A 72,089-nucleotide genomic window follows, 5' to 3' on the forward strand; every position below is an offset into this window, starting at 1 on the left:
CCGTCAGTATTGTTTCCGGCTCTCTGCCTCAATTCATAGGCTACTTCAACAGCCTTGGCTTCCCACTTTCCTTAATTAATCTAAACTCCGACAGTTTTGGATAAAAGATCTCCTCCTCCTCCTGCATTCTGGCCCCAAGGAAGCCTGAAATGCTCTCTGGGTTCCTTCCCCCTACTCACTGCCCATCTCTCCAATGTCAGCAGATACTTGGATAAGAACATGCTCTCCCACGGCCATCTCAGACCTTGAATCCTGCCTAATACTATGGGCTGAACTGATCCCCTCTAAAGTTGATATGTTGAAGCCTTAACCTCCATGGTGACTGGATGTGGAGATAGAAAATCTAAGGGGATGATTAAGGTGAAGTGAGATCATAAGGGTGGAACCCTGATACAGTAAAAGAGTAGGTCCTTATAAAAAGAGACAGTCTTCTTCCTCCCTCACTCTCTCTTCCTCTCTCCTGCCCACCCTGTCTCTTCCTTCTACCCCACCACCCACCCCCCAGGACATACAGTGGGGGACATACAGTGACATACAGGACATAAAGTGAGAAGACCGCTATCTGCAAGACAGGAAAAGAGTTCCTCCCAGAAATCAAATGGTAAACACCCTGATCTTGGATTCCAGCCTCTAGAACTATGAGCAAAGTTCTACCATGAAGCCTCCCAGTCTGTGCTATTTTGTTACGGCAGCCTGAGCAGACAAATACACCTCCTATCTCTCTGTACTGCTTGCATGTCCAAACCATCAGATTAAAATTTCTTTTTTTTCCCCAGGCAAGAGTTTTTAATCAGCAATGAGTCACCATGATTATTAGAAACATTTGCTTAAAACTGAGTTAAGCACATGCCATAAACCCAGAGAGTTAACAGAATATTTTAGTTATAAAAAGGGAAACATTCTTGAAGATTGACACTTGCCTGAATTAATCCTGGGTTTATAATTTAATTTGACTTCAGACTACTGGCACCTAGAATCCACATCGTGACATTCACATCAACTCAACAATATACACACTGAATTTGTTATCTGTTCCTGTGTCACAAATTATCCAATGTTCTGCAGTTGAAAGCAACAATAAATATTTAGTAGTCATAGTGGTTTAGTCGCTAAGTCATGTCTGACTGTTTGTGACCCCACAGACTGTAGGCCGCCAGGCTCCTCTGTCCATGGGATTCTCCAGGCAAGAATACTGGAGTGGGTTGCCATTTCCTTCTCCAGGGGATCTTCCCAAGCCAGGAATCAAACCTGGGTCTCCTGCATTCCAGGCAGACTCTTTACTGTCTGAGCTATGAGGGAAGGTAATAAATATTCAATCCATCTCAGTCTCTGTGGGTGGGGAGTTCGGGATCACCTTGGCTGGGTGTTTCTAGCTCAGGATCCTCGTGAGGCTGCAGTAGAAATGTTAGCAGGAGCTGTCATCATCTGGAGGCTAGGAGATTCACTTCCAAGGTGAGTATTCAATGGTGTTGGCTCACTCAGGTCCCTGCCACGTGGGCCTGTTCTCGCGACACAGACTAGCTTCCCTCAGACCAAGTGAGCAAAAAGAGAAAGTGAGAGGGCCTGAGGGGGAATTCACGGGATTACTCTGACCTCATCTCCAGAATAAAGCAGCATCACTTCTGCTTTATTTGCTAGGAGTGAGTCACTAAGTCTAGCCCACACTCCAGGGGAGGGAAATCAGGCTCCCCCTCTTGAGAGGAGGAGTGTCAAAGAATCTGTGAATGTATTCTATTCATTCTTTAAATTAATTTTATTGGCGAATAGTTGCTTTACAATGTTGTGGTAGTTTCTGCTGTAAGCAAAGTGAATCAGCTGTGTGTGTGTGTGTGTGTGTCCGCGTGCACACGCTCAGCCATGTCACACTCTTTGCGACCCCATGGACTCAGTCCACCAGGCTCCTCCTTCCATGGGATTCTCCAGGCAAGAATCCTGGAGTGGGTCGCCATTTCCTTCTCCAGGGGGTCTTTCCAACCCAGGGATCAAGCCCAGGTCTCCGCCTTGCAGACAGACTCCTTACCATCTGAGCCACCAGGCCATCCCTGCATACACACAGATCCACTCCCGTGTGGATTTCCTCCCCATTTAGGTCGCCACAGAACGCTGAGCAGAGTTCCCCGTGCGGTACAGTAGGTACTCAAGAGTCATCTATTTTAGACACAGGAGTGTGTGTGTCTCTCGGAGAAGGCAGTGGCACCCACTCCAGCGCTCTCGCCTGGACAATCCCATGGACGGAGGAGCCCGGGGGGCTGCAGTCCATGGGGTCGCTAAGAGTCGGACACGACTGAGCCACTTCATTTTCCCTTTTCACTTTCCTGCACTGGAGCAGGAAATGGCAACCCCCTCCAGTGTTCCTGCCTGGAGAATCCCATGAACGGGGAGCCCGGAGGCTGCCCTCTGTGGGGTCGCACAGAGTCGGATACGACTGAAGCGACTTAGCAGCAGTGCAGGCTGTCAGGTCCAGTCCCCCAGAATCCACCCCACCCCATCCCCTCCCCACATCCATGTGTCTGTGCCCTATGTCTGTGTCTCTGTTGCTGATTTGCAGACAAGTCCATCTGCATCATTTCCTAGATTCCTCATATAAGCGATATTATACAATATTTGCTTTTCTCTGACTTCACTCTGTATGACAGTCTCTAGACCTATTTACATCCCTGCAAATTGCACAGTTTCATCCCTTTTTATGGTTGAATAACATTCCATGTACGTGTAATTGCATGTATGTATGTACAGATCTATGTACCAAATCCTCTTTATCCGTTCTTCTGTTGGGGGACATTTAGGTTGCCTCTATGTCCCGGCTATTGTAAATAGCGCTGCAGTGAATCTTGGCGTGCATGTATCTTTTCGAATGATGGTTTTCTCTGGATACTTGCCCAGGGGTGGGATTGCTGGGTCATATGGTAGTTCTATTTTCAGTTTCTTAAGGAAACTCCATACTATTCTCCATAGCGGCTGTTATCAGTCTCCACTGCAAACAACGGCGTAGGAAGGTTCCCTTTCCTCCACACCCTCTCCAGCATTTATTGTTTGTAGATTTTTAATGATGGCCCGTCTGACCTGTATGAGGTGATCTCTCATTGTAGTTTTGACCTGCATTTCTCTAATAATGAGTGATGTTGAGCACCTTTTCATGTGTTTGCTGGCCATCTGTATGTTGTGAACATATTTAAAATCGCATTTGCCCATGATGCACTTCAGCAAACCACTCATATGATATAGTCTTAAATGTTGCAGTAACTAATATTTTGAAGGCTTATTTATAAAAAGGGGTATTAAAACAATAGAAGGGGTTTACCCAATTACATCACATCTGCAAAGATATTTTAACGTCCTCTAAAAAAAGCACCAAGGGTGCACTGGGAAGACCCAGAGGAATCGGGTGGAGAGGGAGGTGGGAGGGGGGATCGGGATGGGGAATACGTGTAAATCTATGGCTGATTCATATCAATGTATGACAAAACCCACTGAAATGTTGTGAAGTAATTAGCCTCCAACTAATAAAAAAATAAAAAATAAAAAAATACTGCATTAAAACTGATCATACATACAAAAAAAAAAAAGCACCAAGGGAAATAAAGGTTCTAGCATTATTTTCTACAAAATGGCAGGTATTCCTGTCACTCTTGGATTTTCACTATAATCTCTGCTCCGTTCATTCTTTGGATTCTGGTATGACTCACAAGTTTGGGTAACAGAACCTGCCTTCACCAGTCCTGATGCCGCAGAACCCATAACAATTACCCTGGCCTCCCATTCTCCCTGCTGTCTGTCCCTAGCCCCTTTGCCCCAGTTGGCTCAATTTTTTGCCAATCATCTCTCCTCCTTCTCTGGACTATCCTTTGGATTGAAACTCTGTGAATATTAGTGCATGTCTTGGTTAAACCTGAATTCATGAAACAGTTTTTGGATCCTAAATGTTGAAAGATTGTCTGGTTATCCCTAGCATAAGCAAACTGGACAGAACAGATAATTCCACAAGGACTTACATTTATTATCCTGACTTAAAAAATTAAGCTAATCATTTTGCACATTCCACAGTACTTGAGGAAACTACTTGGAATTCATCTTCCTAAATTTGATTACTTCAATAAATGAGCATAGCAAATGCATTAAAATTTATTTCTGTAACTTACAGACATCAAGAAATACATGTTAGATATTCCAAAGAGGTATTTGACTTCCCTGGTGGTGTGGGGTTAGTTTTGACTTCATACTGGATCTGCTATGATTTTTCCAGTAGTCATGTGCAACTGTGAGACTTGGAACATGAAGAAGGCTGAGCGCTGAAGAACTGATGCTTAATTGATGCTTGAAGGTTGGTGCTGGAGAAGACGCTTAAGAGTCCCTTGGACAGTAAGGAGATCAAACCAGTCAATCCTAAATTAGGAAGTCAACCCTGAATGTTCATTGGAAGGACTGATGCTGAAGCTGAAACTCCAATACTTTGGCCAGCTGACTCATTGGGAAAGGCCCTGATGCTGTGAAAGATTAAGGGCAGGAGGAGAAGGAGGCAACAGAGGATAAGATGGTTGGATGGCATCATTGCCTCCATGGACCTGAGTTTGAGCAAACTCTGGGAGATGGTGAAGGACAGGGAAACATGGTGTGCTGCAGTCCGTGGTGTTGTGAAGAGTCGGACGTGACTGAACAAGAACAACTGGATCTGCTTCTGTGACTTTAACCTTTATCTTTTGCCACTTCTGTTATTATAGGCAAACATAATTGCCTGCCTCAGGGAGATGACCTGGCCCCGCCTCCCTGTGAAGGACTGTGGCATTCTTTGTCTATGAATAGGGAAGGAAATATTCCATTTCACACCACCTGTGAGATGGCTGTAAGGAAGTAAAACTACACATCTCCCATTCTAGGAGATATTCGCAAGAATTAAATGGTCTTTTTAGTTTGTTTCCTCACCTCCCGCCTATCTCTGATCCATTAAAAAACCTGGTAACCAGTACCAGATAAGGCAATTTTTTTTTTTTTTGAGACATTAGTCAGCCATCTTTTCAGTCACCAGGCTCTCCAAATAAAGTCATATTCCCTGCCTCAACATCTCCTCTCTCAAATTTATCAGCCTCTCAAGCAGCAAGCAGAGCAAACCTGAACTCAGCAACAGTGGCTCCGCAGTAAAGAATCCGCCTGCCAATGCAGGAGATATGGGTTCCATCCCCGGATCCGGGAGATCCCCTGGAGAAGGAAATGCCAGCCCACTCCAGTATTCTTGCCTGGGAAATCCCATGGACAGAGGAGCCTGGCGGGCTACAGTTTATGGGGTCTCAAGAGTCGGACAGAACTTAGCAACAAAACAATAGCAACAACAATAATGAAATATTTAGGATATTAAAGACTCCAGTCCTTAGTTTGATAACGTGTCTCCATTTTAACTGTTACTATACTTATGTTCTGACTTCAGCTTTAAGTTAAAATCATTTACAAGTCGGAAATGAGAGGCTGTGTTAGCTTCAACTTTTTTAAAAGGGCAGAACCAAATGAACTAATGACCCAATGATACAGAATGGAATTTAAGAACTGAAGAAGAGATGATAAAGCTGCAAGGGAAAAAATTCTGCCACCCCCAAATGTGTCTCTTTGGCATAAGGATTTAGACAGAAAGAAACAGAAGACTTGGGAAGTTTTTCTTGCTATACTTCCCCTTAACTGCCTAAAAGAATTTGGATGAAGGGCCTATTCCCAGAATAGAGCTATCACCAGAGAGATCTGCAAATAGGGACTAAGTGTGATGGGGGAAACCTGGCAGAGTCTGGAGAGCAGAGTCTGGACAGTGAACCACTCTGTGTTCTGCTGTCTCCACGTAAACCAGCACGCATTTATTTACCAAACATTTGCCTTCCCACCTCTATGTGAGTTACCTTCCTCCCCTTTGAAGTCTCAAACCACTGCCCCCAACATCCTCTTTTGTCTTTAGCTGAAGATTATATTTAAGCTTTAATATTTAATGATTTCAGCTATTTTTGGTGAATTACTCAGTCTTCCTGGGCCACTCCCATGCATACATACTACTAAATTTTTGTCTTATTTTGTCCTATTAACCTATCTTGATGGGGACAGAGTAAAGGGACAAAGTAGGTAATTAAATAGTTAATCCACTAGGGGATTGGATGTAGAAAAATATATGGGAGACCCCTGTAAGTTAACGGTGACTCCTGAAAACAGGTTGGTTTAACCACAAAACCAAGCAGGCTTGCTTAGCAACAAAACCAGGCAGCAGAAGTACCAGCGATGCCCCAGAAAATAAAACAATGGTGGCATGAGCCCCACACCCTGCCCACTGAGCTCAGTAAGTGAACGGTCCCTAGGACACGCTCTCTGCACACATAAAGGACAATGCTTTGTGAGTTTAGCTTGGCCATGTAGGGACAAGAAGACCCCCTTGCCCAGCCTGGAGGAGGAGCTGATAATGGAAGCATGACGTCTACTCAAGAAAGGCAAAGGAGGTCTTCTCCCCCTCCCCACTTTTCCTTTGATTATAAACTGTAGCCCACTGAGTTCTCAGGCATGGCATCCCCTTGCTGACCTGCTTGTAAGCCTCACAAGCATCCTGTTCTGATAAATCACTTCTTATCTATTGCTTCTAGCTGAATTCATTCTATACTGACATAAAGGACTATGGTGCTGGAGCTCTTTGGACCCCCTCCCCGCCACCCCCGAAACAACACTCAGTGGTTTCAGATGGCAACCACAGCAGGACCATGGTAAGATAAGAAGGTCTGGGGTGGGGTCCTAGAAGAGTCCTGGCATGCCACGAGCCAGGAATATCCGGGAAGATGCTCCACCAATAGCTGTCCCTTTTAGACAGGCTGCCCTGGAGAAGGGCATGGCAACCCACTCCAGTGTTCTTGCCTGGAGAATCCTATGGACAGAGGAGCCTGGTGGGCTACAGTCTGTGGGGTCACAAAAGAGACCCAACTTAGAGACTAACACTTCCACTTCACTTTCACTTAGACGAGCTGCTCAATCCCGGATGCTCTGGGGCTCTGATCGGGTGCCTAAGAACAGGCCAGGTGGATGATGATACGGACGCCTAAAGAGAGAGAACTAGAGGAGCGACAGCAGTCAGTACGAATGGCCCTGGAAAGAGGATGTGGATCTTTAGAGACGTGGACGGGGTCTTACTGCTGAGGAGGTGACAAGGGAAATGGTGTGTAAAAAGGGGGAATCTGCTGTTTGGGTTGCTTCTGACAGGATGTGTCCATCTACACTTCTCTTCTCAGTTCTGAGACTTTTCTTCTACACTCTACAGCCATCCCAGGGTAAAACTCAAGTCTGTGTTTCTCCCAAGGTCTCTCGCCTTTCGAGATGGCCCTCACTCTGTCTCTGGACTGTGTTTTCTCTCTAGAAAGATCCACTTCTTGCTGATAACTTTGTCTCTCACTGAACCCTTTCTGTGATGAGACATCAAGAAACCTGAGCTTCCTAAAGTTCCAAGCTGGTTTTTGCCTGGTTTCAAGTTGCAGTCTGGGTTTTTGGCTGTGTTCTAGTCCCCGCTGCATGGGAGACTGAGGAAGAAAAGCTACAGTGAAACAGTCAGGGCCATGAAAAACCTAAGATGGCTGCCTGGCTCCTCCCGACTCCCTGACAAACTCCATTTTGTTACATGGGTTAAAGCCTTCCTTGGCTACAAAGCTGATACGTTCACAATAAAAATGAATGGTTAAAAATGTTTGTTTGCTTTTTTCACTTGGAATATACTTTTTACAGTTTTTAATAATCAAGGTAACTACTTTATTGGACATATTATACAAGCCTATGTGATCAATTAACCAGATTTATTTTATAAATTAATCTTAATTTGGCTATATTTGGTAAAGATGAGGATAATCTTAGAGAAAAAATTATATTTTAAAAGATATTAAATTTTAGTGTTGCCATTGGAGGTCCATATCTACTGATTAAAACTCACTTTTCAAATAGCTCTGTTATTATGTTATACTGTTGTAAAATTTAATTGAGTTATTAAGAAGGTATTCTAAACTTGTTTCTAAAGCACATGACTATAATCTATCTTTAGATAAAGACTAAATGCTTACAATCTATAATCAGGGGATCTATCGGTATGTTTAAAAAAAAATCATTTGAATGATCTCTCACCTAGATTGAAAAAAGCAAAAAAACCTCTTATCAGGTATTCTTAAATAACCCAAGAAAACTGAGGGGAATCAACTTCCAACACTCAGCGTTGTTGTTGTTATTTAGTCCCTAACTTGTGTCTCTTTCGTAACCCCATGGAATGTAGCCCACCAGGCTCTCTGTCCATGGAATTTCTCAGGCAAGAATACTGGAGTGGGCTGCCATTTCCTTCTCCAGGGGATCTTCCTGACCCAGGGATCAAACCAACGTGTACTACTTGGCAGGAGTATTCTTTACCACTGAGTCACCTGGGAAGCCCTAAGGCTTAAGGTGCTTTTCCTCTAATTACTAAAAGTGCCCAACAGAGGACTTCCTGAGCTCTGATGTCAGTCTTCCCCTCCTTCCAACCCTTACAAGTGCTGACCCTTGATCTCCAATTTGCAGCCAGACCATCACTTGCTCATTGTCACCACCACTGAATCGCCTTCAGTACAATTTCTTTGTGGCAGTTTCTCAGGCATTAACATCTGGTTGGGAGACTAGTTTGGAAGGGATAATATCTAAAGTTATAAGTTCAAATCTTGATTAAATTGTATGGTGAATTTTGCCATGAAAGGAAACTTTGGGACAGCTAACTATTGCTCCGGTGAAAGCTACTATATCCGTAAAGGTGGCCGCTCCAAGGGCTATCTCCCGAGTGGGAGCTGAGACCCCAGTCGAGGGTATTACACCAGAACCCATGCTGACCAAACGGCAGCCTGAGCCCAAGAGGGCCATACAGTCCATCAGGGAGAGCAATGCTGTCCCTGGGGCAGAGCCACAGTGGAATTGCCACATACATTTTGTTGGTAGTGACAGATGGGACCATGTGATTAATTATTTAACAGAAGGTAGAGGAAAGCTTAGAGCTTCCTAGGTGGCTCAGTGGTATGCCTGCCAAGCAGGAGATGCAGTTTTCATTTTTGTTCTGGCTATACCAAGTCTTAGTTGCCACATGAGAACTCCTAGTTGCAGAATGTGGGATCCAGTTCCCAGGCCAGGGATCGAACCTGGGCCCCCTGAATTAGGAGCACAGGGTCTTACCCACTGGACCACCAAGGAAGTCCCAGAAGATGCAGTTTTGATCCCTGAGTCAGAAAGATTCCCTCGAAGAAGGAAATGGAAACCCACTCCAGTATTCTTGCCTGGGAAATCCCAGGGATAGAGGAGCCTAACAGGATAAACAGTTCGTGCAGTTGAAAAGAGTTAGATGCAACTTAGTGACTAAACAACAAAACAACAACAATAAAAAAAAAAAAAAACTTACAGTAAAGCCCGTCAGTTATGAAAAAGTGAAAAAAGTCCACAGGGACCAGATGAACATCCTGCAGTTTTTGAAATGAGACTAATGGAAGCTTTTTAAAAATGAGTAAATGTGGATCCCTCCTCTCCAGAGGGCAGGCCCTTCCAGCTGTACATTTCATACCCAGTCTTCCCCGGGGAATCAGGCACAAAATTCAAAAAGTGATGGCCAGTCCTCAGACTCCTGTGATGGATTTGCTGATACTGGCTTATTTGGTTTTCAGTAATAGGGATATGGTCAAAAAGGCTAAATGCACCCAGAGAGATAAGCAAAAAAGCCCAAATGATGACAACAGCTTTGTCCACTCGAAGACCACCTAAGAGGAAGCTGACTTCTCCAGGCTGGTTTGGCTGTGATAAGCCACAAGGCCCGTGGGTACACAGGTGCGTCCTTTGCAAACAGCCAAGACACTGGGAGAGGGAATGCCCCCAGGTGCCAGACAGCAGTGGGGCACCCTCAGCCTTTGATGGTTTTGCAATTGGAGACTGACAGGGCCCAAGGCGAGGAGTGTCTCTGCCATCTACATCACTAGTGCCCAGACGGGTGGTCACTGGAGTGGTGGCCCATTTGATACAATTTGATAAAATTTCTTATAGACACTCGTGCATCCTTCTCAGTCTTAACCCAAAGGATTGGAAATCTTAACCAAAAAAATACATAATGGGAGTGTCAGAAAAGGGACACGTACACACTTTTCTAGGACCCCTTTTCTACAACATCAACGGTCAGATGCTTCTACATTCCTTTCTGTTTATGCCTGATTGCTCTATATCTTCAGTGAAAAGGACTTATTAACCAAATTAGGGGCCACTCTATGTCTCGAGGGACAAAGAAGCCACCTGTAATCACCATAGGATATTGACAAAATATTTAAAAGAACAAATTAAATCAATAACTGAGATAAAAGAATCAATTGACCCTAAAATATGAAACATTGAGATTCTGGGCCTAACCAAAAACAGACTGACGCCTTAAGTGACCCTCTTCCAGATTCAAAAACTGGGGGAAAATGGTTTGGATCTTCAAAATCATGGTAATAATCTCTTTTAATGACTTTTCTAATGCTTAGTACTGTATTTCAAATTATCTTTCTGGAGACTCATCTTCCAATGCTTAACATCTAAGAGGACTGGTACTAAGCAGGGTGACGCTGACCTGCAGTTCTCCCACTAGCGAAAGGGCGGCTGGTCAAGCGTTCCACTCCTCTCCCAGGCAGGCCTACGTCCCATCTCAGCAAGAAGCAGCTAATGATAACCTGTCGCCCCAGCCCCCTTTTAAGTGAAAAGGGTCAACACCTGGAGGGGAAAATAATAGGGACAGAGTGAAAGGTCAAAGTAGGTAATTAAACAGTTAATCCACTAGGGGATTGGATGTAGAAAAATATATGGGAGACCCCTGTAAGTTAACGGTGACTCCTGAAAACAGGTTGGTTTAACCGCAAAACAAAGCAGGCTTGCTTAGCAACAAAACGAGGCAGCAGAAGTACCAGCGCTGCCCCAGAAAATAAAACAATGGTGGCATGAGCCCCACACCCTGCCCACTGAGCTCAGTAAGTGAACGGTCCCTAGGACACGCTCTCTGCACACATAAAGGACAATGCTTTGTGAGTTTAGCTTGGCCAAGTAGGGACAAGAAGACCCCCTTGCCTGGAGGAGGAGCTGATAATGGAAGCATGACGTCTACTCATGAAAGACAAAGAAGGTCTTCTCCCCCTCCCCACTTTCCTTTTGATTATAAAACTGTAGCCCACTGAGTTCTCGGGAATCTGCTTATAAGCCTCAGTTCAGTTCAGTTCAGTCGCTCAGTCGTGCCCGACTCTTTGTGACCCCATGGACCACAGCACGCCAGGCTTCCCTGTCCGTCACCAACTCCCAGAGTTTACTCAAACTCATGTCCATTGAGTCAGTGATGCCATCCAACCATCTCATCCTCTGTCATCCCCTTCTCCTCCTACCTTCAACCTTTCCCAGTTCTTCACATAAGAAGGACTTATGCGAATAAGTCAGTGGCCAAAGTATTGGAGTTTCAGCTTCAGCATCAGTCCTTCCAATGAATATTCAGGACTGGTTTCCTTTAGGATTGACTGATGGGATCACTCAGCTTTCTTTATAGTCCAACTCTCACTTCCATACATAACTACAGGAAAAAGGGTCCTATTCTAATAAATCACTTCTTATCTATCCCTTTGCTTCTTGCTGAATTCTTTCCGCACTGAGACGTAAAGGACTATGGTGTTGGAGCTCTTCAGAGCCCCTGGAAATGGCACCCAACGTTTCAGCCTCATATCACTTTCACTCTTGGAACAGCCAGAAGAACCTAGAAGGATAGGGAAAACTTTCTTCCTCTCTGACAGGGTGAAAGTACCCAAACTAAGGAAGAATTTGAACAGAAAGTGTCTTCATACTCTTCCCTTTATAGAGGTTCTGTTCTCTCTGTCTCTCTTCTCCTCCCCCCAGTCTCTTACCCAGGCAGCCATCCTGTACACCAATTGCTCTCAAAACTTTGGGGCATCAAAACCACTTGAAGGGCTTTTTGTAACACACAGCTCTGAGCTCCAGCCCCAGAGCTTCTGACTCCCTGGGCCTGGGGTGGGACTGAGAACTGTAATTCTCAGACATTCAGATATGACATTAACACTGCTAATCCAATACTTGGAGAAGTATTGGTGCAAATGGATCCCGGGGAGCTTTGTCATAATGTAGACGCCAAGTAAGGTTTTATCTGAAAACTTAATATTCCCCTCCAACCCAAGTAATATATTTGCATCTTTAGAAAGGAAGCCTGATGATAAAACTTTCATTTGTGCATACTAAGTCGCTTCAGTTGTGTCCAACTCTTTGTGACCCTATGGACTGTAGCCCTCCAGGCTCCTCTGTCCATGGGATTCTCCAGGCAAGAATACTGGAGTGGGTTGCCATGCCCTCCTCCAGGGGATCTTCCCGACCCAGGGATTGAACCTGTATTTCTTAAGTCTCCTGCTTCAGCAGGCGGATTTTTTTTTACCACTAGCACCACCTGAAAGCCTAAACTTTGAAAGCCTAAAACTTTCAAAACCCCTCAAATGAAAGTTATCTTATAGTTACCTTTTAGCCCCCCTGACAAGTAATGAGAAAAATATTTCTGCTAGTCAAAGGCTTAACAAATATTTGTTGAATTATGCATTTTAGATCAAACGTGTGGTCTTAAAATGTGCATTCCAATCTCAGACCATAATCAGAGATGCAAGAAATAAAATATTCTTTATCTTTCTGTAACTCAACTAAAATTCCATTTTAACACTTCATTCTGTGAAACTGGTGGACGCTTGCTCACAGTCATTTCAGGATCTTACCTCTTCTTCCTCTGGATTCCACTTGTATTTATTATACTCTGCTAGGGCTGCCATAACAAAGTGGCGTTTATTTTCTCACGGTTCTAGAGGCCGGAAGTCCAGGATCAAGGTGTTCGTAGGGCTGGTTTCTCCTGAGGTCTCTCCCCTCAGCGTGCAGATGGCCACCTTCTCGCCCTGTCCTCACCCGCTCTTTCCTTTATGCATGTGCATCCCTGGAGTCTCTTTGTGAGTCCAAATCTCTCTTCTTATAAGGACACCACCAATCAGATTGGATTAACAGTTTTATCTCAGCTTAATCACCTCTTTAAAGAGCCTATCCCAAATACAGTCATATTATGAAATACTAGGGAGTAGGACCTCAACATATGGATTTTGGCAGAGAGACAGGGGGTTGAACACCATGTAGGTAACACCATGTAGGCAGAGAGACAGGGGGTTGAACACCATGTAGGTAACACCATGTAGGAACCGGGGAGTTTGTATGCTGCTAAAGCTGGAGGGATTTAGCTCAACCCTTGCGCCTCGCAGCTGCCCTCTGCCCATGCTGGCCTCCCCTGGGATGTCCGCACTCTGTCCTAGTCGGCAGCAGTTAGCCCATGCAGGACTCAGCAGGGTCGTCCGCTGTCAGGGGCAGCCAGGCTCCTTCTGTGGCCCACTGGAAGCATCAAGGGGAGGCCGATGCTGTCCATCACTCGAGTGGTCCTCACGTGCCTGGCCTGTGCTGTGGGCAGCAGGGGGCTTGGTGCTGCTGGCTGAGGCTGCCACGCATGTCACCCGGAGACAGCCTCCCGTCTGGACTTCCCCCTGCACGTGAGAGGCAGGCACCGTCCTCCCCAGCTCAGCAGAGTCAGCATGGCCCCACCCCGCCCTGCCTCAGGGCTGGCAGGGGAGGGGGTACCGGCAGTCAGGACGCAGGGTTAGGGTTAGGGTCAGTCTGCCACCACATCTGAACTCGCACGACTTCCTTTCTCACATCCCTAAGCCCCAGCCCCACCGGCCAGGAGAGGCCTCTTATCTGTTCCTGGGGGCAGGAGGCTTTGCTTCATCTGAACAGGTTCGCTTCCAAGCAGACTGTCTGCCTCTCGGTCCTTTCGCCCAGTCGTGTCTGACTCTTTGCCACTGTAGCCCGCCAGGTTCCTCTGTCCATGGGATTCTCTGAGCAAGGATACAGAAATGGGCTTCCATTCCCTTTTCCAGGGGATCTTCCCAACCCAGGGATTGAACCCGGGTCTCCTGCATTGCAGGCAGATTCTTTATCCACCGAGCCATTCTCCTAGATTGTCTAAATCTTTTGAAATTCAAAACTTAGAATTGTCTTCTCCTCCCCATCCCATATTTTTCTGCTAAGAACTCCTTCTCTTGAGGCAATAAACACTCAAAGTGGCTAATTGAGTGTGTGTGTGGGGGGGGGGGGGTGGTAGGGATAGGGTAAAAGGAAGTAGAGCTGGGGAAATAGTCAGTGTTTCAGAATGTTCCCTGCCATGTTGAGTTGCGGCTTTGACTAGTGAAATTGCACCAAATGGAAAATGCGGCTACAAAGGACACTTCATCAGCAGATTCGGCTCTTGCTCTGTCTGCCCCGTGGAGAAGTTGGAGGCAGGGAGAACCACACTCTCTTCCCGTTTCCCCCACGGGCAGCCCAAGAGTTCTGCCATAGGCCAGTGCCGGGACTCCGTCCTGTGGCTTCAGAAAACCTGGACTTAGTAAAAAGCAGAGTTATTTAAAAGTTCTCAAGACTCTTATAATGTGGAATTGACAAATTTCAGCATAAGGCAGCCACAGTTTTTCTCCTAATTAATCAGAAGTGAAAGTTTGTGTTTCTTGTGTTTTCAAACAGCATCCGTTGTTTTTTTTTTTTTCTCTTTTGAAGATCAAAATACATAAAAACCTGATGTGGATGTGAAAATAGCATTTCCCTAAAAGCAGAAGTGTAGTTTATTTTGGTAAAATAAGAAATTGTGAGTGTCATGAGATACCCATGTATAGAAGCCACAGATAAGTGGATGTGTGAAACCAAACAAAAATTTTGGATTAGAGTCATGAGTAAATAGAAATCATTGCTTTCATTTTTGTAAAGGCTTAAGGTCAAGCACCGAAGAATTGATGCTTTTGAACTGTGGTGTTGGAGAAGACTCTTGAGAGTCCCTTGGACTGCAAGGAGATCCAACCAGTCCATCCTAAAGGAGATCAGTCCTGAATATTCATTGGAAGGACTGAGGCTGAAGCTGCAACTCCAATACTTTGGCCACCTCATGTGAAGAACTGACTCACTGGGAAAGACCCTGATGCTGGGAGGGATTGAGGGCAGGAGGAGAAGGGGACGACAGAGGACGAGATGGTTGGATGGCATCACCGACTCAATGGACATGAGTTTGAGTAAACTCTGAGAGTTGGTGATGGACAGGAAGCCTGGTGTGCTGCAGTCCATGGAGTTGCAAAGAGTCGGACATGACTGAGTGACTGAACTGAACTGAAGGGTCTTACTATTAATTTTCTGTGTTGTACTTACATTTTTCATTATTTCAGTAAAAGTCGAAGATAGTCTGAATTTTTAAGTTACTGTACGCTATATTGCTTTTAAGTTAGTATATGCTAAATTACTTTGCAAATGTACCTGATAAATCTAAATGAGTACTTTTATTATTTTCAATGAAAGACCTACAAAAGAAGTATAGGAAACCCACTGCACACCTATTACAACCTGAATTAACTTCAAGGAAAAACATTTTTGGTTAAATCACAAGGTTATCTTTTCCAATTCTGGGCAGAAATTTAAAAACTCTACCAACGGGAACATCTAACCTCCTTTTACAAGAACAGACTCAAATCATCATGATTGTAGTTTTTAAAATAAGTTAAATTTTTCCACTTCAAATTAATTTTGTCCTTATAAAGTAAAAATTTCCCCTTCATTTGTAATAAAAGTTTATTCAGTAGGGTTCAAATGTAATGTTTCTGACTTTTTATTATCTCAAAAGTTCTAGGAGCTAGTTTTACTTCATATCAAATCACTTACAAATTTGGCAGCAACTGTCAACCTTAATATACTACATGAGTTTTCATTGTAATAACCCACATCTTTCTTAAATAAATTTTCAAGTTTCATAAAATTATTGATTTGCCTAAGCCAGTTAAGGGGCTTCCCTGTTAGCTCAGCTGGTAAAGAATTCACCTGCAATGCGGGAGACCCCAGTTTGATTCCTGAGTCGGGAAGATCTCCTGGAGAAGGGATAGGCTACCCACTCCAGTGTTCTTGGGCTTCCCTTGTGGTTCAGCTGGTAAAGAATCTGCCTGCAATGTGGGAGACCTGGGCTCGATGCCTGGGTTGGGAAGGTCCCCTGGAAGGGAACAGCTACCCACTCCAGTATTCTTGCCTGAAGAATCAGGAGCCTGTCGGGGACTCCATGGGGTCCCAAAGAGTTGGACACCACTGAGCAACTTTCACCTTCAAACCAGTTAGTTGACCTGGTTTTTAACATGGTTTAGCAATCTCTGATGGACTCTTCTATTCCAAGAGGAAAATCAAAGGAGAAAGTGGTTCTATAATAAAATACTATGTATCTAATCCCATTAGTACTTTATTTTTTTTTTTTAATTTTTTTATTAGTTGGAGGCTAATTACTTCACAACATTTCAGTGGGTTTTGTCATACATTGATATGAATCAGCCATAGATTTACACTTATTCCCCATCCCGATCCCCCCTCCCACCTCCCTCTCCACCCGACTCCTCTGGGTCTTCCCAGTGCACCAGGCCCGAGCACTTGTCTCATGCATCCCACCTGGGCTGGTGATCTGTTTCACCATAGATAGTATACATGCTGTTCTTTTGAAACATCCCACCCTCACATTCTCCCACAGAGTTCAAAAGTCTGTTCTGTATTTCTGTGTCTCTTTTTCTGTTTTGCATATAGGGTTATCATTACCATCTTTCTAAATTCCATATATATGTGTTAGTATGCTGTAATGTTCTTTATCTTTCTGGCTTACTTCACTCTGTATAATGGGCTCCAGTTTCATCCATCTCATTAGGACTGATTCAAATGAATTCTTTTTGACAGCTGAGTAATATTCCATGGTGTATATGTACCACAGCTTCCTTATCCATTCATCTGCTGATGGGCATCTAGGTTGCTTCCATGTCCTGGCACACACTGAGGAAACCATTAGTACTTTAAAAAAAAAAAAACTTTACCACGTTGGCTACTGTGACCCCACCATCATGCCATGCCAAGAGATGAACACGGTCTTTCTGTGGGTTTTCCCCAGGGGCTCAGCAGTAAAAAAAACAACTGGCCTGCAGTGCAGGAGACAGAGGAGACACAGGTTTGATCCCTGGGTCAGGAAGATACTCTGGAGGAGGAAATGGCAACCCAGTCCAATATTCCTGCCTGGAAAATCGACTAGGCACACACACAATGCTCTTCATACACCCAACCCCCATTCTCTCTACTCTTTTTCTCCTAAGATGTTGATCACCCTGATTCCATCTACAATCTCCTCTCCTGCTTCATACATACATATTTCACACATCCAATGACTCATCCTATCTTTCTGTATCTCTCTTGGAGTATTTATCCATTTTGGTGATTATTATCTCCTTCACTAAGTGAGAAGCCCCTTACGGATTAGAACCAGGTCCTATATATTTCCCAGCACAATGCCCTAAGAGTATGATAGATATATGTGTTGACAGATAACTGAAAGAGGGAATGAACAAATAAATGAGATTCTAGTACATATTCTATTAAATCAACACATATAATATCAGTATACAATTGTAACTAAAAGGCAAAGAGAAAAGTGACTTATAAAAATTATGACAGTAAATAATAAATAAAGCATCTTTAAAAATACTTAGGAGACTTCTGTTGCTCAAACTTGGATAATGTACTTACATCTCATTAAGATGCTGCTTCCTCATTGGTTTATGACGACATAGGAGTTCAATTTCCTGTCCCCTCAACAATGCTGGTTTCTCTTCTGGGTGCAAGCAGATTTAGCTGACTCCTCGGCAGAATCACCATCCCAAGGAACATGGGTAAGTGTAAGATTAAAAAATAAAATTTTAAGTAGCTAACATACTTTTGAATGGTTGTCAGTGATATATGCAACATTTTGTCTAGTTTAGGCTGTATAAATGTGATACTATAAGACAGGGAGACATGAGGATGACATATGGTTTCTCTACTTAGAGTGGCAGTAAAGGATGTCAAAATTTTTGTGTAAAATAGTTAGGTAAAACCATCAAAACACAATGGGGGAATGTTTACGCTCTATTTCCTCTACAGGAAACAGCCTATCCACAAACTGAAGATTAAGTGGTTAGGAAGAAACGTGCAAACTCCTGGCTATAGAGCTATCTAGCACCACTTTTTCACCAATATAGTGGTCTACTGGTAAGTTTTTATACCATCAGAAATAATGTGAAATTTGAAAATAATATTTCTAGTATTAATGTTTCCCACATTATTAATAAAATTGAAAATAATATTTCCAGTATTAATTAATAACTTGACTATGACTTGTCTGACTCATAGGAGAGTCTTAATAAGTAGCTATTCAACTGATAAGTGAAGGTAAAGGTTTCCTAGAACACGTTTTATCTTATGATCATCGTCATCAATGGTTTGTATTGTTTTAGGAGCTGTGGATGATCTTCTTTAGGCATTAGGTAGAAATTAAGGTCAGAATCAAAACCTTAACCCTGATTTCTCAGCACTGGACCTAAACGCAATTTCCTCAAAATATGGTTAAAGTAGTGAAAACAGTATCTGAAAAGAGGCATGAATGATAAGAACTACGGGTTCCCTTTTAATCTGAGAGTCACACAAATTAATCTAACAGCTCTCATCTTCGCAGTCTGGTATCACATGTGAAATGTTATTGTGTACATTTCACTCCGTGAGCCTCTGGCTTCTCCGCTGCGCTCTGGATAGCTAGCCGAAGGTGATCTCCATTCGGGAGATGTGGGAGGGAACGCAGACTCGCCGCGTGGCTGGGCTTCCTCGTGGCTCAGTGGTGAAGCGCTCACCTGCCAATGCAGGAGCCTCGAGTTCAATCCCTAGGTCAGGAAGAACCTCTGGAGGAGGAAACGGCAGCTCACTGCAGGGCTCTTGCCCGGCAAATCCCATGAACAGAGGAGCCTGGCGGGCTCCATGGGGTCTCAGAGGAGTGGGACGGCAACAACCAGTGTTGTCGTTCGAGCAGTGTCCGAGGACGCGCAGCCAAGGCTTACCATGTTCTCAGACTGGGCTCCGCGTGTCATCTCGTGCAGTCCTCACAAGGATTCTATAAAATGGTTGCTGAGCTACACCTGTGAAAACTGAAACAGATAAAGAAACACACGTGGCCACAAGTCCCCCAAGAACTGTTGAGAGCCTTTGAGTTCGCAGAGCCCACACGACGCAACCACAAGCCTCCGTAACCCCGTCTCTGTGGTCCCACCCAGAAGGCACTCAGGATCTGCTTCATCAAACCATGCAGTCTCGCGCCTGTTTTAGCTAAGGCAGGAGATGTTTCTGCAAAGAAAGAAATGTATTACACTGAGAATTTTGTGAGTCGGCTCAAAATCATTTTTTCCAGTTGATCCTTCTTATCTTTTTTTCAAGATGCGTTGTTTATCCTTGGCCGCGCTGGCTCTGTTGCCACACACGGGCTTTCTCTAGTTGGGGCGAAGGGCGGCTGCTCCAGGTGTGAGCGAGGGCTTCGCACGGAGGGGCTTCTCTCGCTGGGGAGCGCGGGCGCTCGGTGCGTGGGCTTCAGTAGTTGCGGTGGGCAGGCTTAGTTGCCTCTCGGAGTGCGTCATCTTCCGGGACTAGGGACTGATTCTGGGTCCCCTGGCATCTGTAGGCAGATTCTCAACCGCTGGACCACCAGGAAAGTCCTCCTTAAAAAAAAAAAAAAAAAAAAGCTTATTTGCTGAGTACCACGGACAAAGGAGGAAAGGGTCCTTTCCTGACCATCACCCAGCTCCCCCAGTCCCGCTTCTAAGGAAGAATATTTCCATGGTTTAAATTTCTCCCCCAGACCCATAAGCCTGGTCACGGATATAACGTTGTGAAACGATGAGAATTCCATCCTTGGTAGCTTATTCTATTCTGGGCATCTCGGACATTTTCCTTCCTCTCTTATGTTCTTTAGAAGTCTCTCTAATGAGGATTGTGGGGGTCAATGGTCTCAGTGGTAGTTTATCTTCAAACATCCTTATTTGTGCTCTCATTTTAGAATTTCCTTCCCTTGGGTAGGCTATTAAAGGATGACATTTTTTTCATAGCAATTTGGAAATATCAGTCCACTGCCTTCTGGTTTCTGTTATTGCTGTTGAAAAGGTCTTGGTTGAAATTTCATCCTTCATAGGTAATCCATTTTTTCTCCCTGGCTCTTCTTTTTGTCTTAGTCTTTGGTGATCTGAAGCTTGATTGCAATGCATGTAAAGAGAGATTTCCATCTCTGTTGTTTTTTTTTTTTTTCCCAATCTTATTTCAGATTTGCTGAGCTTCATAATCTGAGGATGCCTCGTCCTGCACCACTTTCAGACATCTCTCAGTCAGCATCATTTCAAACATTGCCTCTCCCCTACTTTCTCCTGTCCTTCGGGAACTTCAGTTATACATATGCTGACCTTTTCACCTTATCCTCCTTATCTCTGTGGTATGGTATTTTCTCATCTCTTTAACACTCTGATAATTTTGTGTACTTCTTTAGCTCTACCTTGCAACATACTAATTTTCTCTTCAACTGGAGTTGGTCAGTTGGTTATTCCCTGTGTTGAGTTTTAATTATTGCAGTTTTTATTTCTGAAAAGGCTCTTTCAATCTTTTATATGCTTACTTATCTTTCATTGTCTCTGGATCCTTATTCATATGTTCAGATTCCTTCTTTTATTTCTTTAGCATATTGGGCATACTTGTTTTGTGTTGTATATCTATTAATTTCATCTCTAAGGCTCTTGTGGATCCAGGTCTCTCCTTTCCTATTTGTTTACTGAATCTCACACAGAGTAGCTAATTTCTGCCTGTGTCTGTTTTCTCTCCCTGTGGTAGCAGGATGTTTGCTCTTTTTATCTATTTTTAAAATCTCGAGTCTTTGTGTGTGTGTTTGTGTGAATGGAGGGCATTTTAATCAGTTCATATTTGTTAGAACCCTATCCGTGAGAATTCTTTAAAGCCTGGGTCAAGGGAGCTCTCCTCAAGGTATGATTTCTATTTGCTTCTTCCAGGACCCTAGTAGACTCACTTTTCCATCTGGTAAGCCTTTGTTTTGGGTGAATTCATTTTCAAGTTACTTAAGTTACTGTTCTGTTGTGCTTCTATAAATTGCCTTTTATGTGTGAGGAAAGGACTAGAATCGTAGTGTTTCTTAGGAAGGCATTTACACTCCACCCGCGGGTAATCGAGGTGATGGTGTCAAGATTCTTTACATCTCATCGCACATAGCCTTTTGATTCCACTTTTTAACCTTAATCACAACATAACCTGTATGTGAAAAAAATGCACGTATCCAAAGGTCACAGCCTGATGCATTTTTACAAACTTGTTCATTTTTACAAACTTGTTCGAGCTTGTCACAAGCTCGTTCATGTGCTGCGTGCTGCGCGGAGTCGCTCAGTCGTGTCTGACTCCTTGTGACCCCGGGGCTGTAGCCCAGGGTTGTTCTTGGCAACACTCATATCAAGAAAGAGAACGCCACTCGGTTCTCAGAAGTCCTCCCGGGGCACTCTTCCTGTCATAACCCAGCCCCTCCCCAAAGGCCGCTGCCTCCTGACTCCTCTTTATCAGGTTTTTACAACAGCTAAACGTTTAACATGACATTCTACGTGGTTGCTTGTAACAAGGCAGATGGGCTTTGTTGAGAAGAAAGGGACTGCAGGAGGTTCCTTCCCACTTCCAATGGGTCTTACTCACATTTTCTTTATCACCACATTATGAGTGGTGAAACATAATTCATTTCAACTTTAAAACAATTCACAGATGGTTCCTGATCTAAACAATAGACCCTTCAAAATTCAGCCTCCTAACTCAAAGTGGTAGCAGGATATTTGCTCCTTTTTAGCCATCTATTCCTAAAACCAAATACAGTGGGGGGAGGGAAAGCCCAATTAAAATGTGTTGCCTCGTAACTTACTGAAAAGGAACACTTTTAACCTTCTGAAGAAGACATGTTGACAAATATAAGGAAACATAAAGACATGCTGTCACTGAGGGTGAGACATGACCTGAGATGATCATCCTCACATGTTTATTTGAAATCCACGCAGTTTAATAGAGAATATAAAAGTAATGCCTTTTAGAAAGTTTAGAGTTATTTTATATCTAGTTTGCATAAATGATTATTGTTGTCATTTTCTTTAATTAGAAGAGCTGTTATAGCTGGAAGACCCAAACCCTAAAAATATTTCAGATTTCTAAAGTATTTATATATATATAAAGGTAGAAGTCAAAGTAGGTAAGAGTCAAGAGACTTTAGAATTACAACCTAGGATTGCAGCCAAGTTCTACCAAGATCAGACAGGTAACTGGGGGCTAATTGCCTAATACGTTACTCAATTCTTCTTTGTAATATAGTGTAATAAACAGCAGAGTTGTACAACATGTATTATAACAAATATACATGCCATTAACATGGAGTCCAGCATGCAGAAAGCCCTCAATAAATGGAGAGCTATCCTCATTTCTGAAAGCACAGATTAACACTACCTGGTTCTTAATCAGACAATATGGACCCTTTGTGCCTGCCTTTTTCTAGCCCTCTGCGTTGTTTCTGAGCTTCAACTGCATTGTTGCATGTAACAATAATTTGTTCCTTTTATTGATGTATAGATTTTTTGTTGTTCTTCACTTACTCAGTCATGTCTGACTCTTTGCAACTCCATGGACTGCAGCATTCCAGGCTTCCCTGTCCATCACCAACTCCCGGAGCTTGCACAAACTCATGTCCATTGAGTCAATGATATCGAACCATCTTATCCTCTGTCTCCCCCTTCTCCTCCTGCCCTCAGTCTTTCCCAGCATCAGGGTCTTTTCCAATGAGTCAGCTCTTCACTTCAGGTAGCTAAAGTATTGGAGCTTCAGCTTCAGCATCAGTCCTTTCAATGAATATTCAGAACTGATTTCCTTTATGATGGACTGGTTGGATCCCCTTGCTGTCCAAGGGACTCTCAAAAGCCTTCTCCAGCACCTTGGTTCAAAAGCATCTTTTCTATTGCTGTTGGGCATTCCAGTTGGGGGATATTATGAGTGATGCTATTGTGAACATTCTAATTCTACCACATGTGTCTTGGGAATGTTATGACTTTCTGTAGAGCACATACCTAGAAGTAGAGTTGCTGAACCATAAGATTTGCATAAGAGCCAAACAGTTTCCCACCCAACAATATATGAGAGTTCCAGATGCTCTACATCAACAAGATTTGGTATTAATATTTGCTATCTTTTTCATTTCATTTATTCTGGTGAAGATGTAGCTGTATCTCACTGTGGTTTTAGGCTGTAGTTCCCTGATGACTAATGAAGCTGAGCACATAGATCCAGTATCGAGTCACTGTTGACCTTAAGTTCTCAGAACGAAACTAATAGTGTAGTCTCAGACCCAGTTCCCAGGTGAGGACCAACCAGAGGCCATGGATAGATGTGGGGTTTTTTCTGAGAATTCCTCAAAGAAGCAACGCTGAGACAGGGAACTTGCCAACTTACCCTGCGGTCTGTAAATACCTGTGAAGTGTTATTTTAGCTTCTTTATTTTGAGGGCGCAGGCTCCTGGACCCCAGCACGTGTTGGATGACCGAGCGCCACTTGCTGCCTGCGCAGGCCCACGCTCTGTCCCTGGTTCTCTGCCGTCAAAAGTAGTTCCTCCAGATCCCCATACGCCTCAGGGTACCCAGCTCACTTAGCTCTCTGATCTTAGCTCTTGCTCCCCCCTCTCTGGCGGGATTCCCTACTGAGCTGAAAGGCTGTTGATTCATGTTTTTAGGTGTGGAAACGCTAGGTGATTTCAGGAATTGTAGTGCTCCGTTTCACGCTGTGTGATCTACACTCCGGGCTCCGGACCTGGCTTACTCTCTGGCTTACTCAGGAAGAGGGCATGACTTCCTTCCCCAGCATGGTGACTCCACAGAGCTTCCTGTGAATATCCCCCTCAGATAAATCAGCGAAGCACCAGCAGACCTCACTATTCCTCTGTTCTAGTGTGGTGAGGAGGACGGCTTCCCTCTTTTTTTTTTTTTCTTTTCTTTCTGTAGATGTTGAATCTACAACATCAGACCTTTTTAGAAAACTAGACTTGTAAGCAATCAGATGTAAATGGTAGAAACTGAAGATCACAAGATATTACCCAGAATCGAGAACCTTCTGCCCTGTCTTTCACAAGAGTATGAGAATGATAAAGTAAATTAGCCCGCAAAGAAAGGAAAGGAAAAACAAATGAGGTAGTGTTGCTTAATTATTTCTGAAGCCTCGACAAGCTGCTATATTTTCAAATGCTTCACTTTATCAAACTTCTTATGACAATTTTTTCTTGGCTCATAAGCTTATTTTGAAAATAAGCGCCTTATACAGAGATTACATAAGAAATTAAAGACTTGAAATGCTGTAATCAGACAGTTTACCATACACTCAAAAGCATTTACTGATTACAAATAAATAACTGAATATGCCATCTTTTTAAAAAATTAGCTTCTAAAATGACTTTTGACTTTAATTTTGCATTCTTAGATTATTTCCAGTAGGAAGTATAATTCCTTCTAACCCAGCATCCTTTGCAGAGAAGGCAATGGCACCCCACTGCAGTACTCTTGCCTGGAAAATCCCTTGGATGGAGGAGCCTTGTAGGCTGCAGTCCATGGGGTCGCTGAGGGTCGGACACGACTGAGCGACTTCCCTTTCACTTTTCACTTTCATCACACATTGGAGAAGGAAAAGGCAACCCTCTCCAGTGTTCTTGCCTGGAGAATCCCAGGGACAGGGGAGCCTGGTGGGCTGCCGTCTATGGGGTCCCACAGAGTCAGACACGACTGAAGCGACTTAGCAGCAGCAGCAGCGTCCTTTGAATAATTGTGATTTTAAATAAGTCAAATATCTCAGCTTGATTTCATTTACTGAAGTCTGCTAAACCATTTTCCCCTTTTAAACACCTTCACTGTATGAAATTTAATGCATTTTTATATCCTCAATAAATGAAATAAAATAAGATTCTTTCAAAAATTATGATGTCTCTTTTAAACATCCAAACTACTCTAGTTTGTTTTTCATTACAGAAACAAAAGCATTTTAGAAAGAGATGCCAACCTCTGTGAAAATGAAACCTTGTATATTCATGTTCGCACCAATCTCTGAGTTTTGTGAAGAACACTGAACTGAAGCCAGCACTCTGTGAAAACTGATGGATAACCTGGTTCATCCTCCAGAGCGCTTCGTCAGCCTCCTGTGACAAGAAGCCCGTGGACTTCTGCACCTTAAAATCGACTGATTCCTTTCGTGACTGCCAGGAGCCTGGATCCTGACTTCCACCCATTGATACCTGTGTGAAAATTGATCTCCATTCATCTTTAAGACCACCGATGAACCAATCAGGACATTTGAAAGCAAGGGAATACTGACACAGTCTTAGCAAAAGAGAATTCGGTGTTGAAAGTGAATCACCAAGAGGCAAGACTCAGTTTGCTGTTTACCGTCTGAGAACAAGTGTGACCGGCCCCTTAAGAGGAAGCAATGAACAGCACCTGCATCGACGAGCAGCATGACTTGGACCACTACTTGTTCCCAGTGGTTTACATCTTCGTGGTGATCGTCAGCATTCCAGCCAACGTCGGTTCTCTGTGTGTGTCTTTTCTGCAGGCAAAGCAAGAAAACGAATTAGGCATTTACCTCTTCAGCTTATCCCTCTCGGACCTGCTCTATGCCTCAACGCTTCCTCTGTGGATCAATTACACCTGGAATAGAGACAACTGGACGCTCTCCCCCTCCCTCTGCAAAGGGAGCGCTTTTCTCATGTACCTGAATTTTTACAGCAGCACAGCTTTCCTCACCTGCATCGCGATCGATCGCTACTTGGCAGTGGTCTACCCCCTGAGGTTCTTTTTTCTAAGGTCGAGAAAATGTGCGTTCATGGTCAGCCTTGCCATCTGGATTTTGGAAACCATCCTCAACGCGGTTATTCTGTGGGAAGATGAAACAGCTGTCGAATATTGTGATGCCAAGAAGTCTAACTTTACTTTATGCTATGACAAATATCCTTTGGAGAACTGGCAAATCAGGTTTAACTTTGCTAGGACGTGTATAGGGTATATGATACCTTTGGTCGTGATAATGACTTGCAACAAGAAAGTTTACCAAGCTGTGCGGCAAAATCAAGCCACGGAAAACAGGGAAAAGAAGAGAATCATAAAACTACTGGTCAGTATCACGTTGACTTTTATCTTGTGTTTTACCCCCTTTCATGTGATGTTGCTGATTCGCAGCGTTTTGGAGCACAACATGAACTTAAAAGAACAAGTATTTGACCATTCCAAGTCTGGGAAACAGAGTTATAAGATCTATAGAATCACAGTTGCATTAACAAGTTTAAATTGTGTTGCTGACCCAATCCTGTACTGCTTCATAACTGAGACAGGAAGATCAGATATGTGGAATATACTAAAGTTCTTTACTGGGAAGCTTAATAAATCAAAAAGACAAAGAAAACGTGTACTTTCTGTATCTACCAAAGATACTATAGAATTAGACATCCTGCAATAGAACCAAGGTATATGTTTTTTTTTTTTTTAAGGTATATGTTTTTTAAAGATATGTGATATTATGCCATCAAGATTATGTTTTGCAAAGGAAACCCAAACAGGAGAGAAGACAGAGAGTTCCCATTGAGGGACAATTTTAATCCTCATGGAAATATTTGAGCAGTGCGTTGTATAGCTCCCTGACTTGTATTAAATGAGAATTAAATAAAATTGAATATTTTCCTAATGACTCGGGGTCATTGTTGTTCACGGCAATTGTTTTTGTACCTGTGCTCTAATCTCTCAGGAAGTCATAGGCTCTCTAGGACCGTTTGTTTTTAAAGTGGTAACCACGGTGTATGGTCGTGGTGATTTTCTCACTCCTATGGATTTCAGACCATCACTCCTCCCAGTCACATGGACCTGTCTCCAACAACACCTACTAAATACTGCTTCTCTTTGTCTCATTAGTTGACAAATATTTATCCAGCCCACTCTGTGTACTAGGTTTTGTGTTAAGTAGTGAGGTTACAAAAGAAAGGATCTAATGAGTTTTTGACCTTATACAGTCACAAAGTCTCTAGCTTGTAAGAGCTCTTTATAAAAGTAAATTGTCTCTGAGTGAGAGTCTGAAGGCCTCATCCACGATATAAAGGATATAAGCCTTGTAAAATTTCTTTCAGCTACTCAGAGAAATTTTTACCTTCTTTAAAATCATCATTTTAAAAAAGTTGGCCAAAGTATTGGAGTTTCAGCTTCAGCATGAGTCCTTCCAATGAATATTCAGGGTTGATTTCCTTTAGGATTGACTGGTTTGATCTCCTTGCTATCCAGAGTCCTGTCTTAAAGCCCTGGAACCCCAAATTCACTTCAGTTGCTTTTCCTCCTTTGTGTTTTTTTAAAAACATACCACTTCACTTTTCTTGTTTATTTTTATAGAAGTATAGTTGATTTACAATGTTATTAATTCCTATTGTACAGCAAAGTGATTCTGTTCTTTCAAAATTTGCCGTTGAGTACAGCATGCTTGTATAGACTTCGCAGGTGGCGCTAGGGGTAAAGAACCCTCCTGCCGAAGCAGGAGATGCAAGGGATGCAGGTTTGATCCCTGGGTCAGGAAGATTCCCTGGAGAAGGGCACGGCAACCCACTCCAGTATTCTTGCCTGGAGAATTCCATGGACGGAGGAGCCTGGTGGGCCACAGTCCGTGGGGTCACACAGAGTTGGACAGGATTGAAGCAAGTTAGCAAGCATGCACACAGTATGGCTGAAATTACCAGAAGTTTCCTGTCTAGACCAAAAGATACACTATGGACAAAAAAGGACATTTATCATACTAAATCTTACATGCAGAGACTTCTTTGAGGGTTTAGAGTATTTAGAAAATCTTGATATATTCTTTCATATTTATATTTTCTCATTATATAAATTACCAAGTTTTAAGTAGGTATCAGGTAAACATTTTTCTTAACTGAAGTATTTTTTAAGAATTGTAAACATTTTCTTATCCTATTCTTCCCTCTTCCTTCTCTGACTTATCTGTTTCTTCTAGTACCCAAAATTGATCACCTAGCAAATATCTTGGTATCATTTGTGTCTCCACACTAGAAAAAAAAAATCCAATAACAGAAAAGACTAATAATTAACTTCTAGATATACACTGAAAAAAAAGCCGGTTAGTGCCCAAACTGACTGCATCTTCTGTTAAAGTTGTCCATGACCGTTTGGGTGCACAAGAGGAAACCACCTTACTTTGGGGCCCCAGTTGCTTCCTCTGATCTTTGCACTTTTCTGATCAGAAAGTTTCTGGAAAACTAGGAGATTGTTTCAGGGCACCCTGAGATACATTTATTTATGATTAAAGGTCAAAGATACATCAATGAAATGAAGAGTAATTAAAAGAGTTTGGGTTGCTTCATTCATTCTTGATAAATTATTGGCAGCCCCAAAATTGAATATATGTTAAAGTAAAAGATCCGAAAAATCTTGCCCATGTTTGGAAACTCAGACATAGATTGTCTTGTCCAAGATCACATAGCTCCTTGGAAGCAGCTGTTAATCAGTTGCTAAGTCGTGTCCAACTCTGCGATCCCAGGAACTGCAGCACACCAGCCTGTCCTTCACTCTCTCCTGGAGTTTGCTCAAGCTTATGACCATTGAGTCAGTGATGCCATCTGACAATCTCTGTTGCCTCCTTCTCCTCCTGCCCTCACTCTTTTCCTGAGTCAGGGTCTTTCCCAATGAGTCGACTCTTCACATCAGGTGGCCAAAGTATTGGAGCTTCAGCTTCAGCCCCAGTCCTTCCAATGAATATTCAGGGTTGATTTCCTTTAGGATTGACTGGTTTGATCTCCTTGCTACCCAGAGTCCTGTCTTAAAGCCTTAGAACCCCAAATTCACTTCAGTTGCTTTCCCTCCTTTGTGTTTTTTTAAAAACATACCATTTCACTTTTCTTGTTTATTTTTATAGAAGTATAGTTGATTTACAATGCTATTAATTCCTATTGTACAGCAAAGTGATTCTGTAATACTTGTAAATATATATACACTAATTTTAAAATATTCTTCTTTATTATGGTTTATCATAGCATTTTTTTAATTGGAGAATAATTGCTTTACGATGTTGTGTTAGTTTCTGCTGAAGGACAATGTGAATCAGATATACATATATCCCCTCCCTCTATATCTACCATATCTTTCCTTAGGGATGCAAAAGACACATACACATGGGGAGTAGTTCAGGATAGTCATTGGATTTAGACCAGAATAAGGAGGAAAAGGAGAGCTGTTTCATGAATCAATACCTCCGGAAATAAATCATAGAGATAGTAATTAAGCTGATATGTTAAAGAGAACTGATTAGAAATTGACCTCAGTTGGTTAAATCAAGAGATAGGGCCAATAAAAATTTGTGGCCCTCTTAGAATGTTCTACTTAATGATTAATAACAAAACCACTAATTTAACATGTTATGAGATAAGTTCCAAAGTAAATCAGGCTGTCAAAACCTTTGAGCAGGGCCAACCATGGAGAATACATGTTAGGTAGTTGCTCATATGATTTAGGGCAAAGTCCTCTAGATATATTGTGGCTCAGCTGGTAAAGAATCTGCCTGCAATGCGGGTGACCTGGGTTCAATTCCTGGGTTGGGAAGATCCCCTGGACAAGGGCACAGCTACCCACTCCAGTATTCTGGCCTGGAAAACTCCACAGCCTGTATAGTCCCTGGGGTCACAAAGAGTCGATCATGACTGAGCGACTTTCACTCACTCACCTCTAGATATAACCTAAAATTATCTACAATCCCAACATTGGGAAGTTTATCCTTTAGTTTTGATAGACTTTCTAGTTTCCTGGTTAAAGTTCCCAGTTTAACTAAAAGTACTTCTGGAAGGAATAAAACCTTGTAGCTATTATTACCTGGGACCTTGTTGTCAGAATTAGATTAGAACTCCAACAATTATCCACTTATGTGCCATTTGACCTTAAAAAATGTTTCTGCTCTCCCTAAGGCTCAGTATCTACAAATAGCAAGGACAGTATAGGAACACTTGCTTTTAAAATAGATGTGAAGACACTTTGAAACTGTGATAAGATTTCTAAATGTTGAGTATTATCAGTTATTCGCATCTTCCCTGATAGCTCAGCTGGTAAAGAATCCACTAGCAATGCAGGAGACCCTGGTTTGATTCCTAGATAGGAAGAGCCACTGGAGAAGAGATAGACTACCCACTCCAGTATTCTGGCCTGGAGAATTTCATGAACTATATAGTCCAGGGGGTCGGTCTCAAAGAGTTGGACATGACTGAATGACTTTCACTTTCACTTTCATTCTCATCTTCATCAGGATTAGTGGACCCAAGTGACGGAATACCCAACAATGGAAACAGTGACAGATTTTATTTTCTTGGGCTCCAAAATCACTGCAGATGATGACTGTAGCCATGAAATTAAAAGACGCTTGCTCCTTGGAAGAAAAGCTATGCCCATCTTAGACAGTATATTACAAAGCAGAGACATCACTCTGCCAACAAATGTCCATCTAGTCAAAACTATGGTTTTTCCAGTAGTCAGGTATGGATGTGAGAGTTGGACTGTAAAGAAAACTGAGCACTGAAGAATTGATGCTTTTGAACTGTGGTGTTGGAGAAGACTCTTGAGAGTCCCTTGGACTGCAAGGAGATCCAACCAGTCCATCCTAAAGGAGATCAGTCCAGAATATTCATTGGAAGGACTGAGGCTGAAGCTGAAACTCCAATACTTTGGCCACCTGATGTGAAGAACTGACTCATTTGAAAAGACCCTGGTGCTGGGACAGATTGAAGGCAGGAGAAGCAGGGGACGACAGAAGATGAGATGGTTGGATGGCATCACTGACTCTATGGACATGAGTTTGAGCAAGCTCCGGGAGCTGGTGATGGACAGGGAAGCCTCGCATGCTGCAGTCCATCGGCTGCAAAGAGCCAGACATGATTGAGCAACTGAACTGAACTGAAATGACCCAAGAGATCGTCCCTGGAGGGACTCTGGGGGTAGGAATATAGCAACATGAGCTGGTAAGGGCTGGATCCCACACACCATGGCTGTGGCTACTTCCTCCAGATGGGTCAACAAGTCCATTATGATAACCGAAGGGCCTTCATTGTTGGTTCCACATTCTTAATAGAGCCTGCTTCTGGGGGTTTATGGGGCTTCCCTAGTGGCTTAGAGGGTAAAGCCTCCGCCCGCAATGCAGGAGACCCAGGTTCAATCCCTGAGTCGGGAAGATTCCCCTGGAGAAGGAAATGGCAATCCACTCCAGTACTCTTGCCTGGAAAATCCCATCACAGAAGACCCTGGGAGGCTGCAGTCCATGGGGTCCCAAAGAGTCGGACACGACTGAGGGGCTTCACTTTCACTTTCTAGGAGTTTACAACTTCGAGGAGATGCAGCTTATGGTCATTACTAGGAACAGAGAGGCAGAGTCAAGTTTTACTTTGCTTACATCTTTTATTTTTGTTTCCTTTTCAAAAATATTATTTTTTTATTTGAATGAACTCAATTAGGCATCTTGGATAGGCTAGTAAAGAGACTGAGAACAGGCTTTTTTAAATCTCCATTTTTTCCCTCCCTAGTCTGGGGCAAGCTTCACAGGTGATGTCCAAGTGCTATTCGCCAAGTCGTGTCTGACTCTTGGTGACCCCATGGACTGCAGCCCGCCAGGCTCCTCTGTCCGTGGGATTCTCCAGGCAAGAGTACTGGAGTGGGTTGCCATTGCCTTCTCCAGGGATCTTCTTGACCCAGGGATCGAACATGGGTCTCCTGCATTACAGGCAGATGCTTTACCCTCTGAGCCACCACAGGTGAAGAACAAGTTAAAAGACATAAAAAATAACCACCTCATTTTGTTCAAATTACATACCATCACCTCCCCAGGAGCATCCTGAGAAAATCTCCCTTTCCAACCTCATTTATTCACTTCTTCCAATTTAAGCTAAACATTCCCCCCTAGATACTATATCTCTAATATTTCATGTTATGATCAAATAAGCAATTATTTGCCAATTACTTCTTTTGACTTTATCCACTTTTAATTAGAAAGTACCTATTTTAAAACGGAATTTGTAACACACAGCATGTAGGTATTTCATTTTATAACGTGTTTATCTTGTCCTGGGCTTCTTTTTTCCCAGTCATCACTGTCATCAGTCATTTATGCATGGGGCTTCTGTTCTTTTCTAGTGAAACCCATCCACAGGTTGCTATGGAAACACAGTGGCCATTATAACACCCTGACCCAGGAAGGCCTTTGTGATAAGAGGCGTCTTTGTCTAGGTTCATCAGGTGACCCTGCGGTGAATCAGAAGTCTGTTCCTACAATAGACACAACAGCACACAAATCATACATATTCATAGACACACACAAGCAACCCACACCATCTCACAAAAACAAATGGGCAAAAATTCCCTGGGGCCTTTCACTCTATTCTTGTATTGTTTTGTAAGAGGTCCAGTGTGCTGCGATCCATGGGATCACAAAGAGTCAGACACGACTTAGCGGCTGAACAGCCATACCAACATGGACACAGATGACCTCTCTGCCTTCGGAAATAATGCGCATGTGGGTGTTTTATTTCCTTGTTTACTGGATCAGCAGCTGGGAGACATTGCGAAGATTCTTCCCTCCTCTTCCCTCCTCCCATCTTTCTCCTTCAACCAAAAGTTGGTTCAACCAAGGAGGCCGTGGTAAGGAAACTCATATACGCATTGTTTCCATTGCTCTGCTATTCTGAAAAATATCCAGTTCTGACTGGGAGATTTTATTTACATGTCCTGGGCTGACAACCTTTGGGGGAAAATAATAGGAGGTCAGTTTAAAAGGAAGCAGGGGTGTCCAGTTTTATTCTTCATTCACAGTGTAAATAACCTGATTCAAGTTAATTTTTTTTCTTTGATTCTGTGGCATTTCATACCCTTTCTGATGGAGCACGACAGGGTTGTTTTTCCGTTGCGTTACATGAAGGCCCCTTTTTTGCAGGAATAAGCTGACAAAGGCAACACAGGGCCAAACGCAGGTGCAGGAAAAGTGATGTGGACGTTGATGCCTCTTCTTTTTCCAAGATCCTTTTTTGACGACATCACTTGTTGCTGGCCGAGAAAATTCCCACAGCATCCCTGTCTGCAGCCAGCAGGTGGTGATCGTGTTCTACTCAGGACCTTGTAGCTCACAGCGGCCACTCCCCAAAAGCAGAGAGGAACTTAGAATGATATTTTCACAACCAAGAAACAAGAAAGATTCCCTATGAATTGGAAGTGAATGGGGGCAAGTGCTGAAATTCAGTTTGTATTCTTTATTTCTTTGCTTTCTAGAGAGCTTGGTGACCATTAGACAATTTTACTTGGTTTGGGTGTCCCTGCTGGCTCAGTAAACGAACCTCCTCCAAAGACCTGGGTTCAATCCCTGTGTCGGGAAGATCCCTGGAGAAGGAAATGGCAACCCACTCCAGTATTCTTGCCTGGAAAACTCCATGGACAGAGGAGCCTGGTGGGCTAATGTCCCTGGGGTCACAAAGAGTCAGACACGATTTAGCAATAAAGACCAGACCAAATTCCCTATGTCATTCTAGTTTTTTTTTTTTTTTCCCAAGCTGGTTAAATTGGTCAGTTTACACCCACGAGAACACAGACTGAATTGCATAATTTCTGCAGGATTGTGGCTATAACATTGATGACTTGTTCTAATTTAGCTATCTTACCCACTGAAGAAAATACTGGCCACCTTTCACATGAAGAGAAACATAAAATATGAGCTGGGAGCCGTTTGCAGTTTTGTCTACACTGATGAAATGAAAATCTATGAAAGTCAAGATGTAATTTAATATATGTATGACTTTCCATTTCTAATTTATTATTGTTAGATCTCAGCACTAAAAACTTACATCTGCTATTTTGAATTGTTTAAATCTGTTCTTCCCCAAAGAATAGTAATACAATCATGTTCTAGTTTAACAGTATTTGCATATCATTAAACATATTATGGCCTATAATTTACTTTTCCTCTGCCTACAATTTTCATAAGCTCTTTATGAAGCATCAGCGGATTTTTACACATTTAAAAATAGATTATGATTCCTCAAATAATGTTGCAATTAGGTGTTCAAAAAGCAAGTCAATAAAGGAATAGGCTGGAGAAGTTTCCGTGTCTTTGCTCAGTACAAGCTTTAGAATAAATGAGAAATGTCATTATCTAGGAAATGTGTGCTCAATTAATTGCAAAATCAAATACAATCAAGAAACCTCGCTCTGCAGTGACTGGACTTGCCGATGCTATGAAAAATATTAACTTTAGTTCCCAGTATTTCATTGATCCTTCTTGGAAATGTAATTGAACTTGTAAACAGCTTTCTAAAAGAATCCTTTTCAAAATTACTGCAAAATTTCTGGTCTTGGCTCCAAGACTACTGACACTTCCTAACAGATAGACTAACTTGGAAACCCTGAATTCTTTGGATGATTAAATGAATCGAATCAAAGGCCTGCAATAATGGGCTAAAAAGTGCCTCTGTAGGAATGTCACAGAGAGACATCCCAGCAATCTTAGATGCATACACATAACAAGTCCCAGCTCTATGAAGCTTTCTTAGTGTTTTTAAATACATATATAACAAAACATCCTCTGTCATACCACTCACCCACTCACGGAAATGACACCGATGCTAAGGGAAGCTATTTTGAAACTTTGAAGCAATGCCTTCCGTGCTTGTCTGTCGTTTACCCAGGAAGGGAGCTGGGACACCCTGCGCTCCAGAGGACTGCAAAACAGAAAGACCTAGCACCTTCCTGCATTCACCTGGCTCCCCTTGGGTGAAAGAATTGCCCAAAAGGGTCTGGAATAAGCAGGGATTCATTCTCTTGCTCTACTAACCTTGCTCTGACCCCTAAAAGGACTATTGTTAAAGGTGTTGATAATCAGAATTGTTTGTTAAATGAATAAATAATAAATCAATTAGTGGAATCAACTAAAAATGGTACAGTTTCACTCTTTGTCCTAACTCCAGAGTTAGGTTTCTGAAACCCTTGGCACTATTTGCATTTTCAGTTGAAAATTCATAAGATTGTATGGAAAAATAAGGTTAAGGGGAAATAGTTTTCTTTTAAGAAAGTTTTAATTAATATTTCTTACATTTGTTAAAGTGAAATAGAAACAAATATTAGCAATGATACTTTAAGTTGGTAAAAACAAGAATTATTTGGATTAGCATCTATCATTCTTTGCTCATGAGAATTTTTTTAGAATATTTTTTCTTTAAATTTGTAGTCAAATGTTCATAAATGGACTAAATTTTGTTGCAAACTATGCAATGACATGTGTGTCTCTTCTCACCCATTCAGTACTACAAAAAACTTAGTTAGGACGCCCAGCCCACATGCCACCAAGCTACAGGGAATTCCATTTCAGTCATCACTGGGCTGCCCTTTTTCAGGTTTGTGCCAGAATCAGAGAGATTTAATGATGCTGAGAAAATGAAGGAGGGAACTTCGATTTCCAGTCTCTGATGATCTCCAGCAACAATGACATTATCGAAGCTTTCTAAAGTAGTTTGAACCTCTGTTGTTCTTTGCGGCCTCCCTGATTATCGTGAGGCCCAGGGCTCATTGACAAGATTGACTAGAAGCCAGCCAATGACCCACAAGCCTATCCATCAGGTAAACATTCCCTTCAAAATCCATGTGGTTCTTGGCTTCAGGAGTGGAGCATGTACATAAGTGAAGCTGATCAAAGTCTCTCAGTCCATCCATGGACATCGAGGTTGCTTCCCAGGCTATTGTAAATACTGCTGCAATGAGCATTGGGGTACACGTTTCTTTTTGAATTATGGTTTTCTACAGCCTGTTATACACAGTGAAGTAAGTCAGACAGAGAAAAACAAATATCATATATTAAAGCATATATATGGAATCTAGAAAAATGGTACTGATGAGCCTATTTGCTGGGCGGGAATGGAGACGCAGACCTGAGAACAGACTCGCGGACGCAGCAGGGGAAGAAGAAGGTGGAACGAACTGAGAACGTAGCTTTGACGTGTCTCCACTGCGGAAAGGGCGCGACAGAGGGTGCGACGGTGGGATGGCATCGCCGACCCGATGGACATGAGTCTGAGCAAGCCCCGGGAGCTGGGGGTGGACAGGGAGGCCTGGCGTGCTGCGGTCCATGGGGTCGCAGAGTCGGACACGACTGAGCGACTTTACTCACTCACTCACGTCACATCAGAAGCATCTCCTGGAACATCCGCGGCCATTCTGTGATCATGGAATAGCCAACACCTGGAAGCCATGAGAACTCGGGGTCTCAGAGCACCGAAGCTGGGCCTTCTCCCACCCCGATTCTCTGCACATAGCAGTGACATGAGCCACATCAGCTTCCTTACTCTCCAAGGCAGTCTGAGTCAGGCCCTTTCTTGAACCCCAATATGTCCTAACAGAATATGGCACGTGGAAGTAAGGGTGATGTAAGTTACAGGCTGAGACTGTCTGTAATCAGGGCTGCAGAGGTCTGTGGGAGAGGGCCACGGGACAGTTCCAGCTTGTGAAATTAGCAGCCCTTGTTATTAAATGGTTGCAAAACAACTACCTAAACTGTTTTCTGCTATGACCCAGGACTCAGAAAATGCCCACCAAGGCTCTCACATCAGGGAGCTTTTAGGAAAACTTCAAGACATTGGAGTCTCTGGCCTTCTTTTTACAGCCCTCAATAAAGTACCACAAGAAAAAGATACCCTAATACAACTTTTTGTGAGAGCTTTCCTAATATATTTTCAAATCTAGAAAATACTGCCACCCAAGGGACCTATCCACTGAAGCAATGAGTTTTTGTGCTTCAGGAAAAGGAAGAGGGGGTCGGAATTTTAGTTAGAAAAAGGAAGCCAGTATTAATTGTCTCTAGAGAGCAACGTCTCAAAAGCCAGACATTATGGAGAAAGAAAAGAATTTTGAAATCCCTTGCACTCCCATTTCATGTCAAGAACCAGGCGTGGATGACTTAAATTTGGAGTTTTCTCTAAGCCAAGGGAAGTGATGATGCAGTTTTGATATAAATGAAAGTTCCTGTTACACAAGAAAGTGGAAAAGCCTGGCCACCTGACCCCAGAGGGCCATAGGGAGGAGGCAATAAAAAGTAGAAGGAGGACCTCAGAGGCAATTGTTGAACCTCTTGGCCTGAGGCGTTTCTGCTGAATCTCAGAAACTTCAGAGAGTGTAGGGGAGAATAGTTAAGGCGAAGGACGTGCTTTCCCTGAAGGCGGCTGCAGGCCTCTGGGGGAAGTTATGTCTTCATCCTGGTGCACAGCTGCTGCTGCTGAATCACTTCAGTTGTGTCCGCCTCTGTGCGACCCCACAGACGGCAGCCCACCAGGCTCCCCCGTCCCTGGGATTCTCCAGGCAAGAACACTGGAGTGGGTTGCCATTTCCTTCTCCAATGGAGGAAACTGAAAAATGAAAGTGAAGTCGCTCAGTCGTGTCCGACTCTTTGCAACCCCATGGACTGCAGACCACCAGGCTCCTCCGTCCGTGGGATTCTCCAGGCAAGAGCACTGGAGTGGGGTGCCAGTGCCTTCTCCATGATGCACAGCAGAGGGGTACAAAACTAGAGGTTAGCATACAGTTGTGCAGGTTGAGCACTGCACAAGAAAACCTGCCTCTAGGGGGCCCCACACACTCCACAGACATCACAGATTTGCGCATCCATTATGGCAGTTTCAGAGCATATGGCAGCAATGTGTTCTAACAAAACCAGCGTGAAAATGTTCCACCACGGAAAGGAAAGTGTCTTGAGGAAGACAGGTTTTGTTTTCCTTTTTTCCTAATTTTCACAGAATGCCATGTGAGAGGCTTAACCTTGCCTTTCTCCTGCCGCTGAAAAAAATGTAAACCTCTTTCACTCCAGAGCCTTCATGGGAGGAGCTAGGAGAGACGGAGTGTATTTGAAAGATTCACCCCAAAGTAGCTGAGTTAACGCAATGAGAGAGTTAAAGCAGGAAGAGGTGAAAATATCTTTTATTCACAAAAGCAAAATAAGTTTTTTGTACCCTGTTACCCAACAAGAGAAATGTCAACAACCTCAGATATGTGGATGATACCATTCTAATGACAAAAAGCAAAGAGGAACTAAAGAGCCTCTTGATGAAGGTGAGAGAGGAGAGTGAAAACGCTAGATTAAAACTCAACATTCAAAAAACTAAGATCATGGCATCTGGTCCCATCTCATGGCAAATAGATGGGGAGAAAGTGGAAAGAGTGACAGATTTTATTTTCTTGGGCTCCAGAATCACTGTGGACGGTGACTGCAGCAACAAAACTAAAAGATGATTGCTTCTTGGAAGGAGGACCATTACAAACATAGACAGCATATTATAAAGCAGAGACATCACTTTGCTGACAGAGGTCCATATAGTCAAAGCTCTAGGTTTTTCCAGTGGTCATGTATGGATGTGAGAGATGGGCTATAAAGAAGGCTGAGCAGCAAAGAATTGATGCTTTTGAACTGTGGTGCTGAAGAAGACTCTTGAGAGTCCCTTGGACTGCAAGGAGATCAAACCAGTCCATCCTAAAGGAGATCAACCTTGAATATTCACTGGAAGGACTGATGCTGAAGCTGAAGTGCCAATACTTTGGCCGAGTGATGTGAAGAGCAGACTCATTGGAAAAGACCCAGGACTGAACCCAGGTCTCCCACATTGCAGGCATTTTCTTTACCATCTGAGCGCCCAGGGAGCCCATAGGAACCTCTGATTTGTGGTCAAATTGGGCAGAAGTTGTGGGTGCCCTGGGCTGCTCCTACTGGCGACAGGCGTCTGAAGTGGGGCGCGAGCAGTGTCCTGGGACTGAGTCCTCCACCTGTGGCCTCCGACGCTGCGTCTCCAAGCAGTGTCAGAACTGAGTTACGCTGGAGGACGCCCAGCTGGCCTTGCAGAGGATTGCTTGTTGTCAGTGTGGTGACCAGAAGCACCAGAAGCACCAGAAGTGGAGCGTTTCGGGTGAGCAGTAAAGGAGACACAAGGACACACACGGTAAGGGAAAACTGGGTGGGTTTTATCTATAAAGCCTCATTCCCAGAGATTCCGATCCATCAGGACCGGGGTGAGGTCTGAGAACTTGTATTTCTGGGAAGTTTTTCAGTACCCTTGAGGAGGGTGGGCCACTTGAGATATCTGCGCTGATCTCACGGCACCCTCTCCCAGGCCTTTCTTCATCAATTACAACCAACCCAGGCTTCCCTTGTGGCTTGGATGGTAAAGCTTCTGCCTGCAACGCAGGAGTCCCGAGTTCTACCCCTGGGTTGAGAAGATCTCCTGGAGAAGGGAATGGCCACCCATTCCAGTATTCGTGCTTGGAGAACGCCATGGGCAGGAGAGCCTGGCAGGCTATAGTCCAGGGGGCCACAAAGAGTTGGACACAACTGAGCAACTAACACGCTCAGATAAAAAATAGTGACGGTACGGCTGTACACAGCCACAGGCAACGAGTGTCTCTATGGGTCCCTCCTATTCCCAACGCATATCCCTACCTGAAGTTTGCTAAAAGACAGACATCTTTGTCTTTCAAGAACTGTGTTCAGATGGGTTTCTGGCTATGGTTTCTAACTTTCAGAATTGAAAGAAAGCAGTTAGGCTGAATGCTGCCCAATTTTAAGACGCTGTATAACCTCTCTGATCTCACAGCTCTGCCGTGCAAGCCACATTTGGTTCTTCCGTGAATGGTTCCACCTCAGTCTCCCTGCACCAGGCCAGAGCTGTTTGAGAGCAGAAACCACATTTTATTCATCTGTGTATCTCTTCCAAGCCCATACTCAGTTCCCTTTCTAGAAACAAACATGAAGTTTTGCATAGTTTAGATGTAACCGGAATCATTTTTTAGAAGATATTAAATGAGTCCACTTTCCATTCTCATATGAGTGATGTTCTGTCATCATTAAAGCCCAGTGTACTGCCCAGGAAAAAGGAAGGCGGATTCAAAGAAATACAATTTGTGGAAGAAGATGTTGCTTGCTGATGCCCCCTTGGGGAGAAAGATGAAGCAGATAAACCTTCTGATTCTAGGAGGAAGCCGTGAGGCAGAGAATGCTAGGGTGAGAGGGGACATGCCTCTGGGGTCAGATGGAGAGCGGTCACAGCAGAAAGGCAGAAGCAGAGGGACTCATCCTGTCTGGGACTCAGAGAGGAGACCACCTTCAGGGAACTCTTTAAAAAAAAAAAAATGGAAAATGGCAAAGGAAGAGAAAGATAGACACGGTGGAAAGCCATGAGGATGCTGAGAGAGGCACCTGGGAGTCAGCTCGTGTGCTGGGGAGGGCGTCCAAACGCTGCTGTGTGGTCCTGCTGAGGACAGCCTGACCGGAACAGCCTGCCCTGGCCAGGTGTCATAGTGACCATGTGCATGAGTTATCTTATGACGGGGAACAAGCCACCCCCAACCCGGAGAATTCGGGAAAGTCCAAAAGGAGACCCCAGTCCATACGTCCTACCTACCTCCCAGAATCTTCCGGCAGGAATCCATCCTGGCTGAGCAGGGCGTGCACCACCAGGACGGACCCCGAGTCACAGTAATTGGCCGGAGACAACCTGGAAACCACCCCCATCACCATAAACCAGAGGCCACGAGCCACACGGCAGAGCCGTTCTCCTGGTTCGCTGGCTCTGCTTGCCTCCTGGGCACCCCTGCTCAATCAGGTCTCTCCGTGTGTCAGCGCGTGTATCATTTCTGAGTGTTAGACGAGAGCCCACTCTCCGGCCCTGGGAGGGGCCCCCCCTCTCGCCTCAGTCCCAGAAGTGGACAGGCGCAGGGGGGAGGAGGACAATGGGAGCACCATGGATCGCTCTGGGGGCCCGTGGGGGCGGGAGTGATCCCGGGGCAGAGGCTGGATGGTGATGGAGATCCAAACGGCCCCCAGGATGAAAAAGGGTGGCTGAGATCCAGGGGACCTGCAGCTCTGGTGAGCACCTAGGTAAGAGAGAAACCCTGGACCCCCACAGGCCAGCATGGGACAAGTCATGCTGACTGCGGGGTCAGTGGCTTTACCAGGAGGGTCCCCGGGGGATGGGCAGGACACCACCTCAAAGGCTAGAGCGGACCGGGGGATGGCACAGGACCAGCGTGGGAACACCACCCTCCTTGCATCGCAGAGGACACGGGAGCTTCCCTTCCCATTCGGGGAAACAGAGCAAGACGCTGTGGTCCAGTCCATCCCCGCCACCACCTCGCCCACTTCCTCCGCCCGCCTCCTGCCCGTGGAGAAGTTTAGTCAAAGTGTCAGTTTAATCAGATAAATGAGAACATGCAAAAATGAAGGAAAGCAGCCAAAGGAAACCTGTACTCATTAAGCACAGTCAAGGACTTCTGGTTCCTTCTCAAGAGCTGTAGATAATATTCTGAGCCATACCCCGTGAGCTGTCTTATAGACACTGAAGCCCCACCAGACGGAGTTAACTCCATGATGACCAGATGGTAGCCTTGACCTAAGCTGCCACAATTCTGAGAACTGGCCTCAAAGAAACAGGAATAAACCAGCCTTGCAGCTGAAGATTAACTGTACCTGAAACAAGCAAGATGACGCTCGTCAGACCACTGCTGACCGATCTGAAGATGACTGTCAGAGCTGACTGTGCGTTTCTGCACGTAGCCCTCTGCCTCTGTCTACGAAAGCTCTCACCCCACTCGTTGCCAGAGGGGGGAGTCAGCCTTTGGACGGACGTCCACCCTCTCTCCCACCCCCCAGTTGCCAACCTCTGAAGCAAAGCAAGCTTTCCTGTCCACCAGCCTGGCCTGTTTATTGGCTTTGGGGGGACTGAGCAGCCAAACCCTACCCCTTTCGATAACACCAGGAACCATCCTGTGGCTATCTAAGAGGAGTCCCGAGAGAAAACAGGAATCTTTTTTTTTTTTTGAAACCTAATTTTTTCATTTATTTTTATTAGTTGGAGGCTAATTACTTTACAATATTGTAGTGATTTTTGCCATACATTGACATGAATCAGCCATGGATCCACATGTGTTCCCCATCCTGATCCCCCTTCCCACCTCCCTCCCCATCCCATCCCTCTGGGTCTTCCCAGTGCACCAGCCCTGAGCACTTGTCTCATGCATCCAACCTGGGCTGGTGATCAGGAAACAGGAATCTTGAATTTGACTGTTTATCCAAAAGACGCTAACCGAATTTTAAAAAGACGGTTTACCTTTTTTATTGGGGCATAGTTGTTTTACAGTGTTGAACAACGAAGTGAATCAGCTCTCTGTCTACATGTATCCCCTCCTTCTTGGACCTCCCTCCCACTCTCCCTCACCCCATCCATCGAAGTCACCACGGAACACCACGCCGAGTCCCTTGCGATAGAGCAGGTTCCCACTCGCTATCTATTTCACACACGGCAGTGGACATTAAGCCAGCAGAGACTGAAATACCCTCAATGCACAAATTTTAGTCTTCTTCCCACCTTCAGTGGGAATGAGAGGAGACGATGCTAATAGTTTCTTCCCCACATCCACATGTTGATTAAAAATGTGTCCTTGAAACTCAACAAAAATTGGGCAGATGGGACAGGATTTTGCTGTGGCATTCATTTTAAGGTTTTTTGTTTGTTTGTTTCTTCATTTTGTAAAATCCTAGTTTATTCAAGCTAAAGTTTCTTCCACTGGAAAATAATAGCAGAAAATAGACCTACTGGGAAGAACCCAGAAACAGTATCCTGGCCATTGGGTGCTGCAAGAGTGGATGGATAGTTAATGAGGAAGATGATGTACTCCAAAAGTTTCCATATTCTTTGCTTCAAAACTCATCTATCCACCGCACCCCCACCCCCGGCATTCATTTGATGAAAATGAATTGTCCCTTCCAAGGAGGATACACATAAAGATAGAATGCTAATGATCACGATACCTAGCACATCAGCTTACCCTGGCATTGAATATTTATTTGATCATCCGATGTGCTAATTAGATTTGAAGAAAGATATCATGAAAATTACATCGTGTACTTGGTGGATTTGAAGAAGGGAAGACAGATGGGAGCTCCTAGGAATATCAATGAAAATGACAAGGGCTGGGGGCAGTCTTTCTTTGCAGCAACCTCTATTGTGTGGAGAGTAAGGCTACCTGTTCACTGTCAGGAATGTACTGGGAGCAGGGATGGGCTCACTTGGAGGCAAGCTTGCCTTTTATTTCTGAGTTGGAAGGTTGGCCTCTTTTACTCCTTCTCCATATTCCAGTCTTGAAAGACATTTGAAGAACATGTAGTACAAAACCCTCCAATCTTAGATGAAGAGTCATGATGGTAAAATAATTTATATAACTTCCAAATGACAGAGACTGTAATAAGTTTCAAGTCTCCCACATCAGGAAGTTTTGCCTTTGCTGCAAATCCTTGTGAATGCAGGTGACAAAGCAAACTGTCAAAGCGGGGGTGGCGGTTGGGGGGGGAGCTTATTGGTCCAGAAAAGTAAAGTCCAGGGGCAATTTCAGATGTGGCTGAATTCAAATGCTCAACTCAGTGTGTGCCAGGAAGACATTTTTCACCATCTTTCTGTTTCCCCTTCTGCTATTTTTAGCTTTTCCATCATGTCAGAGATGGCCACCAGCACCTCCAGGCAGAGGGTCCACAGCTTAGGAAGTCCAGGGGGAAAAGAGAGCTCCCTTTCCTGACTTGTGATTCTGGTTCCCCTGCCCTTGCTCCCCAGTCTTTGTGGTTAAGGGTTTTTCTCATAGACAAGGCCTGCTCCTGGAGTGTAAGACAGTCACACCCTAAGCTCAGAGACTGAAAGGAGAAGAAAGAGTGGCTTCCCAAGGGAAAATCAGAGTACTATTACCAAAAGGAGGAGGGAAGACCTTCTGTGATGGCATGCTTCCGGGCTCTGGGGTCCAGGCACGCCTGTGACACCAGACAGGAGCCTTGTATTAGTCTCAGCTGAAAGAAAGGTTAGTTTCTTTAACCTTAAAGAGGGGAAGATTGGACTTCTTTTCACGGAGAGCAGACACCTCCAACAATGTTCGCTCCAGAAGGGGATGTCAGGAAGGACACTGGCAGGCAATGGAGGGCTCACTCGGGCTCAGAGGATCTGAAAGAGTTTAAGTGTTGCTGCTGTCGTTCAGTCACCCAGTCGTGTCCGACTCTCTGAGACCCCACGGGCTGTAGCTCGCCAGGCTTCCTGTCCTTCACCATCTCCCGGAGTTTGCTCAAACTCGGGTCCATTGAGTCAATGGTGCCGTCCAACCATCTCAAAGGGATATTTACGAAAGCAAGGTCAGAGCGTGGTGGAGCCTCGGGGACGGGGCAGCACCTGGGGTAGCAGCATCTGGGCTCCCCGACGCCTCTGGGCCTGAGGGGCGAGGGGAGCGGGTGGTCCTCCAACCTGGAGCTCAGCGGACTGGGGAGGGTGGCCGGGCTGAGGCTGAGACCTTCATGAGGGAGCTGGGGAAGCGAGCTCCCAGAACGCCTCACCCTCTACTGTTCCGCAGAAGGCTTCTGTTGGACTGCCTACCAGGGGGCCGGAGGCAGAGTCTCATTATGGTTCACAAGGTCAGCCTCTCAGGGTATGAAGCTGGGTAGGCAAAGACCAAGAAGGCAGTATTCCACTTTCCAGTTATATTTACACTCTCTTCATGGGCCATGAGATGCCTGACTGTATGCCCTTGTCTGAACTCCTATACTGCCTCATTGCCTGCTGAACATCTTTCATGAAAATCCTTGGAAACACATGGGATTGCAAATATACATGGCAGCAACAACGATGAGGTCCGCTGTGGTTTTGTCTTGGTTTAGGATCTTAAGACTTGTTCCTTCCTTTGTTCACTAGCTTTGTGACCTTGAACAAATCAGATAATCTCTCAGAGACAGAGTTTCCCCATCTTTAATATGAAGATATTTTCCTCACCCATCTGCTGGTATTTGTAATTCGATACAAATGAAATATTAGCTATAAAAGTGTTTCAGGAATGACAAAGGACTAATTTCATATTGATCATTTCAACCTTTGTATATGAGCATAGGAAATACGATGTTTTATTTATGGGTGTGCATTTCTGTAATTCTTACATCAGGAAAAGTTCTAAAGCCTTTTTGAGTCACTCTCTATGTGGCAGTATATTTTAACCATGGGAAAGTTGAAATGAATTAATGAGAAATTAACCTCCAGTTTACTTCAGGATTGCATTGAGGAAATGATTTACTGCAATTCTGCTTATTGCTGGGGGAAGAATAGAAAAGGTTAATCAAGTTTTCTGCCTGACAGTGAGTCACTGTGCCTATTATCTCTTTATGAGTAGGCAAAAGCACAAAACATCCATGTGTCCCGGTGAGTTATGCAAGCCCTTTAGAAGTTCTGCATCAGCCATGGGTCTTCCTGCTATCTCTCCCCTGCAGTTTGCTGAGAATATTTTCCATCAAATAACTAGGCTTATCACAATTCATTTCTGCACTGCTGCATTCTAGGATGACTTCCTGATCTTCAAACCCCAGATTGGAAGCTCTGGTTTGATAAAAACTGCTTCAGAGCAGGGCTTCCCAGGTGGCGTTCATGGTAAAGAACCCTGCCTAATACAGGAAACATAAGAGACAGGAGTTCGATCCCTGGGTCAGGAAGATCCCCTGGAGGAGGAAATGGCAGCCCACTCTAGTATTCTTGCCTGGAGAATCCCATGGACAGAGGAGCCTGGTGGGTTGTGGTCCATAGGGTCGCAAAGACTGAAGCGATTTAGCACACACCTTAGAGACAATGGAGACACTCCCCTCAGTCCCTCTTAGCTCCCCCTTTTCCTCAAGCCCCAGCCCTCTGAATATTCTGGCTCCTAAGACTCTTTCCATCAGAGTCTCTTACTGTTCCAGTTTTGTGAGAGCTCAGCGATGGTAACTCTTGGAATGCACTGAGAGTGTTGAGAACTCCACATCTGATATTCTACTTAATCTCCCCAACAATCATATGAAGCAGATGTTCTTATCCCCATTGTCCATGAAAGGACTGAAGCTTAGAGAGGTTTAAAGCAGTAGAATTTGAATCCAAATGTCTGAGTCCAAGGCTCATGACCCTAACCTCCTTACTGTATAGGCTATCTGTTTCCATGTGGTTCTCTCTCCCAATAAACCCTGACTGATCCTCATTGAGGAACAGGTCTCACTTGGGTCAGGATGCAGAGGGAATTTCATTCCTCTCATTTCAGGAGATACTGATGTGCCCATTGCAGATATATTGCAGATACTTCTCTGGGAAAAGGACTGCCACTCTCCCCCTGGGGACCCCGTGTTAGCAGCTGAGAAGGGGACGGCTGTACTGAGTCACTGTTCTCTGTCAGCCACTGTGAAGTCTGAATTCTAACTATTATGATATCACCAAATTCAAGGCCACCAGCGAGCGTGTCAGGAGGTCAAGAGGCAGTGTGTTCAGTTAAGCAATACACTGTTGTGGTAAAAATATAACTTGGGATTTGTGAAATATAAAAATGTAGGAGAATATTCAATGATTGAGAATCTATATATGGAAGTTAATCTGTTTTTCCTTAAAGATGACTGTAAGAGGTTAAGCCCAATGAAATAAACTTTACTCGGCTAAGGTTTCCCATCAGCTTCATACCATTCATCTTCCATTTTATTTCACTTCTTAAGTACATCAGAGAAGTGCATGAGAAAAAATGCACAAATTCTTAAATGATGTAAAGGATAGTAAACAATTGAATAGAAAGAAAAGAAAAATGCCTGATTCATTTATTTCTTTTCATGAATTATCAGGTGCCTAATTTTTGCTGGGTTCCTGAGATATTGGGAAATTTATAATCTAATAGGGATCCAGGGACAAGCAATGTAATATAGTGAGTGTTTCAGTAAGAGTAAGGAAAAGGGTGAGTGGGCACACCCTCTACTGACTCAGTCTTGGAGGATCTAGGAAAGTGTCCAAGAACACTAGGTGTCTCCTCAGAGGTCAAAAGGCGAGTGGGCATTCATCAGGTCGGGGGAGGGAGTTTCAGGCTGGAGGCAGCGCAGAGTCTGGCTCTACATTGAGGAACTGAAAGTAGCTCAGCATCGTTGGCGCTGACTTCAAGGAAGCAGCGGCCAAAAAGGAGTGGACAGAAGCGGGAGTTAGACCGTGGGGGATCTCTTAGCACCGATAAATAATTTGGACTTTTCTGTTGAGGTCAATACGTAGCTATTAAGAATTTTAAGCAAGTGAATGACAGGATCACATTTGTGCTTCAGGAAGGTTACTCCTGACTCCACATCCCAGAGGATCCTGGTCTGGGTTGGTGTCCTGGTGGGGTGACGTTGACCTGGATATCTGAAAACTGAGCCCTTATTTTCCTTGCCTTTGTTGAGCCATAGATGTTGCAATGTGTGTGTCTATGTTAGTCACTCATTTGTGTCTGACTCTTTGTGACCCCACCAGGCTCCTCTGTCCATGGGATTCTCCAGGCAAGAACACTGGAGTGGGTTGCCATGCCCTCTTCCAGGGGATCTTCCCAACCCAGGGATCGAACCTGGGTCGCCTGCATTGCAGGCAGATTCTTTGCCGTCTGAGTCACCACGGAAGTCCAGATGCTGCAATACAACTACTAAATATGTTTAGAGTCTATATACAGGAAATTCGTATTAAGTATCAATCCCATAGGACAAATTTCTGTGCCCCAGAGTGGACGATGTCTACTGTAAACAGCCTGCTACCGAGTCCGGCTGATCTCCCTGGTCTCCGCGGCCGGCAGGTTGGGCATTCAGGAGCAGCACTAGCGTGACGAGTGAGGGCCCGTCGCGTCTCCGCCGCACGTCCACCTGTTCTTGGGCCCTTCGTCCTGCACAGTCATCCTTCCCTGATGGCTGTGGGGACCCCCTGCAGTGGATGTCCCCTCATGGTCTGTGTGCCAGTCCCATGGGCCAGTCTGCATACCTCTTCCTCAGACTCTCGTCCTTAGTTTTCCAGTCCTGTACCTTCCAGACTCAAGACTAGCCATCCATACAAAACGGATAGCCAAGTTTGAAGGTGGTGGTTTAGTCGCTAAGTCACGTCCGACTCTTCAACCCCATGGACTGTAGCCCGCCAGGCTCCTCCGTCCATGGGATTCTCCAGGCAGGAGCACTGGAGTGGGTCGCCATTTCCTTCTCCAGGGGATCTTCCTGACCCGGGGTTGGAACCCACGTCTCCCGCATCGCAGGCAGATGCTTTACCGCTGAGCCGCCAGGAAAGCCCAACCAAGTTTACTGCTCATCAGTTTATTACTGAATAATTTCCTCTCTCTCCCTTGACCAATGAACAGGTCTACAATGCAGTCTGTGTGTCTTCTCGGGGGATGGAGGCACAGAACGGAGCAATTGGTCACCCCTAGCGGCCGCCTGCTTACTAACAGACCCTCATGCCAGCTGGGCTTACATCTACTTTCCTCCTATCCTGATCTCTGGGGTTATTTTCAAGCCTTTAAGCTGTGCTTTCAAGGGACCTCAAGCTAAATGACTGGCATCAGATGTGACCCTAGAAATAAAGCCATGAAAGAACCACAAAAATGGAATTTGCAAATTATATGATTAGTGTAGTTACTACTGCCCTGCACTGGGTGCATCAGAGCTGGATGAAAATTCAACCCAGGTTGTAAATTTTAGCTGTAACATCACACCAGTGACGACTATAAAGAAAGTGCCTTAAATGTTCTAGGTGTATTTTCCCGTTCTCTCAAGCCGGGAGGGCAAGTGGCAGGAGCAGGGGTAAATTACTATGCCGTAACACTTTTCAGAGCTTCCGGAAGGAAAGTCGTATGTGAAGAGCTGTGGGTGATCAGGTAGACAGCTGGAGAGGGGCCGTGGGTGGCCAGGTGGATTAGCTCCTGTGAAATATCTCAGCTGCTCTTCTTTCTGATGATTTGGTTACCGATGGCGTTTTTCACCTTCCTTGATTCCTTGTTCTAAATCAGTGAAACTCGACACTGATGTGTACCATTGAATTACCTCAGTGCTTTAAAAACTGATGCTGGCATGGACTCCCCCATTTAAGAGGCCTGTGTCTTAAAAGCTCTTCAGATACAGTTTTCCTTCTATTACAAACCAACTACCATCCAATAAACATTAACCTTAAAAAATGACCTCACATGGTCAGGACGTGCAGCCAGGGCTGATCATGGCACCCGCGGACCCGCAGAGCGGGGAAGGGGAGGAGGACTTCGGTGCCTTGAGCCAGCTCAACCACTGGCTTCTTCCCTTTTTACACCTATGCAGTCTCAATGACAGTGCTCTGGGAAAGTGTGAGCGAATTCTTCTTGGGGGAACCTTGCATCAGTATGGCAGAAACACTTGCAAATAGTTGATGCTTCAGGTGAGTCCTCCCCAGGGCATGTTCCAAACAAAGCAGTTTCCAGAAATCGCAGGTGTGGGACAAGGAGAGGGACTGGGGAAGTGAATTTGAGGGAGAGGGGTGGGGAGGAAGAATGTTCTAAGCAGCCTGCCGTGAGCCTTGAGATCTGCACGCCCAGGGCGCGGGGTCCGGGCGGCCTGCTGACACAGTGAGGGCTCAGCTTTCAGCCCAGGGGACGTGGTCGGCATGGCAACAGGAGCTGGATGACCACGAATGCTTCTTCCAAGGTCCAAGTCTCAAGGTAGTAACAGTTATGATTCACTGAGAGTCATTCAGACATTCAGGAGTTGCAAAAAGAAGTGGAAGGACGCTGTCCGTCCCACTGTGACGGGGAAGGGCCTGCCGACGGCAGACAGCCCTGGTGCTGGACTAACAGCTGGCGCTACATCTGGGAGGCTCCACAGAGAGACGGGGGGACCCAAAAAAGGCCCTCCGGGTGGGATGCTCCCAAGAGTTATCATGAGCCAGCACCTCCCAAAGGGCGTCCTGGGGACCGGAGTTCTAGGGATGCTGAAAGAAAATAAAATTTACATGGGTTTCATGGTCAAATTTGGCAAAAGGGCTACATGAAAAAACTTCCAAAGCCTTTAGTTTTCTAAAGGAACCTGCTGAGGGTCCACGAGGGGAAGCAGGACTGCAGCTCCCCTGCACGTTCTCCTGAAGTATCTCAAAGACCCCAGTCGCCCTGGAGTCTTTTTGGCAAACATTCCTACAGGCCTATGTATAAATGCCTGATGACAAATAGATGTTCTTGCAGGAAATGGCCAGAGACCCAATTGAAAAAGGACAGGCACTTAAACATTTTAAATTTGCCTTCCTTTTCAATCGAAAACAAAAAGTAAGTTGCTTTCCCGTTTTCTAGAAATAAACTTTTTCAAAACAAGCCATTAGCCATTAGCCCAAGGCATCGTGCATTCCCTGGATGTTTATCCCGCAGTGGTTGCATTTGAGATAATGGCACTACATGGTTATTTCACGGACTCCTTGAAACTGAAATGCCCTGTTGAGAGTTGGAGTAATAGATGTGAGGACAGTAGGGAGCCCAAAGGAAAGAGTGCCTCCTGCTGAATTTCTCCTATTGCACGTTCATAATACGGAGCTCACAATATCAACTCCATAAGCTGATCACAAACCGAGCAGCAGTCCACATTTCGTAGGGGAGGTTAGAAACAGGTGGTGCTTCTGGGCCAAGCTCCCTTTCCTGAAGTGAAAAGCGTGTGATGATGTAGCTTTGGACTGGGAGGCAGGACTCCCGAACCATGGTCCCAGTGAGACAGATTCTTGCTGTATGGCCTGAGCCGAGTGCCTGGCTGCCTCGCCTGTGAAACGGGGCTTACATGCCCTTGCAGGTCTCTTCCAGACTGAACCCAGGCGTATGTGGATTGCTGGTGCTCTTTAGTCACTCAGTCTTGTCCAACTCTTTGCAACCCCTTTGACTGCAGCCCACCAGGCTTCTCTGCCCATGAGATTTTCCAGGCAAGAATACTGGAGTGGGTTGTCATTTCCTTCCCAAGGGGATCTTCCCCACCCAGGGGTTGAACCCGAGTCTCCGGCATTGGCAGGTGGATTCTTTACCACTGAGCCACCAGAGAAGGCCAGCTGGAGAAAACTCTCAAGAACTCAAAGTACAAAAAGGGCTGTCCTCAGGAAAGGCTCCGTAAGAGAGAGGCTGTAGAATTTCCACTGCCACGATTATTGGTGGGCCTGGGGATAGAGAGAGCAAGATGCTTAGTTTGAGAAAGCTTTAGTCATCCCTAGCGCTCCTTTTCTTACACTGTCAAAGGTTACATGATGCTGGGAAATTGCTGAGGGGTCTAGGCCCTGGGCCTCCATGTGATGATGCTGTCCAGCTCTGGCCCTTTATGAGAACGTCCAGCCATAATGTTCCTGCACTCAGCCATGGCAGCCAGGACTGGGGTCTTCCACACCTGCTCAGTCCCCCTTTGCTCCCTTGAAACTGCCCCTGACTTGAAGTTGACACCTTCTTTCCCCCTGCCCTTTACTTCCTCATGGACTACTGGAGATCTCACGGTAGAGCAAACATTTTTTCTGAGGGTCGTAAAGAGCTCAGTCTGTATAAAAGCAGCAAACTTTGTCCTATCGCCAAGAATGGTCAGCCTAGCTTCTCATCAAAGTAGTAAGACAACAATATGATTGAATTTTCATATGCATGAGTGTGTGCTCATTTGCTGAGTCACGTCGGACTCTTCGTGACCCCACGGAATGCAACCTGCCAGCCTTCTCCGACCAGGGAGTTTTCCAGCAAGAATGCTGGAGTGGGCAGCCATTTTCTTCTCAAAGGGATCTTCCCGACCCAGGGATCGAAGCCACATCTCCTGCATCTCCTGCATTGGCAGGAGGGTTCTTTACCACTGTGCCACCTGGGAAGCCCGAGTTTTCACATGCTATCCTGTTAAATTCCCAATAAGTCACCTAATTTTGGCCCCTGTCAGAATCTCCCACATCTCAGTTGGAAGGCTGGAGTGGCCAGGATGGATGTAACTTGAACAAAGCTCTCCAAGTGATTCTAGCATTCTCTTCATCCCTCCACGCCTCCACCCAAGCATGAGGCCTCTCTGCTTCTTTGGTCCATTAGCTCTAAACATAAAGAAATGAGACATTATTGGTGGCTTTAGCAACTTTTAGGCCTTTAGACTTCCTGTGTGAAATTACAGGAAGAACTGTAACAAAATACATTTTTGCTCCTGTGATCATCTCCCATTTTAGGTATATCCTTCTAAAATGTCTCTGTCATAATACCACAGTCCTGTCTATCACTCAAGACCCTGGACAACCAATGGAGCCTCCAGCATGGTCTTTCCTCATCTTCCCATCCATCCTTCACACAGCAGCTTGGAGGGATCTTCAGGAAAGTCTGATTAGGACTTGTCTCACTGAAAATCCTCTTGGCTGCTACTGCTCTTAGAATGGATTCTAAAACTCTTAGCAGGGCGCACACAAGCTTTGGGGTCTGACGCGGCCCTAACAATATATCAACCCTCAACTTGGGCCACCTTCTCCTATTCCTTAAGCTCCCATCACACCGGACTCCTCCTTTATGCTGTGATCCTTTCTGCCTGGAACCTTCTTTGCCCCATTTCTTCACGTTGCCAATTATAAATCATCATGTAGGTGGATACATAGGCCGCTTCCTTAGATTGGCGAGTCTATGGTTCATACTCAGAACCCTCTCTGAAATTTATTTTAACGAGTGGTGTGTATGTAAAAGTTAAAACATCTTTATTTTTTCACAGGGGAAGCCTATTTTTGACACCATTAGTTGAATGCATCCCTCCTGTACTGTCCAATCCCATTTTTCCATATTTCTTAATTCTGGCATGCAGCTAAGTTTGTCTCTATACCCTCTCCTCTTTTCTTGAGGTTTTGTGTCTTTTTCTATACCGTTACACTTCATCAATCTTTTTGGACCAATTTAGCAAGTCTCTGAGGACACTCTATTGAATTGTTCATTAGAATTGCATTGAATTTTACAGATGTATTTTGGGAAGTTTTACATATTTATGACTTCCCATCCAGGAAGTTAGCATATGTTTCTACTTTTTGTTAAATGTTTTTTATGGCCTTCAATAAAGTTTTATAATATTCTCCATAAAGATCTTAGACATCTATGTTAGATTTATTGTTAGGTCACTTTGATGCTGCAAATAGCTTTTTTAAAAATTCGTCTTTACACGCCAGTCAGGATGCCTGCTATCCAAAAGTCTACAAGCAATAAATGCTGGAGAGGGTGTGGAGAAAAGGGAACCCTCTTACACTCTTGGTGGGAATGCAAACTAGTACAGCTGCTATGGAGAACAGTGTGGAGTTTCCTTAAAAAACTGGAAATAGAACTGCCATGTGACCCAGCAATCCCACTCCTGGGCATACACACCAAGGAAACCAGATCTGAAAGAGACACGTGCACCCCAGTGTTCATCGCAGCACTGTTTACAATAGCCAGGACATGGAAGCAACCTAGATGCCCATCAGCAGACGAATGGATAAGGAAGCTATGGTACATATACACCATGGAATATTACTCAGCCGTTAAAAAGAATCCATTTGAATCCGTTCTAATGAGATGGATGAAACTGGAGCCCATTATACAGAGTGAAGTAAACCAGAAAGATAAAGACCAATACAGTATACTAACGCATATATATGGAATTTAAAAAGATGGTAACGATAACCCTATATGCAAAACAGAAAAAGAGACACATGTACAGAACAGACTTTTGGACTCTGTCGGAGAAGGAGAGGGTGGGATGTTCTGAGAGAATAGCATTGAAACAAGTATACTATCAAGGGTGAAACAGATCGCCAGCCCAGGTTGGATGCATGAGACAAGTGCTCAGGGCTGGTGCACTGGGAAGACCCAGGGGGATGGGATGGGGAGGGGGGATTGCGATGGGGAACACATGTAAATCCATGGCTGATTCATGTCAATGTAAGGCAAAAACCACTACAATTTTGTAAAGTAATTAGCCTTCAACTAATAAAAATAAATGGAAAAAAAATTATCCTTTCATTGGTTATGGTTGATGCACAAGAATGAGTTCATTTTTCATAAGATAATCTAGTATCTAGCAATGTTGATGAAGTCTCTTAATAGCGCTAGCTTTGGCCTTTAAATTCCTTTAGTTTTCTATGTAGAAATTAATATTTTGCTTATAAGTAGTGACAATTTGATTTTTCTTTACCTATCCTTTTAAATTTTACTTACTTTCATACATTACTCTGCTAACTAGCTCTTGCAGAATAATGTTGAATAAAATTGGCATAACAAACTTCTTTGTCAGATTTCACTAATAAGTGTAATATTTGCTTTATGCTTTCCTATTATTTCCTTTTTCGGGTCAAAAAATGTATTATAAGTTTCTATTGCAAATTAGTATCAGCATTAATAATTAGTATTAGTATTAGTATTATGAAAGCTTTCTCTGTATTGGAGATTGCTGTTGCTATTGTTAAGTCTCCCAGTTGTGTCCAACCCTTTGCAACCCCATGGGCTGCAGCACGCCAGACCACCCCGCCCCTCACTATCTCCCAGAGTTTGCCCAAGTTCATGTTCATTGCATCAGTGATGCCATCCAGCCATCTCATCCTCTGATGCCCTCTTGTCCTTCTGTCCTCAATCTTTCCCACATCAGGGACTTTCCCAATGAGTCATCTGTTCGCATCAGATGACCAAAATACTGGAGCTTCAGCTCCAGCATCTGTCCTTCCAGTGAATATTCAGAGTTGATCTCTCTCAAGATTGGCTGGTTTGATCTCTTTGCAGTCCAAGGGACTCTCAGGAGTCTTCTCTAACTCCACAGTTTGAAGACATCAATTCTTTGCTGTCCTGCCTTCTTTATGGTCCAGCTCTCACAATCATACGTGACCACTGGGAAGACCATAGTCTTGACTATATGGACCTCTGTCAGCAGAGTAACGTCTCTGCTTCTCAACACACTGTCTAGGTTTCTCATTGCTTTCCTTCCAAGAAGCAATCGCCTTCTGATTGCATGGCTGTGGTCAGCATCTGCAGTGGTTTTGGAGCCCAGGAAGAGGAAATCTGTCACTTCTTCCACCCGTCCTCCTTCTATTTGCCCTGCAGTAATGGGGCCAAAAGCCATGATCTTAGTTTTTTTTAATATTTAGTCCTAGGCCAACTCTTTCACTCTCCTCCTTCACCCTCATCAAGAGGCTCTTTAGTTCCTCTTCACTTCCTGCCATTAGAGTGATATCCACATAGGTGAGGTTGTTGTTTCTCCCGTCTGTCTCAATCCCAGCTTGTAGCTCATCCAGCCTGGCATTTCTCATGATGTGCTCAATGTACAGAGTAAACAAACAGGGTGACAGCAGACAGCCCTGACCTACTCCTTTCTCTATCATGAGCCAATCAGCTGTTCCATACAGGGCCTAACTGTTGCCTCTTGACCACACACAGGTTTCTCAGGAGACAGGCAAGATGGTCTGGTATTCCCGTCTCTCGAAGAGCTTTCCTCGTTTGTCATGAGGCACACAGTCAAAGGCTTTAGCGTATTTGAGGAAGAAGAGATTACCATATGGCATAAAATGAGATGGAACAATTTCCTCTTTTTCTATATTCTAGACCAGTTTGTATAAGATGAGAATATTTATGTTTTGAAGAACTGTTAGAACTTTGCCTATAACATCATCTGGACCTATGGTTGTTTTTTCATTCCTTATTTCTTACTTCTGCAAAGTTTCTATTATGTGATATCTGGAAGCACACTTTAAATTTTTTTCTGTATGTTATATATAGTATTCTGAATTTCTACATGCTGTGCAAGTTTTTGTATTAATGTGATCCACTAGCTGCCTAAAATCAGAGGTCTTGGATTATTCCTTTAAAAATAGTTTTTTTGCTTGCTATTGTAAAATAAGGTCTCTGTTTTATTATCTGTCCTTGCCGGAAGCTCCAGTACTTTGGCCACCTAATGTGAAGAGCCGACTCATTGGAAAAGATCCTGATGCTGGGAAAGATTGAAGGCAAACAGAGAAGGGGGTGCAGAGGATGAGATGGTTAGAGAGCAACACCAACTCAGTGGACATGATTTGAGCAAACTCCAGGAGATAGTGGAGGACAGAGGAGTCTGGCATGCTACAGCCCCTGGGGGTCACAAAGAGTCAGACACAACTTAGCAACTAAACAACAAATAATTCTTGTGATCAGCAAGCATTGTTGTTTTAATCTGAAATATAGTTGATGTGTATTGTGCACTGTATTCTCATTTAAAATGAGCCTCCTTGTCATTTTTATTCTTAGGGTTTTTTCAAAATGAAGGAAATCTCAGCTTCTAGAAGTGGAAAAATCAATAATCTTCATAAGATAGTTTTCTCATCTATCGCTGTTGCTGCAAACCAGACCAAATTAGATAGTTTTTTCTTTATTAGGCACTAGTTTTAATGAATTCTGTCCATTGATTTTTTTTTGTTAAATCCCTTAATTTAGCCCTTGGTTCCTTCTATAAACCTTATATATACCTCCTCTAATTCTTCCCATGATGTCATGGCGCTTCAAATGCATTAAGATGTTCTGTAGGAAGAACTGGGCTTCCCAGGTGGCGCTAGTGGTAAAGAACCCACATGCCAATGCAGGAGATGTAAGAGACTCGGGTTCAATCCCTGGGTTCAGAAGATCCCCTGGAGGAGGGCACAGCAACCCACTCCAGCTTTCTTGCCTGGAGAGTCCCATGGACAGCGGAGCCTGGTGGGCTACAGTCTATAAGGCTGCAAAGAGTCAGACACGACTGAAGCGACTTAGCACACACACGTAGGAAGAGTTAGTCTCATTTATTTGTCCTCACTCTTTATTATTGTGTGAGACAGAGGCCACAAGCTGACCGCCTAAATCCATTCCTTCCTTCTTCCTGGACCCATGGCTGGAGTACATTTCCCGGCTTCCTTTACAGTTGTTTTATGTGAAGAGGATCTCACCAGTGGAATGTGAGCCGAAGTCGTGTGAACCCTTCCAGGGCAGGCTCCTTAAGCCCCCAGCCATGCTCCTCCACGTGCTTTCCTCTCCAGCTGACTGGGGAGGGAACCATCAGGAAACTGTGTGGGAAACAGCAGACTCACCATCACACTCGGGTCCTTGAGACCCTATGCCCTGCTGCTGCCGCCCTGCGTTCCCTCAGTGAGAGAAGAACACGTTTCTTACTTAAGCCACTGGGTTTTAGGGGCTTATGTTACCACATTCCCTAGTCAATTACCTGAAGTCATTACCTGTACCGTAGCAAACACCTAAAACGTATGGAATTAGTTTAGTGTTCAGAACAAAGGAAGGAAGCAAGCGCGTATCAAAGACTGAAAACTAGAGCTTGTGTAATCCACGGGGGGGAAATAACTTAATAAAATTATCACCTCTGATCACTCAGAAGGCAGACCAAGAGCCTATTAAGTCTGTAGCTCTAGGGGAAGCAATTAGAAGAAGCAAGAATGTTAGTGTACGTTGGCCGCTATTTACTGCTTTTAGCAAAGTATTACAAGAAAGAGATGGTCTCAGGCAAAAATGGTCTAGTTTGCCAGCTGAAGTGAAACAAAATGAAAAGACTCTTAGAATTCAGAGCTTCTTAGGGCTGGGAAAACTGATGGTCTCTGTACCTCAAATGCTAGAAGATAAGATTTATAGGTCATAAAAAAGGAGGGAGGGCCAGCCCAGCGGCAAAGATAATATCAAGCACGTTGTCTTGCCACCTAAGATGATCATTTCAGACGTCAATGTAGATTCCATGAGGGCAAAGCGGATGGGCTGAGAAAAAAAAAAAAGAGAGACTGTAGAACCAACCTAGAAAAGAATTTGGAGCTTATTTACTTCCACATGAAACCGACTGTAAGCAAGTAGGTCAGAAGCCTATCATGTTTTCAGGCAAACTATACTGCCGAGAAACCACAAGCTGTGTCTAAAATTACCCTCATACAGGAGCAGAAAGTGGGATTTGAAAGGTGTGTAACTCCTTATAATGTACTCCCCAATATCCACCTCATACATAACCATGGGAATAACGTATAAGAATTTTCTTCTCCTCCGGCCACGAAGAACAATGGACAAGAAAGCCCCCTGAAAGGACAGACCCAGAATCTACGAAGACATTTTCTTCGAAGGGTTGGGGTTCCTAGCAATATCCCCCCAAACAGGATTCCATCATTGCTGTGGACCAGGGACTGCTCTGAGAGTTTTTATCACAAACATCCCATCCACTTGGTATATTAGCTGACCAGAGAGGAGGCAGGTAACTTGTCTTTTGGCTCAGAGGCTGCTGGACCCTGAGAAATCAGATCTGGACCTGAAGGAATGGTCTGGGCATCACCTGGAGCTCCTAGACTTCGAAACAGATACAGCCGTCAGATGAAATGTGGGGTTTTCTCCCCTAATGAGTATGCATGTTTTGTGTAAGGGGGGATGGTGACCAAAGGGGCTAACTGATAAAGATTGCTAGATGTCTGCCAAATCCCTTCTCCTCTTTCTTCTGGGCACACAGCTGGACTTTACTTCTCAGCACCCCCAGCAGAGACATGATGAAGTTCTCTTCAGTCAAGTGTGATTAAAGTGATCCATGCCACTCCCAAGCATGGCCCATAGAAGCCTCTGACACGTGTCCCTCTATGCCTTTTCTCCCTGCTGACCGGCTGATGCGGTAAGGTTTTGGATGACTCCCAGATGTCACATGTTGAAGCTGGCAGGGTTCTTCAGTAGCTGCGTGGAGCAGAGAGGCCATCAACTCAAATCCTATGATAATGGCTCTTTGTTTTTCAAGCCACTGAAATTTGGATTTTACTCAACTGCAGCTTAGCATTCTCTACCAGGTCATGCTAAACAGTAGTAATGTCTATTTTTGCACAGGTGGTCAACTTTTCCAAGAAAGTCTATGGGTGATCCATTGAATCCAAGACCTTTACACTGTCCCTCATCACCACCCCATTCCTTTAGGATGAGGTGAGATTGTATGGTCTCTCTACACTTCTTGTGATTCCCTTGGATGAGTCCACGCTTCATCGCTTCTCTCCTTCCCCACCACTTCTCTCTCCACCCCCTTTCTTCTTACCACCCCCTGCTCTGCTTCCATCCAACTGTCTGCCCACTCCCACAGTCACAAACTTTAAATCCATGACCGTTGACATAAACCGGTCCATAGTGGTGCCCAGCAATTTCATTACATTTCCACAGTTCATTCATTTATCCAGTCTCCTACAGAACTAGTTCACATTTTCTTCTCTCCTCACAGGTCTGTAGTTCCTCTACCCCCCTCCTCACTCTGAGCTGAGGAGTTGGAATTCTATTTCAGTAAGAAAGCAGAAGCAGTCAAGGGAGAATTCCATGAGCTCCCACCAGGCCCCTACTGCCTGCCTTCATCTGTTCTCGTCTCATTTGTCTTCCCTCCCGGGTGAATTGCCTGTGCTCCTTTCTATAGCCAAAACCTCCATATGTGCACTGGGCATCCTTTCCTCTTCTCTACTCACAGATCTTACTCCAAACAACTCTCCCCTCTCTCTCCTGCTTCCTCAAATTTCCCCTCCTACACTCAATCTTTCCCATCAACACACAAAATATGCTGTAATAGATCTCATTCTAAAAAACAAAAAGCTTGACTCCATACCCTCTTTGAACTCCTATCTCATTTCTCTGCTAGTTTTCATATATCCCTGAAAAAATTTGTCTATATTCACTCTTTCTCTAATTTCATTCTCTCTTGAATGCAGTCCAAACAGGCTTTCTCCCTCACCATTTCACTGAAGCAGCTGATATCATGATCACTGATGACCTTCATGTTGCCAAACCCAATGGTCCACTAGTAATCTCCATGTTACTCAACCTGCTGCAGCATTTAATACAGTCTATTACTCCTTTTGAAATCCTTGATTCTGTTGATATCCAGGGACCCGCCCTCTTGGTTCTTGGCCCTCCTAACTAGTCACTTCTCCATTTCCCCAGCCTCTGATGTTGGGACGCCTTGGGCTCCATGTTTTATGTTCATTCTTTGCTACGTGCAGTCAGACAGAGGATGAGATGGTTGGATGGCATCACTGACTCGATGGACATGAGTTTGAGCCAGCTCTGGGAGATGATGAAGGACAGGGAAGCCTGGCATGCTTCAGTCCATGGGGTTGCAAAGAGTCAGACACGACTGAGTGACTGAACTGAACTGATGTACACTCATTCTCTAGACAATCTTGTCAAGTTTTGTGGCTTTTGACACTACGTCTATGCAGATGGATTTCTTGTTCTAAGCTAGATGTCTCCCTTTAACCCCAGGCTTGCATATCCAACTGCCTTGCTGACATCTCCACTTGGATGTCAGAATTAACTCTCCCAAAAATCAAACTTGATTATCCTTGCATGCATGCTTGATCAATTCAGTTGCATCCAACTCTTTGTGACCTTACGGGTTGTAGCCTTCCAGGATCTTCTGTCCGTTGAATTTTCCAGGCAAGAATACTGGAGTGGATTTCCCTGCCTTCCTCCAGGGGATCTTCCTGACCCAGGGATCAAACCCACACCTCCTGCGTCTCCTGCATTGCAGGCAGTCTCTTTACCGCTGAACCACCTAGGAAGTGGTTAAGTAAGTAAGTAAGTGTTAGTCGCCCAGTCTTGCCCGACTCTTTGCGACCCCATGGACTGCAGCCCATCAGGCTCCCCTGTCCATGAGATTTTCCAGGCGAGAATACTGAAGGGGGTAGCCATTTCCTTCTCCAGGGGATCTTCCTGACCCAGGAATCAAACCCAGGTTTCCTGCACTGCAGGCAGATTCTTTACCAACTGAGCTACAAGGGGAGCCCCCCAAGGTTATCCTTAATCCTGCTCAATGTAAGTAGCTCCACTTTGAGTTGCTTAAGCCAAGGCCTCCATGCTCTGTCCCTAACCCTCCACAACCAATGCATCAGCATGTCCTCTTTCCTCTACTTCAGACTATATCCAGAATTTGACTGCTTCGTACCACCTCCATCACCATCGTCTCTCACGGGATTACTATGATTGTGTTCTGGGGTCAAGACTGTTTATTTCTGGGGCTTCCTTGGTGGTCCAATGGCTAAGACTCTGCACTCCCAATACAAGGGGCCCAGGTTCAATTCCTGGTCAGGGAACTAGATCTCATGTGGCACAACTAGGAGTTTGCATGCCATAACTGAAGATCCTGCATGCCATAACGAAAGACCTGGCACAAACTAAACAAATTTAAAAACAATTTTAAAGACCTGCTTACTTCCTCCCAATGTCTAGATTCCCTCCTTCTACAGTGATAGCATTTTCAACAGAATTTAGATTTTCTAACACTTTTTGCAGCTTGGTGTAGCCAAGGGGATAAAAGCAGAAATGTCTATGTAGCCAAGAGAATATAAGCAGAAATGTCTGTGGAACTTCTAGGAAGCTCCCTTTATAAGAGATAGCTGTAAGGTACCTTTTATGGCTTTCTCTTTGTCTTTTTCTCATCCTGCTTCCTGCTAAACAGTTGACTCTTTAACCCACAGATAGGCAGCCTTAAGTTTGCTCTTTTCTATCTGCATTCGGGCCCTAGATAAGTCCTTAGAGCAATGACTTGAAAAGTTTTTGATTCCCTGAGGACTTGGCAAACAAAGCTCCCATCGACCTCTAGATTCAGACCTCTGAACTTATGAATGAGAGAGAAACCACCTTTTACTTAGTTGCGACTCTTTGCAACCCCACGGATGGTAACATACTGACTCCTCTGTACATGGAACTCTGCAGGCAAGGATACTGGAGTGGGTTGCCATTCCCTTCTCCAGGGGATCTTCCCAACCCAGGGACTGAATCTGGGTCTCCCACATCTCGGGCAGATTCCTTACCGTCTGAGCCACCAGGGGATTCCCACCCTTCACTTAAAGCCTCTCTTGTTTGGGGACTTCCCTGATAGCTAAGTTGATAAAGAATCCGCCTGCTATGTAGGAGATCCTGGTTCAATTTCTGAGTCAGGAAGATCCCCTGGAGAAGGGATAAGCTACCCACTCCAGTCTTCTTGGGCTTCCCTGGTGGCTTAGCTGGTAAAGAATCTGCCTGCAATCTGGGAGACCTGGGTTCAATCCCTGGGTTTGGAAGATCCCCTGGAGAAGGGGAAGGATACCCACTCCAGTATTCTGGCCTGGAGAATTCCATGGGCTCTACAGTCCATGGGGTCACAAAGAGGCAGACACAACTGAGTGACTTTCACTTTCTCTTCTTTGGAGAACACTGTCACTGCTGAACTCCATTCAAGACAGTATGCCTTCTCCTCTTTCCCCTGATCCTGCTCTGATTCCTTTTTGTTGTTGCTGTTTTAATAAACGATTCTCCCCATGGCATCAGCCAGAAGTGATTCCAGCTTGGCTCAAGCTCCTCCTGCAGTCAAAGCCTCCCAGGGGCTTCCCGGGAGGCTCCCATCACGGGCTCGTCAGGCCCCCTGCAGACCTGTCCGGGCCCCCATGCTCTGCCCTCCCTGCTCCTCCCTGCCGTCGTATCCACCCTCTCTTCTCCCCACCGGTCCTCTCCAGACACAGTGGCCGCTCTCCGGCTCACAAGCACACTGCGGCCAAGGGCTGTGCACTCTATGCCTCATCCTTTGTTATCTCCCCTGGTTCACTCTTTCGCAATTTCCTCAAGACAGTACGCAGAGGTCACCTTATTTATCAAGCAGGCTTTCTCTGATACCTAATCTAAACCACCATTGCCGCCACCACCAGGATATTTCTCATAAAAATCGAGGTTTTCAACTTCTTTAGAAAATGTAAGTGCTCTAACAAGACTGCACCCAATTTTTACAGGGCAGCAATGGATCTGAGCCAGGAATAGCATCCCAGTGGGTCTTCAGAGACCTTTAGTTATTCTTCCCATACAATTTCTATTTGTGGTCTATCCCCACGCCTTGACATGAACAAAGGATGTTATGTTTATTTTATGTAAATGACTATGCAAACTTAGCTTCAAGCACCACCACCAGCCGCCCCATCCCATCCCCAGCCCAAGTTGGGTGGTCATCCTTCTAAGTAAAACTCTAGAGTTGCTACTGGGTATAAATTAGGAGGCATAAGCATCATGCCCGCCCCCCACTGATTCCCAGTTGTCTTGTATCCCCCTACTTCACTAATTCACAATTTTGACTGGCTGTTCAAGACATGATGGCTTAGAGTATTTAGTTCTCCCAAATTTATAGGGGGACACTTAAAGATTAAGAAGCTTTTTGACACCCAAAGGATTGACTCTTCCATAGGGGAACTCAAGAGCCAGACATTGCATGTGACTTTCTATCCCTGATGCTCTTAAGGCTGAGTTCTGTCACCAGGTCATTTTACAAAGCCATATGGCTCATTCCTGCAGAGTTGTTTGATTTGGTTCAGAGCCCAAGTCTGTTTTCCTTTTAAATGTCAAAACGGACCAACCAGGTTTTGAACATGTGCAGAGCTCGTTGCAAACAGATTAATCTTTCCTAGTAGGAGATTTAGCCTTGTGTGAAAGAACTATTTCAAACAACTAAAAGGTGAGTTGCATTATTGAGCTGGTGAAAGCTATACTTAGAAATTACTAAAGACAATTGCTAGTTCAAGTGAAGTTCTAATTCCTTAAAGTGAGTAATGTAAGAAGTTTAGGTAGAGCTTGGTAGTGCTCTGTCACATACTTATATCAAGTTTGTATTAACGAAAAAAGTGTTGGTGTTTCCATGTTAATTTTACCATGTCTTTATAAACATTTCCAAAATCAACTTCTTGGAAAATGGTAATCAAAACTGAATGAATGAAGCTCTTGGATTTTTCTTTTAACAGTTTGTTCAGGATTAGGAATGATAAAATAATTTCATTCAATCATCCAAAATCAAGCAACAAACATTTATCCAGCCATACCAGTAGCTGTTCTGGGCACTGAATTCAGACCAGTGGACAAAAGAGCCGAGTCCTCAGTCTCACGGAGATGATCACCTCACGGAGCAGAGAGTCAGGGGAGAGACAGTAGACAAGCAACTGCACCAGATGTTGGGTTATGAAGGAGAGCGCCCACAAGCAGGCTGGGCGGGGTTTTCTTCACATTTCCATCACCAGCATCTGAAGGGGCTTAAGAGGATGAACGGATTAGTGACTTAATTTGATAAACTCCTGTGAGACAGAGCATTTCTGTGCAGCCATGGAACTCGGGCTCTGGACCAGGCCTTGGTTCACCCTCCCACAGACAGAGGCCTAATTGTGTGTTGGCTGCAGGTGGTTCCCACATGGAAAAACCCTTAAGAAACAAAGCCTTTTATATGGTCTCTGCTTGCAATCCCTTCCCCCCACACACATACACCCCGCCCTGGCCCCCTATACCAAGGGCTAGAGCGAGACTTATCTCCTCTAAAAAGTGCAGATTCTTGTAAAGTTGAGAACTTCCCAGTTTCTTTAAAGCAAATGAGACCTTTCCTGAGAACAAAGACGGTCTGTATGAAGAAGGTGTCTGTAATTCAAGTGTTTCCTGGGCAGCTGTCTTTGTTCCTTTCGGTGTCCCTCTTGGGGAGGCAACCCTTACCCAAGCTCCCTGTTCTTTCCCCGGGGTGTCTTCACCCATCTGGTCATGAACAATAGTTGCTAATCGCTTCCTCCAACAAAGTCCACACTTCCTGTTTCCAAATCCTGTGCTGTGTTGGCAGTTTGGCTGGTGTCTCTCTTCAGTTCCAGGAAGATGGTATCTCTACTTGTAGACTTTGCTTACCCCAAGGGGAAACATAAACCAGCAGACATGCCCACATGCTGAACCCAACATCTGAGTTAAAAATCATAAAATACAGTTTTACCCTTGGCCTTGTCAGGAACCTCTAAGACCTTTCCAAACCACAGTCTCTGAGATATCAGAGGATAGGGTTGTCTCCTCATCAGATCAACGTAGGAAGCGTGGGAGAGCCGAAGCTAGTGGGGGACCAAAGGCCGAGAGAAAGAAGAAAGGGGGTGACCTGATTCGTGACAGATGAATCTCAGAGGCAAGACTCGACTTCCTGAGGTCAGCAAAGTTGCCGGGGTGCATCGTGATTGCCGTGGGCTGGCGGCACTCTGCCTACGGGGTCTCCTTCCTCTGTTAAATAACGTCACCAAATATATTTCTTGACTGTGTTGGTATAAGGAGGACTCTAATCCAAGCATCACGAGTGCAGATTCATGAGGATTCTAGGCAGATTTTGTTCTTCTTATTAAAAACGAAGTTAAAACAATCTTGTGGGCCCCTACAGCTACTGGGGAGTCCTAGACGCTGCTTCCAGTGCCTGGTGGAGAATTCAGCCCAAGTTGGTGCTTTAGCTGCTTTGCTGTTGTTTCCAGACCAATATCCTGGGTGTCTAGTACCCTCCTCTGTGCACCGCCCGTCCTGCCCACGGACCTCATTAGGGCATCTTGGCCAGTCGTGGAGTGGGGGACGATGTCCTAAACCAAGGGACTTCCTGTGTCCACGTCCTGCTAGCCCCATGAGACCTGGCCTCAGTGGCCACTTCTCCACCGAAACTGCCCCTACTGAGGTCAGTAGGGGCCTCCAGGTTGTCAGAGCTCATGCACGATGGTCAGGTCTTACACTGATACTTTAGATCTTTCTGAGACATTTGACACCATTCTCCATTTAATTAGCTTTTATTGAGTGCTCACGCATTTCAGGTTGTGCTGCAGATTTTGGAGGCATACTTCTCAACTAAACAGAAAAGACTCCAGCTCTCATAGGGCTTTCTGTGTAGCAGGGAATCCAGATAAATAAACAGCAAGAAAAATTCATCTGGGGATGCTCTAGAGTACGAAGGCCCCTAACTGGAACTTGAGAAGTCAAGAACTGCTTCCTGAAGCTGAGAAAACCTTACCTAAGTCCGGGAAGGTGAATAAAATGTCAGCTGGTAATTTGGGAGAAGCGCATTCTAAGTGGAAAGAGTAAATTCACACACAGCTGGTGATAAGAGGACCAACTGCACAGACAAGGAATAGAAAGTGATCCCACAGAGCAGGAGTCTAGGTGGCATCAGCGGTAAGGAATCCGCTTGCCCATACAGGAGACACAGGAGACGCCGGTTCGATCCCTGGGTCGGGAAGATCCCCTGGAGGAGGGAATGGCAACCCACTCAAGGATTCTTTCCTGGAGAATCCCATGGACAGAAGAGCCTGGTGGGCTACAGTCCGTGGGGTCAAAAGGGTCAGACGTGACTAAGCACTGTGGAGTTTGCTCTGGGAGGTGTCATGAGCACGTTGGCATCACAGGGAGATGACTCTGGTGTCAGTGAGGAGAATGAATTAGAGTGGGGTGGTCTGGGGGTCAGAGAGCCAACAGGAGGCTGTGGATGGGATGTGGACAAAAAAGGTAGTTCCTGAACCAAGGAAGAAGCATAAGGAAAGAGAAGCGGACAGGTCGAAATGACTCCACCGGCAGGACTGGGTGATAGACTGGATTTGGATGCAGGTGTGGAAGGATGGCATCCGTCTGGGCTCTTACTGGCAGAAACCGAATCCTCTTTACTGCTTAAGCACAACGAGTTTTGTTAATATGACATTAGGCAGCAGCACAATCTTTAGGAGGGCTGGACAACCCAGGTTAGAAGGCTCACCGCCAGGAGCAGAGTCGTCCAGTCACACCAAAGCACTGCCGGAACAGAATCACAGCTGCTTCTGACTTCGACCTGTAAGACTAGGCTCGCGGGCTAAGTCACCTCAGTCATGTCTGACCCTTTGCGACTCTAAGGACTGTAGCCCACCAGGCTTCTCTGTCCATGGGGTTCCCCTAGGCCAGAACACTGGAGTGAGTTGCCATGCCCTCCTCCAAGGGATCTTCTCAACCCAGGGATCGAACCCACATCCCTTCCGTCTCTTGCACTGAGATCCAGGCTCTTTATCAGCAGCACCACCTGAAACCAGACACCAAAAATTTTACCCCAGAAGAGCCAGATGCCTCCACACTTATGATTGCCACAACAGGCTACTCCCCTTTCCCAGTGGCAAAACCCAGACCTGAACCCAAGTCATAGTCCATCAACAGAGGAATATACATAATATACATAAATGAATATACAATGGACTATGATTCAGCCTATAAAAGGCAATGAAATTCTGCCATGTGCAGCCTTGTGGATGGACCTGGACAATGTTATGCTCAGTAAAATAAGCTAGGTAGAGACCAATATTGGAACACATCACTTATCTGTGGAATCTAAAAAAAAAAAAAATAGTACTGTACATGGCAAAGCAGAAACAGACCCACAGATGTAAGTAAACAAACTAGCGGTTACCAGTGAGGAGAGGAAAGGGGCAGGGGCAAGGTCCTGATAAGGGATGAAGAGATTCAAACTACTTTGCATAATATAGCAACAAGGATATATTGTGTACCACAGGGAATTAAAGTCATTATCTTGTAATGACTTTTAGTGGGGTATAATCTGAATCACATTGGAAGAACTGATGCTGAAGCTGATACTTTGGCCACCTGATGGGAAGAGTCGACTCATGGGAAAAGATTCTGATGCTGGAAAGATTGAGGGCAAAAGAAGAAGGGGTCGGCAGATGAGATGTTTAAATAGCATCACCGACTCACTGGACATGAATTTGAGCAAGAGATAGTGGAGGACAGGGGAGCCTGGCATGCTGCAGTCCATCAAGTCACAAAGAATAGGACACAACTTTAGCAACTGAAAAACACCACAGTGGAAACTAATATTCTATTGTAAATCAACTGTACTTTCAATTAAAAAAAAAAGAACTCAGGCCTGGCTGACTCCAGAGAGCTTCCTCTTTTCATAGAACACAGTCTTCTCATCACTGAGACTGCTCTAGCTGGGACTGTATGTCTGGGAGATTAACATTTCTCAGGATAATTAAACATCATCCTTCACAGGAACTGAAAAGAAGAATCCACTCAGCCCAAACAAGCAAAGTTAGCAGGAAATCCAACCTCGAGACAGTAATTTCAGGGAACAAGAAGGCATGAGTCACGATCCAAAATAGAAAGACTGAAGCGTGGGATTCTGCTTATGCCAAAATAGACACAGGGACTCAGCTTCAACTGTAGGATGTGGGAGGGAGAAGTTCTGCTGAAAGTTATGCTGTCTGGAGAGAAATGGACATCCTAGACACATTGAAATGATTATTTTCTAATGTTTCCTCCTTGGAATAAAAGCTATTACAAACCTAGACAGTGTATTAAAAAGCAGAGACATCACTTTGCCGGCAAAGTTCCATCTAGTCAAATCTATGGTTTTTCCAGGAGTTGTATATGGATGTGAGAGTTGGACCATGAAGAATGCTGATTGTCAAGGAAATGATGCTTTCAAACTGTGCTGCTTCCAAACTGTGGTGATGGAGAAGGCTCTTGAGAGACCCTTGGACTGCAAGGAGATCAAATCAGTCAATCCTAAAGGAAATCAGTCCTGAATATCCATTGGAAGGACTGATGCTGAAGCTGAAACTCCAATACTTTGGCCACCTGATGGGAAGAGCTGACACAGTGGAAAAGACCCTGATGCTGGGAAAGACTGAAGGTGGGAAGAGAAGGGGACGACAGAGGACGAGATGGTTGGATGGCATCACTGACTCAATGGACATGAGTTTAAGCAAACTTCAAGAGATAGTGAAGGACAGGGAAGCCCAGTGTGCTGTAGTCTAGGGGGTTGCAAAATGTCAGACACAATTTATCAACTGAACAACAAAACATTTTCTAATTAATGCCTGAAAGAGATGTATATGTCTATTTAATAAATTCTTGTTATATTCTACCCTTAGAAAAGTTGTACTTAGTAATTTATGCCAATATTGGACTCACTCAGAAAATTAAAATTTGACCTTATTTGGCTTCCCTGGCAGCTCCGTGATAAAGAATCTGCTTGCCAGTACAGGAGTCGCGGGTTTGATCCCTGGTCCAGGAAGATCTGACATGCCTCGGAGCAACAAAGTCCGTGCAGCGCAACTATTGAGCCTGTGCTCCGGAGCCCAGGAACTGCAGCTACTGGGCGCACGTGCCACCACCACTGACCCGAATGCCCTAGAGCCTGCGCTCCACGACGCGGGGCCACCCCGGGGAGAAGCCCGCAGCCCACGACTGGAGAGCAGACCCCACGCCCCACCACTGGAGAGAAGCCTGCACAGCAGTAGAGACCCGCACAGTTCAGTCAGTTCAGTCGCTCAGTCGTGTCTGACTCTCTGTGACCCCATGGACTGCAGCACGCCAAGCCTCCTGTCCATCACCAGCTCCTGGAGTTTACTCAAACTCCTGTCCATCCAGTCGGTGATGCCATCCAACCATCTCATCCTCTGTCGTCCCCTTCTCTCCCACCTTCAATCTTTCCCAGCATCAGGGTCTCTTCCAAAGAGTCAGCTCTTCGCATCAGGTGAACAAAGCTTTGGAGTTTCAGCTTCAGCATCAGTCCTTCCAATGAATATCCAGTCCTGATTTCCTTTAGGATGGACTGGTTGGATCTCCTTGCAGTCCAAGAGACTCTCAAGAGTCTTCCCCAACACCACAGTTCAAAAGCATCAATTCTTCAGTGCTCAGCTTTCTTTATAGTCCAACTCTCACATCCATATGTGACTGCTAGAAAAACCATAGCCTTGACTAGACAGACCATTGGCAAAATAATGTCTCTGCTTTTTCCAAGGCAAACCATTCACTATCACAGTAATCCAAGTCTATGCCCCAACCAGTAATGCAGAAGAAGCTGAAGTTGAACGGTTCTATGAAGACCTACAAGACTTTCAAAAACTAACACCCAAAAAAGATATCCTTTTCATTATAGGGGACTGGAATGCAAAAGTAGGAAGTTAAGAGATACCTGGAGTAACAGGCAAATTTGGCCTTGAAGTACAGAATGAAGCAGGGCAAAGTCTAACAGAGTTTTGCAAAGAGAATGCACTGGTCATAGCAAACACCCGCTTCCAACAACACAGAAATGACTCTACACATGGACATCACCAGATGGTCAACACCGTAATCAGATTGATTATATTCTTTGCAGCCAAAAATGAAGAAGCTCTATACAGTCAGCAAAAACAAGACCAGGAGCTGATTGTGGCTCAGATCATGAACTCCTTATTTCCAAATTCAGAGAAAAGCCTGCACAGCAATAGAGACCCAGCACAGTCAAAAATAAAAATAAATAAAATATTTTTAAAAATTTGAACTTACCTTATTTTCTATGTTTTTATATTAAAAAATATTCCACTGAATCTTCCAAGTTAAAGTTATTCCAAAACATCCTTACTATCTACAGTTATAGTAAGAAAATAGAGTGGTTGACCAGTTCTTTGAGCTATAAGAAACTGAATTTGATAGATTCAGTTCAGCTCAGTTCAGTTGCTCAGTTGTGTCCAACTCTTTGCAACCCCATGGACCGCAGCACGCCAGGCCTCCCCGTCCATCACCAACTCCCGAAGTTCACTCAAACTCACGTCCATGGAGTCAGTGATGCCATCCAACCATCTCATCCTCTGTCGTTCTCTCCTCCTCCTGAAAGAGAGCAAGACCGTATGGTTCTTGTCCACCCCTCACCGTGTTCTCTGCCTGCCTTCTGCCTGTAGACAACTTTAGTCAAAGAATAAGTTTAATCAGAGAAGTGAGAAATGTTGAAACAAAGGAAAACAGTCTCAGGAGACTAAATAATAATGTGGTCATTAAACAGAGTCAAGGACCTTCAGTTCTCAAGGGCTGTAGATAATACTCTGAGCCACATCCTGTGAGCTGTCTTATGGATACCAAAACCCCAGGTGGAGACGGTAACTGCATGGTGACCAGACTGGATCCAGGAGCTGCCACAATTCCGAGAAGTGGCTGTGAAAAACGGGAACAAGTGCACCCCGGAACTGAAGCTTAACTGTGCCTAAAACAACCAAGGTGATGCTAGTCGGACCACTGATGATCAATTGAAGATGACTGTTAGAGATGACTGTGCTGTTTCTGCATGTAACCGCCCCCCCACTCTGTCTATAAAGGCTCTCACCCCTGCTGGTCAGCAGGGTGGGAGGCAGGGCGGAAATCGGCCTCCCCCCGCTCCCCCGCCAGTTGCCGGCACCTGAAATAAAGCAAACTTTCCTTTCCACCAACCTGTCTTATTGTTTACTGGCTTTTAAGTGGCGAGCAGCCGGACCTCCCATGCATACCTTTCGATAACACTCCTGCCTTCAATCTTTCCCAGCATCAGGGTCTTTTCCAATGAGCCCACTCTTCGCAACATGTGCCCAAAGTATTGGAGCTTCAGCTTCAGCATCAGTCCTTCCAATGAACACCCAGGACTGATCTCCTTTAGGATGGACTGGTTGCATCTCCTTGCGGTCCAAGGGACTCTCAAGAGTCTTCTCCAACACCACAGTTCAAAAGCATTAATTCTTCGGGGCTCAGATTTCTTGTCAGTCCCCAAATATCTGCAGTCATTATTTGGGCTAATATTTTCCACAGGCAGTTTGTGCATCAGGAACTGAGCTTTGAACTTTACATTATTTCATTTAATTCATATAACAATCCAAAGAGCAAAGTATGATTATTTTCCTCATTTTACAAAAAAAAAAAAAGGGGAATTATAGATTTAGAGAGGTTAAAATCTTGTACAATATAACTCAGCTACTATGTGGGAAATTGAGATTTAAATCCATGAATAATTAATATATTGTCATTTGAAAGGATTATTCACCAGACCAGTGCCCTTTTCAGGTGAACCCAAGCCTTTAAGTTCCAAAGTGGCTGAAATCAAGCTGCACAAAAGTGACTCAATGTTTTTTGTACAATATTGTAAAGCAATTAGCCTCCAACTAATAAAAATAAATGGGGAAAAAAAAAAAAGAATGATTAATCAAAAAAAAAAAAGTGACTCAATGTGTTACTGAGTTCTGGAGGTGAAGATGAAAGGTCCTTCTAAAAGTAACATCTTAATAAACTGTTCTAAGAATCAATGTCTCTAGGGGGCACAAGAAGACCTCATTCTTAATCACTGTGATTTACAGATAACTTGCCTCGCTGTCAGACTGTGAAAGCCATCACAAGGAATCAAACCAACAGACTCAAAAGAGCATATCTTTCCAAGAACAAAGTCAGAATTCACTCTCACAGTATAGACTTGCAATTAACCTGCACCACCTGCTCACCCTGGGCTGAAAAGTAAAGTAGAGAAAGTGCTAGTCACTCAGCTGTGTCTGACTCTTTGCAGGGCCATGGACTGCAGCCCACCAGGCTCCTCTGTCCATGGGATTCTCCAGGCAAGACCACTGGAGTGGGATGCCATTCCCTTCTCCAGGGGATCTTCCTGACCCAGGGGCTGAACCCAGGCCTCCTGCACTGCAGGCAGATTCTTTACCATCTGAGCCACAG

The 72,089-nt window shown here is 44.6% G+C and overlaps 1 protein-coding gene across 2 annotated transcripts; it reads left to right on the forward strand.

Annotated features, from left to right (window-relative positions):
- The first annotated feature begins 17,735 nt into the window (after positions 1-17,735).
- GPR65 (G protein-coupled receptor 65) lies at positions 17,736-26,713 on the forward strand. Of its 2 annotated transcripts, XM_043472713.1 has the most exons (3): positions 17,747-17,807; positions 18,058-18,165; positions 25,020-26,713. In XM_043472713.1, the coding sequence occupies exon 3, from the start codon at positions 25,474-25,476 to the stop codon at positions 26,497-26,499; it is 1,026 nt and encodes a 341-aa protein (XP_043328648.1). In that variant the 5' UTR covers positions 17,747-17,807; positions 18,058-18,165; positions 25,020-25,473; the 3' UTR covers positions 26,500-26,713. The 2 variants fall into 2 exon arrangements, with proteins under 2 accessions (XP_043328649.1, XP_043328648.1); XM_043472714.1 differs by lacking the exon at positions 18,058-18,165 and having other exon boundaries at positions 17,736-17,807.
- Positions 26,714-72,089: the final 45,376 nt, after the last annotated feature.

This window comes from Cervus canadensis, chromosome 6 (genome assembly GCF_019320065.1).
Source record: "Cervus canadensis isolate Bull #8, Minnesota chromosome 6, ASM1932006v1, whole genome shotgun sequence".
NCBI classification, from domain to species: Eukaryota; Metazoa; Chordata; class Mammalia; order Artiodactyla; family Cervidae; genus Cervus; species Cervus canadensis.

Bases quoted from the DNA above. Each gene is read 5' to 3' on its own strand.
- GPR65 (XM_043472714.1), top strand. From the start codon at position 25,474: ATGAACAGCACCTGCATCGACGAGCAGCATGACTTGGACCACTACTTG.